At 36.4% G+C, this 72,089-nt stretch overlaps 2 protein-coding genes across 3 annotated transcripts in view; both read right to left on the bottom strand.

Annotated features, from left to right (window-relative positions):
- Positions 1–23,076: 23,076 nt before the first annotated feature.
- On the bottom strand, positions 23,077–58,780 carry LOC148947091 (purine nucleoside phosphorylase-like). Of its 2 annotated transcripts, none has more exons than XM_089097255.1 (6): positions 58,667–58,780; positions 35,327–35,535; positions 32,735–32,913; positions 30,775–30,950; positions 27,549–27,739; positions 23,077–23,428 (listed from the first exon to the last, which is right to left on the bottom strand). In XM_089097255.1, exons 1-6 carry the CDS (start codon positions 58,687–58,689, stop codon positions 23,142–23,144), a joined length of 1,065 nt encoding a protein of 354 aa, XP_088953381.1. In that variant the 5' UTR covers positions 58,690–58,780; the 3' UTR covers positions 23,077–23,141. The 2 variants fall into 2 exon arrangements, with proteins under 2 accessions (XP_088953381.1, XP_088953382.1); XM_089097256.1 differs by lacking the exon at positions 58,667–58,780 and adding an exon at positions 46,717–46,750.
- A 13,016-nt stretch (positions 58,781–71,796) lies between these two features.
- LOC148947092 (serine/threonine-protein kinase prk-2-like) overlaps positions 71,797–72,089 on the bottom strand; it is an 876-nt gene continuing 583 nt past the window's right edge. Inside the window, exon 1 of the mRNA XM_089096511.1 lies at positions 71,797–72,089. This exon is cut by the window's right edge and continues 583 nt beyond it. Coding sequence (XP_088952637.1) covers positions 71,797–72,089 — 293 coding nt within the window.

The raw sequence follows: 72,089 nt of genomic DNA on the forward strand, positions 1-72,089 counted from the left end.
AAACTAAACTAAACTAAACTAGAACTCTAACAAAAACTCTAAGCTAAGACTCTAGGATAAAATTCTAAACTCATAACTAAAACTAAACTAAACTAGAACTCTAACTAAATGTCTAAGCTATGACTCTAAGGTAAAACACCAAACTCTAAACTAAAACTAAACTAAACTAGAACTCTAACAAAAAGTCTAAACTAAGACTCTAAGCTAAAAACACCAAACTCTTGACTAAAACTAAACTAAACTAAAACTCTAAGCTAAGTCTCTAAGGTAAAACTCCAAACTCTTAACTAAAACTAAACTAAACTAGAACCGTAACAAAAACTCTAAGCTAAGACTCTAAGCCAAAACTCTAAACTCCTAACTATTACTAAACTAAACTTCAACTCTAACAAAAACTATAAGCTAAGACTCTAAGCTAAAACTCTAAACTATTAACTAAAACTTCAACAAAAACTCTAAGCTAAGACTCTAAGCTAAAAACTCTAAACTCTTAACTAAAACTAAAATAAACTAGAACTCTAACTAAAACTATAAGCTAAGACTCTAAGCTAAAAACTCTAAACTCTTAACTAAAACTAAACTAAACTAGAGCTCTAACTAAAACTCTAAACTAAGACTCTAAGGTAAAACACCAAACTCTTAACTAAAACTAAACTAAACTAGAACTCTAACCAAAACTCTAAGCTAAAACTCTAAGCTAAAAAACTCTAAACTCTTAACTAAAACTAAACTAAAATAAAACTCTATGCTAAGACTCTAAGGTAAAAAACCAAACTATTAACTAAAACTCAACTAAACTAGAACTCTAACAAAAACTCTAAGCTAAGACTCTAAGCTAAAAAACTCTAAGCTCTTAACTAAAACTAAACTAAAAGAAAACTGTATGCTAAATCTCTAAGGTAAAACTCCAAACTCCTAACTATATGTAAACTAAACTAGAACTCAAAACTAAAATAAACTAGAACTCTAACAAAAACTCTAAGCTAAGACTTTAAGCTAAAATTCTAAACTCTTAACTAAAACTAAACTAAACTAGAACTCTAACTAAAACTCTAAGCTAAGACTCTAAGCTAAAAACTCTAAACTCTAAACTAAAAGTAAACTAGACTAGAACTCTAACTGAAACTCAAAGGTGAAGCATCAAATTCTTAACTAAAATTAAACTAAACTTTAACTCTAACAAAAACTCTATGCTAAGACTCTAAGCTAAAACTCTAAACTATTAACTAAAACTAAACTAAACTAGAACTTCAACAAAAACTCTAAGCTAAAAACTCTAAACTCTTAACTAAAACCTAAGCAAACTATAACTTTAAGTAAACCTCTAAGCTCTGACTCTAAGCTAAAATTCTAAATTCTGAACTGTAACTAAAACTAACTAAACTAGAACTCTAAGTAAAACTCTAAGCTAAGACTCTATGGTAAACTCTAAACTCTTAACTAAAACTAAACTAAACTAGAACTCTAACTGAAACTCAAAGGTAAAAAATCAAACTCTTAACTAAAATTAAACTAAACTAGAACTCTAACAAAAAAAACTCCAAACTCTTAACTAAAACTAAACTAAACTTCAACTCTAACAAAAACTCTAAGCTAAGACTCTAAGCCAAAACTCTAAACTAAAACTAAACTATACTAGAACTTCAACATAAACTCTAAGCCAAGACTCTAAGCTAAAAACACTAAACTCTTAACTAAAACTAAAATAAACTAGAACTATAAGAAAAACTCTAGGGTGAGACTCTAAGCTAAAACTCTAAACTCTTAAGTAAAACTACACTAAACTAAAACTCCAATCTAAGACTCTAAGATAATACACCAATCTCTCAACTAAAACTAAACTAAACTAGAACTCTAACTGAAACTCAAAGGTAAAACATCAAACTCTTAACTAAAATTAAACTAAACTAGAACTCTAACAAAAAAACTCTAAGCTAAGACTCTAAGCTAAAACTCGAAACTCAACTAAAACTTAGCCAAACTAAAACTTTAAGTAAAACTCTAAGCTATGACTCTAAGCTAAAACTCTAAATTCTTAACTGTAACTAAACTAAACTTCAACTCTAACTAAAACTCTAAGCTAAAACTCTAAGGTAAAACTCTAAACTCTTAACTAAAACTAAACTAAACTAGAACTCTAACAAAAACTCTGAGCTAAGACTCTAAGCTGAAACTCGAAACTCTTAACTAAAACTTAACCAAACTACAACTTTAAGTAAAATTATAAGCCATGACTCTAAGCTAAAACTCTAAATTCTGAACTGTAACAAAACTAAACTAAACTAGAACTCTGAATAAAACTCTAAGCTAAGACTCTAAGCTAAAAACTCTAAACTCTTAACTAAAACTAAACTAAACTAGAACTCTAACAAAAACTCTAAGCTAAGACTCTAAGCTAAAAAAACTCTAAACTTTTAACTAAAACTAAACCACACTAAAACTTTAAGCTAAGACTCTAAGCTAAAAACTCTCAACTCTTAACTAAAAGTAAACTAAACTAGAACTCTAACTGAAACTCAAAGGTAAAAAATCAAATTCATAACTAAAATTAAACTAAACTTCAACTCTAACAAAAACTCTAAGCTATGACTCTAAGCTAAAACTCGAAACTCTTAACTAAAACTTAACCAAACTACAATTTTAAGTAAAATTATAAGCTATGACTCTAACTAAACTAAACTAAACTAAACTAGAACTCTAAATAAAACTCTAAGCTACGACTCTAAGCTAAAACCTCTAAACTCTTAACTAAAACTAAGGTAAACTAGAACTCTAACAAAAACTCTAAGCTAAGACTCTAAGCAAAAAAAAACTCTAAACTTTTAACTAAAACTAAACCAAACTAAAACTTTAAGCTAAGACTCTAAGCTGAAAACTCTAAACTCTTAACAAAACTAAAATAAACTAGAACTCTAACAAAAACTCTAAGCTAAGACTTTAAGCTAAAATTCTAAACTCTTAACAAAAACTAAACTAAACTAGAACTCTAACTAAAACTCTAAGCTAAGACTCTAAGCTAAAAACTCTAAACTCTAAACTAAAAGTAAACTAGACTAGAACTCTAACTGAAACTCAAAGGTGAAGCATCAAATTCTTAACTAAAATTAAACTAAACTTTAACTCTAACAAAACTCTATGCTAAGACTCTAAGCTAAAACTCTAAACTATTAACTAAAACTAAACTAAACTAGAACTTCAACAAAAACTCTAAGCTAAAAACTCTAAACTCTTAACTAAAACCTAAGCAAACTATAACTTTAAGTAAACCTCTAAGCTCTGACTCTAAGCTAAAACTCTAAATTCTGAACTGTAACTAAAACTAACTAAACTAGAACTGTAACTAAAACTCTAAGCTAAGACTCTATGGTAAACTCTAAACTCTTAACTAAAACTAAAATAAACTAGAACTCTAACTGAAACTCAAAGGTAAAAAATCAAACTCTTAACTAAAATTAAACTAAACTAGAACTCTAACAAAAAAACTCTAAACTCTTAACTAAAACTAAACTAAACTTCAACTCTAACAAAAACTCTAAGCTAAGACTCTAAGCCAAAACTCTAAACTAAAACTAAACTATACTAGAACTTCAACATAAACTCTAAGCCAAGACTCTAAGCTAAAAACACTAAACTCTTAACTAAAACTAAAATAAACTAGAACTATAAGAAAAACTCTAGGGTGAGACTCTAAGCTAAAACTCTAAACTCTTAAGTAAAACTACACTAAACTAGAACTCTAAGATAAGACTCTAACGTAATACACCAAAACTCTTAACTAAAAATAAACTAAACTAAAACTCTAACTGAAACTCATAGGTAAAACATCAAACTCTTAACTAAAATTAAACTAAACTAGAACTCTAACAAAAAAACTCTAAGCTAAGACTCTAAGCTAAAACTCGAAACTCAACTAAAACTTAGCCAAACTAAAACTTTAAATAAAACTCTAAGCTATGGCTCTAAGGTAAAAGTTTAAACTCTTAAATATAACTAAACTAAACTTCAACTCTTACTAAGACTCTCTGCTAAAACTCTATGGTAAAACTCTAAACTCTTAACTAAAACTAAACTAAACTATAACTCTATCTAAAACTCTAAGCTAAGACTAAGCTAAAACTCGAAACTCTTAACTAAAACTTAACCAAACTACAACTTTAAGTAAAATTATAAGCTATGGCTCTAAGCTAAAACTCTAAATTCTGAACTGTAACTAAACTAAACTAAACTAGAACTCTGAATAAAACTCTAAACTAAGACTCTAAGCTAAAAACTCTAAACTCTTAACTAAAACTAAACTAAACTAGAACTCTAACAAAAACTCTAAGCTAAGACTCTAAGCTAAAAAAAACTCTAAACTTTTAACTAAAACTAAACCACACTAAAACTTTAAGCTAAGACTCTAAGCTAAAAACTCTCAACTCTTAACTAAAAGTAAACTAAACTAGAACTCTAACTGAAACTCAAAGGTAAAAAATCAAATTCATAACTAAAATTAAACTAAACTTCAACTCTAACAAAAACTCTAAGCTATGACTCTAAGCTAAAACTCGAAACTCTTAACTAAAACTTAACCAAACTACAATTTTAAGTAAAATTATAAGCTATGACTCTAACTAAACTAAACTAAACTAAACTATAACTCTGAATAAAACTCTAAGCTACGACTCTAAGCTAAAAACTATAAAATATTAACTTAAACTAAAGTAAACTAGAACTATAACAAAAACTAAGAGCAAATAATCTAAGATAAAAAAAACTCTAAACTTTGAATTAAAACTAAACCGAACTAAAACTTTAAGCTAATACTCTAAGCTAAAACTCGAAACTCTTAACTATAACTAAACTAAACTAGAACTCTAGCAAAAACTCTAAGCTAAGAGTCTAAGCTAAAAAAAAACCTCTAAACTTTTAACTAAAACTAAACCAAACTAAAACTCTAAGCTAAGTCTCTAAGGTAAAACTTCAAACTCTTACCTATATCTAAGTTGTGGGTGAAAAGGACGGGTACTTCAATTTGTAAAATGGCTTTAGGACGGTCACTAATAACAGAAATTTTTCTGAAATTCATTTTGAAGTGTTTTTCTTGGTGTTGATAATTCAAAAGCGGTATATTAAAGTTTTGGTTGAGAAGTATGTGTGCTTCAACTTTTAAAATTGTTTAAGGATGAACATTAAGAAAATAACATTTTCTGAAATTACCAATGAAATGAATTGATTTGTGTTTGAGAATAAAAAATTATTTAAATTAAAGAGGTGTGTGTAAAGAATGGGTAATACAATTTGTAAAATGAGTTTAGGAGGGGCATTAAGATAAGAACTTGTTCTGAAATGCCATTGAAAAGTATTGCTTGGTGTTGGAACGTTCAAAAATCAGTATAGTAAAGTTGCGGGTGAAAAGGATGGGTACTTCAACTTGTAAAATGGGTTTAGGATGGACATTAAGAAAATAACTTGTTCTGAAAAGATATAATAAAGCCATAAAAAAGTATTAAAAAATGGGGGCTCAGGGGGCTTTGGGGCACCGGGGGTCCTTTGGGGGTCTGTGGGAGCCCTTTAGGGCCGGGTGGGCCGTTTGGGAGCCCTGTGGACCTTTGGGGACTGGGGGAGGGCCTTTGGGGGGCTCGGGGAGGGCCTTTGGGGGTCTGGGGAGGGCCTTTGGGGGTTTGGGGGGCACTTGAGGGCCGATTGGTCCTTTGGGAGCCCGGTGGACCTTTGGGGTCCGGTGGAGGGGCCTTTGGGGGTCCGGGGGCCCTTTGGGGAGCCTGGTGGTCTTTTGGGAGCCCGGTGGACCTTTGGGGACCCTGTGGACCTTTGGGGACTGGGGGAGGGGGATCGGAACCCTTTGGGGTTGTGGTAGGGGACCTCACGGCACTGTTAAAATACAACTTGTGTATTATAACGACCACAGAGTTTTACCCTCAAATTCTCTTCTAAAATCATCTTTTAAATCATCTTTTAAAATGTCTCTAACTGTTTCGCCGAAATAATTCCCTAAAATGGCTAAAACGGTTTCGCCCAAATAATCCCTAAACGTAATTTCAGCGTGTTCCTTTTTTTGGTATCTCTGCGCTGGCACATTTCAAATTATTTAGAAACCTTACTCTTGCTCTAAACAATTTGTCGCTAAGATCTAAAATTTCGCTCTGAGATGGCTCTCTTTAGAAACAACAAATTAAGTCCTCTTATGTGAATCAATTATCTTTAGAAACAACAAATTAATTTCCCTTTCATGTCAATCAATCAATCATGACATCATCTGTCATGTGTGATCTAAACTTTGTCCCGGAGACAATTCTCTTTGGAAATGCATCAAAGACATTAATTAACTTGACATCATCTGTCAGACATTCCCTGGAAACAATTTTATTAATGACTCAATAATCCATTAAAGTAAGAAAGTTTCTGTTTTTCCATTCTCATTGACAAAATCCATAAAACAGACATAAATGTGAGAGAGTTTCTGTTTTTTCATTCTCACTGACAAAAACCATAAAAACATCCAAAAGAGTGACAAAAATCCTGTTTTTCAAGTGACAAAATTCCTGTTTTTTCATTCTCACTGGCAAAAACCATAAACCACGTGGTTCTATGCCCATATATGGTGCCCCCGTGGGAGTAGCACCCCCCTCTCTACTTCCAAGTATGTTTTAACAAAAAATATGACGGGGCACAACAGAAAGGCACTCTACTTTCTAGGACGATAGACAATTAGAAAACGAAGAAATAATGAAGAACACAGGCACTTGTAACAAAAATGAATAAAATAAAGAAGAGGAGCTATGACAATGTATATAGATGTGGTTAGCGCAAAAGGAGTTGTTTTTATGCGTGGTTTGAAATCTTTTTCCTGTGTTTTTTTATGAGCTTCACAGCAGCTATAATAGGATCTGCTATGTGAAGTCTATTGATGAGCTTTGAATTGCGTGTCCAAATTGGATATCTCAGTAAATATTTTGCGAAACGGAAGAAGGTTGAACGGATTTTCAATTTATCAACGGGTTTAAGAACCTTCCAGAAGGGTGAAACATAGAGGATTTGGGGGAGAGAAAGAGTGTTGTATAGGGTTGACAGTTAACGGCGATTAAAACGAAGCTTAGCAGAGACTATGGAAGCGTACGAACCTGATATGCGGTGTTTGATGTTTTCTTTTAGAAGATAACGAGTGTGATAAATTGTATTTCCAATGGGAATGCTAAAATAAACGATTTGGTCGGACGGGCAGATCTTTGAATTTCCAAGAACAATTTCATCAGGAAGCGGGCCTTTCCGATTAAAAAGGAATATGTCAATTTTTTTAGCGTTGAATCCAAGACCAGATTTTAAATACTTGGTTTGCAGTTTTTGAAATGTTTCAGGAATTTTGTCTTGAGTTCGGCTAAGGTTAAAAGTGTCATCAGCATAAGTGACTAAGGAGATATTCTGACCACAAAGGACGCAGGACATCTGACACTGATCTTGAGCCTCGAGGACGTAGCTATTGAAATAACAAGGTGAGGCGACGGCACCTTGCCTTGCCCCTTTCTTAACTGGCACAGTTCTATCCTGTGGCTTTGCCATTTCATCTTTCTCAAGGGGGATTTCAAGTCGGACTCGTAGCTTGGTATACATATCCCTTTGAGATCTGATGATATCCGGACTTACTCCTGTTTTAGCAGCCCTTATGAGCATAAGGGGGTGGATCAGGAAGTCAAAGGCGCGGCGAACATCGTGACTAGCCAAGGCGAGTGAACTACATGATAGATGAGCATCAAGCAGAGCATTAGCAACAACCGCAAGGGCATCCGCACAACCAATACCATGTTGAAAGCCAAATTGATGGGGAGGAGTGTCACATTTTTCTTCTAGCTCTTTTTCGAGCAGTAGCTCATAAAGCTTGCAAACGCTGGCTGATATAGTTATGGGTCTGAAAGATGTGCATTGACTGGAGGTTTTTCCTTTTTTCGGAATAGGAGAAAGATTTCCACACAGAATGTTGACGGAACGAAACCTTGAGTAAAAATCATTTGCAGTAATAAAATGAGATATTCTAAAAGCCCAGGACCACCACATTTGATATGTAGAGTGTGAATTACATCTATGCCTCACGACTGCTTAGGTTTAAGGCGCAAAATAGAATCAGCAACAGACATTACAGATACTATGTTATCAGAATCAGGAAGAGCATGTAAAAATTGGTCTAGCTGTTCAACATATTTGTGTTCAAGTTGGGGGTCAGGTGGAGAAAATTCAGCCTCGTAAAAAGAATAATAATCAGATAAAGGAATATAGGCAGCGGAAAGGGAAGTTTGGGGATCCTGGGACAGATAGACGACCAAAGAAAATGAGGATTATCTTTGATTTTTCGTGTTGTCTATTCTTTGATTTGCTTATGGTGATTCTGAAGCTTCTTAGTAAACTTCTTCTTTGTTGCGATGCGGATCGAATTAACAAGACCGGACCGTGTTCGGTCGCATTCAATCCATAAATGTTGCCAAAAGCTTGCTGAATCACGTGCTTAAGAGAGACTTTGATTTTCCTGCCACTTAGGAACAGTTCGTCGATGCCGATGCTTCAATGGAACAGTACGAGATTCTGCATATTGTAAAGAGTGACATATCTCTTCACAATAAATATCAAAGAGGATACATTTTCCTCAGCTGGCAACAGTGAGTGCTTGATCGTCAGAAAAAAGGGTACCTTAATCTTGGACAGGATTATAGAATCACTATCCCAATACAATTCAGTGTTGATTGACGCCCAATTACGTACATACGACGTATTTTGTGTTTTTGGGTGTTTGGTAGGTATATGAGAGGTTTTATTTGATGAAAGGGAAAACGATACGGGCAGGTGATCAGATATTAAATAATTACACACAACCTTCGATCGTGGGATAACTAAAAATGGAAAAGTAACAACATAGTCTACGTTGGATGTCAGAGAGGAATTGTGAATATATGTGAAATTTTTATCTTTGTCAACAACAGTCAAATGATTATCAAAAATTTCACCAGCAAGAGAAGAGCGAGCAGATGGAGCAGTCAGGTTACAGTTAAAATCTCCAACTATTAGACATGCAGAATTACTAGAAATAATACTAGAAATACTTCTGCATAACTTTTCAGAGGCAAGAGCAAAAAGGCGCTCGGACGTATCATTATGGTAGTCAGTGGGCAAATAAATATTATAAATAAACACATTATCAACTTTAACAGCAAGAAAGTAATCATTGGATTCTACAAGCACTGAACATAGAGCGGAATTGACGTAACTCGCAAGACCTCCCCACGGTCTACCGCAGCACTATTTTTCTTAGCTGGAGTTGAATAGCAGGTGAACCCTTCTTTAGTATCCAAAAGACTAATGCTTAACTCACTTAAAAGATGCTCTTGTAGGCAAATCACATCATGTTTTGACACAAGCTCATCAAGAACTGAAGACTTTTGAACAAACCCACTGTTAATGTTTAGAGTTAAGCACCTCATACTGACATTATGGTCGACCATGAGCACTTTGAAAACGAGGGTTAAGCTGAATCATGGCTGCACGATTATTTGGGCATTTCACACTGTAACTGGTATGGCCAGCGGCCTTGCATGACACAGAGAACATACTAGCTGTACACGCGTTAGAACGGTCGGATACGTCACTGGCAGAACCACATCTTCCACAGAGAGCACTTGATTGGCAATTTACTGCTAGGTGCCCTAACTCGTGACACTTAAAGCATCGACGGAGAAGGAAGATAAATTCCTGGACAGGCAGACGTTCATAACCAATGCGCACTGATTCTTTTAGGAAGAAGTCAAGGTCACTAAGAGTCTCAAATTGCACTTTAAAGGTGTGGGTGGTGCCACGCTGGCTTATCTTCGTGCTTTTGGGGATAAGTTGCTGAAGGCCGGAACATTCTAAGGATTGGGGCACTTGTTTAACAACGGCTGCAAAGACTGGTTCTCTCATAGAAGCATTCATAGAAGGCTGAGAAGGCTCTCAACTATTTACTAGCCACTGATTTGAAGCGCGCATCAATTTTCCAGTCGTTATTTGATCGCTTCAGCCCCGTAATATCATTTGAAGCTTCTTTGCATATATTATCAATATACTGTTTACGGTTATAAGGATCCCTGATATCTTGTGGAAAGTTTTTCCACTACAGCATACGATGGCTTTACGCTTTGAAGATTGTAAGTAGCAGAAGTTGACGGATTGTTAACTTGTTCTGCATTCGAAAAGTTCACATTTAAGAGCGTGCGGGTTGTGACGTCAATAAATCCATCTAGCTTACGGGATATCTCGTTTACTTCTGTAGCCACTGTAGCAGAAAAAGCATCGCCAACAGCTGAAGTTTCACAGGGATTGGAAATAACGAAACGTGGTATATTTTTCTTCTCTTTGGCGGTTGATATGAGGAGCTTACACATGTCAATAACGTTTTCGTGGTCTTTGACATGACTGATGACTCAGCCTTGCGCATTAATTTCAAATTAAAGAAGTGTCTTTGCTGTTAAAATCGCGTAATACGTGAATAATTTCACACCCGAACTTATAATGCAATCCATTTTCACACACTCAGACAGTGATCGCGCAAGAAAATTCAACACAGCATTCAAAACGAGTTTTGCGCTCATGCTTTCTTTTCAGTAATTAAGCACAATCCAAGAATCACAGTCCATGGGCGGTCCAAGAATATACGCCAAAAATCAGTAAGAGAGATGCAATTGGAAGGTAATACGTGTACACTGAATTAATGCTGAAACTAATTTAATCCTAGAAAAAGAGGGAAGTGTAAGCCCCTGTCCAACCTGGTCTCTACAGTTTAAGGGATACCATCTTAGGAGGTACAACAACATAGGGAATGTGACTATTGCTCTTCTTATGCTTGTCAATTGGGGTGGCATAAAAAACAGCACGGCATACTATATATATAAATTCTCTGATATTATATCAGGGCAAATATATCAGAATTATACGTCACTAATCCCTATTGCGAAATTTTATTTACTTCACTACAACTTACAGAATTATTAATGTCCATATAATATCCAGTTTTGATGTTGACACTTTGAACTCACAAGAGATACTGCAACACTTTGATACAAGAGATACTAAATATAGGACTAGACATGCGAATGAACCATTTGAATTTTTTTATGGCACTGATTGTGTTAATGATAAATTTAATATATGATATGGAAAACTGATTCAGATCTAATATGGAAGTCTAGAGTTTAAACAAAAGCGTACACGTTATGATGTTGCTAAGAAACCTTAGATATCGAAAGCGCTACTTAAATCAATGGATAAAAGACAAGAGTTCTATGAAAATTCTACTAAAAATGGATCCCAATCAGATAAAAATATTTATCAATGTTATAACAGAAATCTTAACACCCTTTTAAGACGGGCTCTACTTTAAAAATAAATTTAAAGAAGTAGAGGGCAACCCAGTGAAAACGTGGAGAATCATCAAGTCGGTAGTGAACCCTCGTGCTGCCCCGACTATTCCTGACATTCCAGATGCTCAATCGGATAATTAAGTTGCTAATAAAATGTGTGCACATTTTACAGATACTGGTAAGAGTGTATCTGATAGTGTTGTACAGACACCAAGTGATGGCTCATATAATGACTTTCTCGATGAGGCAGCTGAAGTCTCTACATTCTTAAGACCAGTGACTCTTGCAGAGCTTGAAACGACAGTGAAGTCAATGAAGAATTAGGCAACTAGGTCGAATGTTTTCAGTGTTGGAATTCTTCGTTGAGTTTTCTCTACTATTTCAGTTCATCTGTTGTATTTGATTAACTCGTGTTTTAAGAGTGGAGTTTATCCGGATTGTTTGAAAAGTGCTCATGGGGTACTGCTGTTTAACAATGATGATAAGAATGATATGAATAATTACAGGCAGATATCAATGCTCCCAATAAGATCGCGACTGTTTGAAAAACTGATTTATGTAAGAATGGTGGATTTTTTAAATAAAAATTCTTATTTTCATTCTACTCAGTTCAGTTTTCGTCATGGGCTGTCAACATAGCAAGCATTTCTTTTCTTGACATTTGTCAATGATTCGTTGGATGCTGGGTTGAAAGTTGCGTCTACATTTCTGGACAATATGAAAGCATTCGACTCTTTTGATTATAGTATATTGTTGTCAATATTAGAGCATGCCAGTATTCGTGGTAATTTTCACAGTTTGATTTTGTCTTTTTTGAGTGGAAGGAAACAATGTGTTGGAGTTGGAAGTGTTCATTCTGATTATATGAATGTGAGATGTGGAGTACCACAGAGTTCTATGTTTGGCCCCTTGTTGTTTTTAACCTATCTTTATGATCTGAATGCCGGCCTTAAAAGGATATTGAGTCATGTGGAACCTACATCTAGACGGTCAAAGATGATATTGCCTAGCTTCACTAATGACACACAGTATTCAGTGGCAGCTGTGACTGAGGCAGATTTATTTCTGCTGTTAAATACAGGAATGAGTTGTTTTGAAAGATAGATGCGTGTGAATAAATTATGTTTGAATCATAGTAAAAGTAAATTTATTCTATATGGAAGAACTGCTAATTATTATCCTTGGATCCATGGTATTCAATTAGAAATAGGATATATCCAGTGACATAGATATGTCCAATATCTTGGTATCCGAGTCGATAAGTGTCTTGCGTTTAAACTTCATATTGAATCACTGTGTACTAAAATAGCCAGGAATGTTGGTATGCTGCGGAAACTGAAGCATTTTTTTCCCTCCTAAAATTTTAAGAATGCTGTATTTCTCGCTGGTTTATCCGTATTTGTTATATTGAGAAAGTGTATCGTCAGCGACATTTAATACTTATCTATTACCACTGAGAGTTCTACAAAAATAAAGCTGTTCGTGTTTTATCTGGAATATGAGGCTCTGACTCGGTTCGAACGCAATACGGCGGTATTAAGATTCTGCTACTGTTTGGCCTACGGCATTATTTTTATGTTTAAAAGTTTTAATAACCTGCTACCTGCATGTTTCTCGATTGGATTTACTGAAGCTCCACATGGGTATGAGAGAAGAAAAGCCCATTCAATACGAACCCCGTTCCTATAACAACATTGTCAACATTTTGTATCTGTTTTTCTGGCCCGGCTGTCTGGAACAAACTTCCCGAGAAGGTAAAGAATAAGACAGATCTGGTTGAATTTCGAAATTCCCTCTGGGTTAGTTGTTTTTCTCAATATGTAAGTATTTAGTGGCTGTGTGTAGAGAACGATTGGTTGAATGTTGTTGATTAGAGGATTGTTTGAGTTTTGAATGGGTGAGTAATTTATTTATTTATTTTTTTAATTTTTTTTTGTGAATGTTGTGAGGTGTGTTGGGTTGTTTGTGTGGATGATTCTCAAGTTCCCACTTTGGATATATATATATATATATATATATATATATATATATATATATATATATATATATATATATATATATATATATATATATATATATATATATATATAGAGAGAGAGAGAGGTAGAGAGAGAGAGAGAGAGAGGGTGAGAAAGAGAGAGAGAGAGAGAGAGAAAGAGAGAGAGAGAGTGAGAGAGAGAGAGAGAGAGAGAGAGAGAGAGAGAGAGAGTGAGAGAGAGAGAGAGAGAGTGATAGAGAGAGAGAGAGAGAGAGAGTGAGAGAGAGAGAGAGAGAGCGCGCGCTTCTCTCTCTCTCTCTCTCTCTCTCTCTCTCTCTCTCTCTCTCTCTCTCTCTCTCTCTCTCTCTCTCTCTCTCTCTCTCTCTCTCTCTCTCTCTCTCTCTCTCTCTCTCTCTCTCTCTCTCTCTCTCTGTCTCTCTCTCTCTGTCTTTCTCTCTCTCTCTCTCTCTGTCTCTCTCTTTTTCTCTCTGTCTCTCTCTCTATATCTGTCTGTCTTCCTTTCTCTCTCTCTGTCTATCTGTATCTTTGTCTCTATCTTTCTCTCTCTGTCTCTCTCTCTCTCTCTCTCTCTCTCTCTCTCTCTCTCTCTCTCTCTCTCTCTCTCTCTCTCTCTCTCTCTCTCTCTCTCTCTCTCTCTCTCTCTCTCTCTCTCTCTCTCTCTCTCTCTCTCTCTCTCTCTCTCTCTCTCTCTCTCTCTCTCTCTCTCTCTCTCTCTCTCTCTCTCTCTCTCTCTCTCTCTCTCTCTCTCTCTCTCTCTCTCTCTCTCTCTCTCTCTCTCTCTCTCTCTCTCTCTCTCTCTCTCTCTCTCTCTCTCTCTCTCTCTCTCTCTCTCTCTCTCTCTCTCTCTCTCTCTCTCTCTCTCTCTCTCTCTCTCTCTCTCTCTCTCATATATATATATATATATATGTGTGTGTGTGTGTGTGTGTGTGTGTGTGTGTGTGTTGTGTTTGTAAAGAAAGTTATGTATGTGCATATGTGTATGCATTTAATATTTTTAGACAAGCAGTAATTGTGTATATATGTATATATCTTTTCTTGAAAACCGCTCGATAATTCTTTCGAAAAATGAAACACTAATATTTTCCAGCCAGAAAAAAAATCCTAGAAAGGCTACGGCATCGGAAAAATTTGTCTTCCCCATTCCTGTGCCCTTAATATTTTTCTTAAGGGGAGACTAAATAATAACATCAAATTAGCTATGTTAAAAGGAAATTGTTATAAAAGAACATGGCCGGTTACCGATGGGTGAAGAGCTAAGGCTTAGGTGGCGGTTCTTATATTTCTTCTGGAGAAGCTGAATAAAGACTGAAATTCGTGTTTCCACTAGCTCCCTTTTCTAATCTATTAACGGTTGGATGTTTTCCGTAAAAAATCCGTAGAAGGCGTTTTGGATTAAGTATAACTTTTCGTAAGCCACGAAGTTTCATATAAGTCTCATGGTCCGTGTATATGACCGCAAAAACCCGGCAGGTTTTTTTGTCCTAACCGTTCAAAGTTGAAAGATTGGAATTTGAACATTTTTATTCTCTTTTGCTGGCAAGTAAACGTTTACCACTGCTCAATACTACACACGAAAAAGTCACTGATCACACTGTGTCAAATTTTGGGCATGATTACCCGTTGACGTCAAACCGAAAATTAGAATTTGTAGCAGAATTTTCTGGTGATTTGGGGAAATATTAATAGGAAAGAGTGAATGTCACATTTCAATAGGATTCTGGTTTTTCCATAGGTTTTCCGCAGATTTCGTAACTGCATTCTTTTGTCCATAGACGAACAAAAAATTCCATAGATCTATGGAAAAATCCCTAGAAATGGAAACACTGACTGAAATACAAGGTTTCAATATTGCCCCTTTAATTTTAAATAGTGCGAAAAGTGGGTGTATGTGAAGAGTTATATTCTGTCCTTGTCATTAGCCTTTAGTCGAATTGAGAGGAGTGGAATTAAAAGAAAAATTAAAAAGAAAATACGGGAATAATTCGTAGAACTTTGACACTGGCAAGAAAACATCCGTTTTATTGTGGAAAATTAGTTAAAAAAAAATACTTTTCCGCAAATATGTTTTTCAAAGAAAAGAAAATAGCTACATCAGACCAAATACGAGCATAAAGTCAAATAATAATTTGGCCTAAAACGAACATAAATTGCTATTAATTAGGTGAAACCAGGACCGGACAAAAACCAGAGATAACGCTTTAGTGTTGCCTATAGTAAAGGACCAAAAGGCTTGAATGTATTATTTAATTAAGGTTTTTGTCCCAGGCCTACTTCATATGAAATGGTAATGATCATAGAAACTTCGGAATGGACTCGTTAAATAAGGAATTAAAAGTTGTAGTGCCTCTTTGTGGAGTTGAAAGTGATCGGAGGAAAATATGCCCCCTCCCACGCCTCTTCGTAGCCAACGTCCCCCAATAGGTATCTGATCCATTTCGTTCAAAATTGCCTAAAGGTCGAATAATTATACCTCGGTGGATGACATAACCCAAAACATACTATGTACATTCTAGTTATCAAAAAGGTGTATCAGTAATGTCTAAGGAACGACTGAGGGTATTAAGTTGAAACTTAAGCATTTAACCTTTTGAACAGAATTAATTCTAAGGAAGGGGCGGTAGGGGTGGAGGGTTGGGGACTCTTGATTTCTAAAATTATTTCTGGCCTATGCATTATTATGAAAGTAAAGAGTAATATGAAACCCAAAAATGAGCAGAAATTATTCCGTATAGGAGGGGGGCTGCCCCTTTCTCATCCTAACCTCCCTTCATGGTTTTAGAAACCTCAAAGGGTGCTCATTGGACCAAAAATGGAGATCAAACAGGCCCTGTCCTAGAGCCGTTTTTGATATTTGGTCCACACATCCATGCTCTTTCTTTAGTAAAAAATACGCAATTTTAAACATTTATAGATGAAAAAATACACAATTACAAACATTTAGAGCTTTAAACCTCTAACGTAGGGTTCTCTGAATTATTTGTAGTTAGGGAAGGAGACAGATACCCTGAAGTGTGCATTTTAATGCCAACACATCTTGGCTCCTATCGAACATTCAGGTAAATACGGAATTAGTCTAAGGAAAGGGCGAAGTGTGGGGGGGGGAGGTGAGGAAATTGATATATTAATTTCTCTATATATATACCAATTTCCGGGACTATTTCCGGTGTACGCTGTTATTATGAAAGAAACAGTAAAATTAAACACCAAACAGAGCAAAGTTTATTCCAAATAGGAGGAGGGTGCCCCTTCCTCATGTTTAACCTTCCTCTCATGGCCATAGAAACTTCAGAGGGTGCTCATTTGATCGAAAATTGAGAGTTCTATTCCTTTTTTATAAGTCAAAAGTGATTAGAGACCAACCATCCCCTGTATTAAAACTTGATATCTGGTCCTTGTGTTATCTCTTAGGATAACTGATCAATATTTTGAGGTAACTGTTTTGTACTTTCTCTCTGGCTGTTAAATTTTGCGTATAGGGGAATTTTCCGGGGGAAGGGGGAATTTACTATGGGGGATCTCTGGAGGCGAAAACGACGGCTCCCAAAACTTGAATTACTGTTAGGCATAAGCAACTCTTTGCAATTAAGCATCGTTGAGCCGTCGATCTGAATATGGCTTTTAGTTTTTACGTCTCACATCTGCTATCTCTAAGTTCACTGATAACTAATCTTTAGTCAGAGAGCACTTTTTGTTGCTTCTTCCTCTAGATAATTTTCATTCGGCTAAACTCCTAAATTTCGCTTCATGGATGCCGTAGCTCTTCAATGGTATACTGAAATTATCAATGAGCTACACCTTATTAAAGGGGCAATGTATAGAATTGGGCTGATTACAGTCTTATATAGGTAATTTTCTTATCTAGAGCTAAGGACCAGTTCCTTTCCAATATTAAATAAAAAAACAAGTTTTTTTAACTGAAAGTAAGGAACGACATTAAAACTTAAAACGAACAGAAATTATTCCGTATATTAAAGGGTACTCAACGCCTTGCTCTTTATGCTAAAGTTTTTTATTGTTAAAAAAAATAGAGTTTTTAAAAAGTCAAACCTTAGCGTAAAGAGCAAGGCGTTGAGGAGGGCACAGCCCATTTAATATACGGAATAATTTCTGTTCGTTTTAAGTTTTAATGTCGTTCCTTACTTTCAGTTAAAAAAACTTGTTTTTTTATTTAATTTTTGAACGTTTTTGAATAAATGTAGGTTTTGATCTTGGCTTACAGTACATGAATAATTAAAACAAAATTTTCATATTAATTTACCTTTATTTGGTTAAATGGGTTTCTCGAAACTTGTTTCATTTTATTTACGAACGTTTTTATTAGTAATAAATATACGTAACTTACGAATTAATTTACGTAATGAACTTCTATGTTCATGTTATTTTAATACGTATATTAGGGGGTTCGCCCCCTAGTCAATATCTTGCTCTTTAAGCAAAAGTTCGAATTTTGTTCCAATTCTTCAAAACTGACCGCTTAATTACAAAGGCCATTAATTAGAATAAATAGCTCTTATGAAAGTACTAAAAAATCTCTGGCTTAAAGAGTGAGGTGTTGACTAGGGGGTGAACCCAATCATATATGTAATATTTTCTGTTTGTTTAAAGTTTTGACGTTGCTGCTGTAGCAGTTGAAAAACTTGTTTTTTATATTCAATTTCTGATCTTTTTTTAAATAATGCTGAAAAAGTCCTGCGTCCCCCTCATAGCAATGTCCCTTCCCCCATGAAAACTTCTTTCATGGAAAGACCCTCCCACATAACCCCCGACCCCCCCCCCCTACCAGGAAAAATCTCCCCTGAAAACGTCTGTACTGTATGCTTCCCAATAACCAATACAATATGCTAACATTGGGTAAAGTTCATAACTTTCAGCCCTCCTCCCGGGAACTTCGGGGGATTAAGTCATCCTAAAAGACATACTTATAATATTTTCGAACATGCTGAACAAAATGGCTATCTCAAAATTTTGATCCGGTGACTTTGGGAAAAAAAGAGCGTGGGAGGGGGCCTAGTTGCCCTCTAATTTTTTGTTCACTTAAAAAGGGAACTAGAACTATTAATTTCAATTCGAATAAGCCCTACCCCGATATTCTAGGACCACTGGGTTGATACGATCACCCCTGGGGAAAAAAAACAAATAAACACGCACCCGTGATCTTTCTTCTGGGAAAAAATGCACAATTCCACATTTTTGTAGATAGGAGATTGAAATCTCTACAGTAGGGTTCCCTGATCTGCGGAATATGATGGTGTGATTTTCATTAAGGATCTATATTTTTTAGGGGGCATTTCCCCCTTTTTTCGAAAATCAGCCAAATTTTCTCAGGCGCGTAACTTTTGATGGGTAAAATTAAACTTGATGAACCTTATATATTTGAAATCAGCATTAAAATCCGATTCTTTTGATGTATCTATTTGTATCAAAATACCGTTTTCTAGGGTTTTGGTTACCATTGAGCCGGGTCCCAATAACCAATACTATATGTTAACATTGGGTAAAGTTCATAACTTTCAGCCCTCCCCTTGGGGGATTCGAGGGATTAAGTCATCCTAAAAGACATATTTATAATATTTTCGACCATGCTGAACAAAATGGCTATCTCAAAATTTTTATCGGGAGACTTTGGGAAAAAAGTAAGTGCGGGAGGGGGCCTAGTTGCCCTCCATTTTTTCGGTCACTTAAAAAGGGCACTAGAACCTTTAATTTCCGTTCGAATGAACCCTCCCGCGATATTCTAGGACCACTGGGTCAATACGATCACCCTTGGGGAAAAGAAAAAAAACAACAAAAAAACAAATAAACACGCATCCATGATCTTTCTTCTGGCAAAAAATGCAAAATTCCACATTTTTATAGATAGAAGCTTGAAACCTCTACAGTAGGGTTCTCTGATACGCTGAATATGATGGTGTGATTTTGATTAAGGTTCTATAACTTTTAGGGGGTCTTTCCCCTTTTTTCGAAAATCAGCCAAATTTTCTCAGGCGCGTAACCTTTTGGTAGGTAAGATTAAACTTGATGAAACTTATATATTTGAAATCAGAATTAAAATCTGATTCTTTTGATGCATCTATTGGTATTAAAATTCCGTTTTTTAGAGTTTCAAGTTACCATTGAGCCGGGTCGCTCCTTACTTACAGTTCGTTACCACGAACTGTTTGATTCGTTTGCGCTGGATTAGGGAAGCTGCAGTTTTCGGAACTTTCTCTTTAAAGTGGCCTTTCCAGCTTAACTGTTGCTCTAATATAGCCTCTCATCATGGGTGTAGGGAGGGGGGCAGGGGGGCAGCTCCCCCCCCCCCCCCCCCTAGACCTTCAAATTTACATTAGATATGGCTGAAAAGCAGATGGTTTGGAAAAAGCAGTTGATAAAACTCCATCACACTATCAACTGCCCCCCCCTAGACAATATGCTGCCTAATGCTGCCTACGCCCATGCCTCTCATTGTATTTCATCTATATTTTCAGGGAAATCGGCTGGTCATATAGTCTTAGAGCGAAAGAAAATTGTTTCTTCTTTTTTGTAAAATTACTGCTTTACTCTTTTCTGGAGCTAAGCCGAGTTTATCTTTTGTGACCACACTTGGATTTTATTTAGCATATGCTGTCCTATTCCAAACAGGACTCTCAAGATTTTTCTTGCAATAGGGATACTACATCATCAGAAGGTTTCTGGTTATATTCGAACTTATGTTCTATATTAATAGCCTCGGTAGACTATTCGTAACAAAATTCCAGACGTGGGAGAGTTTTTTTTTTTTTAATCGTACTTAATAAAAGTGAAAGACACAAATGTTGTTTTTCTAAGAAATAATTTTTCCTGTACCACACTTTAGTTTGTTTTAATGATTTTTTTCTTTTTGGTTCTTCGTATAATAGAAACCATACCGTTCAAAGTATATTTAGTTTTCAGTAAAGCGCAAAAGACCCTCGGGCCTTTTAGAGTACTTGAGAAAGAGTTAGCTTCAATTTTATTTACCATGGTCTCTTTGTGTAAACCTTGATTGGCCTTGTGATATATATATTTTTTTTTGCGTTATGAAAATGTAAATAATGTCATGATACTAAAATTGTGTTTGATTTTTGTTCCATCATTTTGTTAATTTTCGTTTCAAAATCCCAATGATAATAATTTTTCCTTTTAGACCCAGGGCCTTACCGCTTTTGGATTTCTAGTGTAAGATATATATATATATACTTAAAATTGAATAAATCGTTTGAAAAATATGATTTCATCTTTTTAATTTTACACCTTTCCTAGTCCGAAACTTTGGAAGAGCCAGGAAATCTAGGTGCAGAAGTTGAAGATCAAATGATTCTTGTGTCGTACCATGAAGGGCACAACTAGCAGAACAGCATTTCCCAACAACTGCAGGAAAGTAAAGTGAAAATACGAAAATGAGCGACAAAAGTGCCATCTATAGTAACTCAGAAAAATTGTACCACGATTTCACAACTTCTATTGATATTTACTTAAATGAAAAGGTAAAAACAAGTTTTCAAATGAAATAAAGAGTGAAATTACAACTTAAAGCGAATAGAAACCATCCTGTGTATATTAAGGGTTGCCTTAGTTTCTGTCTCTTAACACTAAACCATCTTGTGTTTATTGAGGGTTGCCTTAGTTTCTCTCTCTTAACGCTAAACCATGCTGTGTATATTGAGGTTGCGTTAGTTTCTCTCTCTTAACGCTAAAGATTATCCTTTTATTTCAGTATTTCAAAAATGAATACTTTAAGATAAGAAAAATGTATAAAGAATTCTAATTTGTTTTCAATCAAAATAATTTGAGAAAAAAGGTTTGTATTTGATTTAAATTATTATATTTTTAGTCTAAAAGTTTTTAAGGGAAACCGCAAGTAAAACGTAAATAAGCAATAACTGCCAAATTTGTTGAATTTTAACAAGCTTACAGGGAAGCGCTTACAAGGAAGCATTAGTTCAAATTCAGCGTTAAGAGTGGATGAATTAAATTAGAAAGAAGGGTGGAAGGGGGCGGGTTACGTTAGAATCCTTTACATATAGAATAATAGCTGTCAGTCTAAGTTTTAACGTTGCCTTTTACTTTTATTTGAAACACTTTCTTCTTCCATATTAAGTTTTAATTTGCCTTTAATACCTTATTTAGGGCTCTCCTGCTGCCACCCTTCCCTTTTCCCACCCCCTCTACTTGCACTGTTTGCATTCAAGCTATAGTTTTTCTCTGAAAATACTTTAAGAATGATAAAATGCTTTAAAATGATAAAAACAATGCTTTAAGAATGATAAAATTATTTATCAGGGAGAGAAAAAGAGTCCAAAACATGTAAAAAGGAATTTTAGATTAAAATTTCTTAGGTTTTTCATGGGTACACTTCGGTCTAGTTTTGTTAGTTGGAGATGCAGCACCCTCCCCTTGGTTCTCAACTTTATGTAGAGGTTAGCATCCGAATGCAAGCTCTGTGTTGCACTCAACATATTTCTGCAATAAAACAGGAGCTGTCAACCTAGAGGTTGACAGCCCACATTTTAGGCTTAATCTAAATATAGCCCACCAATAAAACAAAGATAAGCTAGGGGGCAAATTTCTTCCAGAAAGATCCAAAGAGCTTCCTTCTAATGGCTTTCCTGCAACAATATACTGCTTTAGATAATTTAATGAATTCTCAATAAATCAACTCAGTCAAATAAAGTTCCAAAATGTTTTTCAACAATTGTTGTTTATTTTATATCGAGTCCACACATTAGGGACGTTCTTTTGCGCTAAGACCTTACATTTAAGATCTCACATCTTTCTGCAAACATTTCCGTTCTTTTAACTCATTTTTGTTCTAAGATCTTACAGCTCACTGATGTTAGCAAAAAGTGTGAAGGGCGCCATGTTTCTGCAACATAGAACAATGATGGGAGAACTTCGATTTTATACTCATCATTGTTCTTAGACCGCTGATCAGAGCAGAATGATGAATGATGTTTACAAAAGAACGCTATAAGATGTAACATCTTAGTGCTAAGATTTCACTTTTAAGCGTTCTTTGTCAAAAGATGTAAGACCTTAGCACAAAGATGAGTAAAAGAACGGCCTTATTATCAGGAGTCAATGCGCCACCCGCCAGGCATTACGGCCTCTAAGACTGGGGACTGTATAAATAGCTTATTGACAGTACAAAATCCATTTGCTAATTTAGAATTTACACTCAGTAGTGTTTTGGCCCTCTCTGAGACAAATTTCCTTTTGTGGCACAGAATGGAAGAAATAACCCATTCACTGTGGAGCCCTCTTTTTTGCCACTGATAAACGGGACTAAAACTTTAGATTTACATTTAAGTGAGCTCTCTCTTGATATTCTGTTAAAACTGTTCTGATAAGATCACATAATGGAAAGCAGAAAAAAGAGAACACCTGGAAGCGTGACCATTCTTTCCGGGAAAAATAAAAATTTTCTATTTTTGTAAAAAAAAGGGCTTGAAAACTTGGTTCTAGACTTCTTAGATATGTTAAATTTGACGGTATAGTTTTTGTCACCATAACTTACTTTTTGAGGAGTGTCTTTTCCTTTTCTAAGACCATGCAAATATTCTTACCGTAATAGCTTAGTATGTGCTGAGCTAAAATCTCCTTTTTTAAATGTCAGTTACAATTTGCATGTGTCACCCTTTGCTTACAGTTTCGTTCCAAAAACTGTTTGATAGTTTTTGGATGAGGATTTATTGACTATACCGTTAATCTTCCGGTTGATTTTCTATTTACGTTTAATAATAACAACAACAAGAAAACGGTATGAAAAATTATGCAATATGAGATTCTTCATATACGTAGCCATGTTCTGGAATTACACTACTTCCAGGAATGGGTTGCACAATAGAATTCTCTGGCTTAGCCATATCAGCCACAATTTTCGCGACAAACGATTTGAGTGTTTCCTGGCGTTGTTCTGCTGTCTGTAACACTTCTTCGTGATTGGCTTCTAAATCACAATCGTATTCCGTAACACATTCATTTGTGATAAGACAGAAAGCAAAAACTCGCATGCTGCATTGTCTAGCGACAAGAACTTCGTGTACTGTTGACATTCCTTAAAAAAACAAAAGGATTATTCTCATCAAGCTGAAGCTTAATAGCAAAAAAGTACCAGTGACGAGTATCCAATGGAAATTGCGGATGTCGTATGCGATCAACTAGTGAAAATGTGTGAATACAGACTGGAAAAGCAAGCTATTTAATATTAACCACTGTTCTAATTAATTACTCTTACTTCTGGACGAATCTCTAGCATTTTTACTTGGGAGGGGGGGAGAGGGGTCCATATCTGGATATTCAAGGGGCATAAACTATATGATACTTTTTTCTCTTTTTTTGGGGGGGGGGGCAACTTTCCACCTCGACCCCCTTCCCCCGAAACGGTGCCCCTGACTTCTACTAACAATTCAATGCAGCGCCAAACCACCTTAGGCCCACAAAGCTACACACGCTCCTCCTCCAGCCCAATCTATTTGAAGCTCCCCCCTACCAAGGAGTCCCATCTTCCTTTTAATCCTTTCTTATGGCCTCTTCCTACCCATTCAATGCCCATTTCACTTCCTGAAGCTATTGATTTGCAAAATGAAGAATATACCAATTGCTACCAATAATACCAATTACGGAGCACAATCATTTGAATTTAGTGCTAAAAATCACTACTCCGAAATGACTTTCATTAGTAGCTCAGATTTGCTTTCCGAGTCTAGCCAATTCTTGGATTTTTGCAAACATCGGTATGGCAGCTCACCATTAGTGAACAAAATCAGTAACAACTTGAGACAAAACTTCCCGAAGATCGAAGCACACTTGAATCTGTATAAATGGAGAGCCTACTGCATTTCTACAAAGCCCCCTTCCCCTCTCTTTAAACTTTATAAGTAAAGAGCTATAGTACCTTTGTCATTCGTGTTCATTCAAAAATCATTAGTATAATCGGAGGGACGAATGTGTGGTCCTGAGGACTGAAACCCTTCACCATTGTAAATATAGACATGTTTTGTCTCACTTGACGCGTGGTAGTTCCAGGATCATTGCCGGAATAGTCAAGAGTGAACAAACAAGTGTCCTGAGCTAAAGCACAACAAGTACTAATTTCAAAATGATATTAAATCCTTCATTAAAATCAATGATAAAGATAAAAAAAATCCCCCGTAGTAATGTCTATGAATTTGGTGGAAACGCTTAATTAATATAACTTAAAAATAAAGAGAGGGGAAAATTCAGATGTGAAGCATGGTCATGAATACATAAAAAAAAACTAATAAACTTTCAAGAAAACTAATATACCGAAAATTCATAATTTCAATATAATATCTCACAAATCTTTTTCTCAAAATGAACACAATTATTGTACCTCTTGTTTTATCATCTAAATTATTCCGGGCTTCTACAACACCGCTGAAAGGTTCATATCCAGTGAAAAATGATGTTTTGAGGTTTGACGTCCCAAATTACAAATACAGACCTCAAATTACAATATAAGCATCCTAATTCAAAAGCAATAACCAACAGTATAAACAAAACACTGTATGTAGCCTACATTTTTTACAATAATTCTTAATTCCCGCTAGAATTAGAATCCCAGGACTCACGAGCTTCTTTATTACAAGATGAGCAATAAAATATGGGAATCCAAAATTAAAAAACACTAAGCATATACATCGTAAACGGTCCTTGATTTTCACAAAAGTACTCGAGTTACTAAAAGTGTTGGACTAAAATTTACCAGTTTAATAAAACTTTAAGAAACATTGATTGGTAATACTTGAAGCAATTTCACGCTAAGCAATGAGTAATCAAGCAATTATCGCTTTCAAAGTTAAAACGGCAAAATTTACAACGAATAAGGTATGCGTTACCACCCACGTAAAGCCCCCTCAAAACTAGATCGTCATTTGAGCTGTAAAAGGAACGGTATTAAGTGTACTAACTATAATGTTTTTGGACAATTATATTTTTCGACCTAAAAAGACAACATTTAAATAGATTTACCGTTTATAAAAAAATCGTTAAAAGCCATTCCTCTTATAAGTATTGGCTAAACAAAAACGTCAATCTAGTAATCTATTTAGTTTTCAGTATAGTGCAAATTACATCCTAGCCTTGTGTGGATTTGAAGGATGTGTACCACAACCACAATTTTTTGTTGCAATTATTGTTTTAAGTTCTACTTCATTGTTCATGGTAATTTGTGTTCATTTTAGGTTAATTTCTTTCATAGTGAATTAAATAAAAAAAAGTTTTTCAACTGAAAGTAAGGAGCAACAAATAAACTTAAAACGAACAGAAATTATCCCGTATATGAAGAAGTTTTTCCGTTCTCAATACCTTAAAATGTGTAGCAATTTTAAAAAAGCTTCCTATTCTAACTAAACGGCCCTTGTGTTTCAGGAGTAGTTCTTAAGAAAATGGAACAAACAGTCAAACTTTAGTTTCAAAATGAATATATTGAGGAAGGGGGCAACCCCTTCAAATACAGAATAATTTTTGTTTGTTTTGAGTTTTAATTTTGCTCCTCACTTTCAGTTGAAAAAAAATTGTTTTCTGTTCAAATTTAATTTCTGATCGTTTTTCAAATAATTCCGGTAAATCTGGCTCAACCTCCATGAAAAATTCCCTCCCTTCACGGGAAACTCCTCCGTGGAAAGTTCCTCCCATGTAAAATTCACCCCCCAGTAAAATTCTCTCGGGCAATTCCATCCTCGCTGAAAATTCCCCCCCTTCGCCGCAAAATTTCTTGCAGAAGATTTAGCCTAAAAAATCCACTTTACCATACTTTCACATACTTTCATTTGAAAAAGATTCCCAGAAATCCAAACAGTGAAAACTTCCCCTGGACAATTCCCCCGGAAAAATCTCCACACGCAATACTGAGTAGGCAAAGAGAAAGTATGACAAAAAAATAATTTCGAAGAGAAATTCTGCCAAATCCCTCCAGTGTAAAGTTTCGTCTGGAAATTATACCCCCGGAAATATCCCTCCACGCAGAAAATTATCCACATGGTAACCCACTCCAAGGACAAAATCCCCCCTAAAATGTCTGTATACTTCCCAATAACAAAGACTACACGTAAAAAAGGGCAAATTTTATAAATTAAGGACCCATCCCCAGGGAATGGGGGAGCGTGTCATCTCTAGATTTCGGGGGAAAAGGGCGTGGGAGGGGGCTAGTTATCCTCCAATCTTTTTGGTCACTTAAACAACACTAGAACTTTTGATTTCCGTTTAAAATGAGTCCTCTTCCGATATTCTAGGACCATTAGTTCGATACAATTACCGCTGGGGGAAAAAAAAACTAACAAAAAACAAATAAACACGCATCCGTGATCTTTCTTCTGACAAAAAATACAAAATTCCACATTTCTGCAGATAGGAGCTTGACACATCTACAATAGGGTTCTCTGATACGCTGAATCTGATGGTGTGATTCTCATTAAGATTATTTGAGTTTCAAGTGTTGTTTCGTCCCTCTTCCAAAAATCAGGAAAGTTCTCTCAGGATCCTAGCCTTTTATGGGTAACACAAAGCTTGATGAATGTAATATATCTAGGAATCATCATAATAAGCCGATTCTTTTGATTTATTTATTGACATCAAAATTCCGTTTCGGTTACTATTGAGCCGTGTCACTCTTTACTTACTGTTCTTTACCATGAACTGTTTGATTTCTAATTAAGTTTGGTATCTTACGTAATCTAAATTATCATCTTTTAAGTTTTCTTTTTACTTTTGACGAAAAGACACTATTATTTTAATTATACATCATGATAAAAGCGTAATATTTCCCATCAATATACTCAACAAATTTAAAATTCTCGGTAAGGAAGTTGCGACATTTATATCCTATGTATGCTCCTAAAATTCTATTTTATTATTTTATTTACTCGCTCAAGAAATAAATCTTCCGATACATAAGGTTCTATTTACAGTAACCCCAGGGGCTGGGGGAGCGTATCGTCTCTAGATTTTGGGGGAAAAGGACGTGGGAGGGGGGTTAGTTACCCTCCAGTCTTTTTGGTTACTTAAAAGGGACTAGAACTTTTAATTCCGTTCAAAATGAGTCCTCTTCCAATATTCTAGGACCATTAGTTCAAGCATCTACAAAATTCTTCATGGCTTTGATATAACTATTTGAAGATCAAATGAAAAAAAAAAACAATAGACAAGTACGTTACCAACAGAATCAATTCCCATGAGTCTAAGGAATCGGAGCTCAGCAATTGTTTCATAGTTGGGTCCTCCAACCATAACGTGAACACCTTCCCTTACTGTATCAGAAATACCCATGTCAATTGCTATTCGCTTGGCTTTTTCTCGGTAATGGGTGTCATACGTCTTATTCATTGGGAAAAATCGAGGCCCAAATCTAAAAATGAGAAAATGTTTACGTGGCTGCTGAATCTAAGGCTTCTACTACTCCTACTACTACTACTACTACTACTACTACTACTACTACTGCTACTACTACTACTAGTACTACTACTACTACTAACAACTCACTTTAGCACCAAGCTGCCCAAGGCAACACAGCTGCGCATACTCTTCCTCTTTCAAAATCTATTCAAAGCTTCCCTCCTTACACCCACCAAAAAGTACATATTTTCTTTAAATCCTTTCTTACAATCCCTGCCCACCCCATTTGGGGACCACCTGTCTTTCACTTGGAACTAAATAGATGGCCAGAAAGGATGATATTTGGCAATCTATAATCCTTCATCCACAAAAAGGGCCCTAGCTATTTCAGGCTTTCTCTAATAATTGTCCAAGAAAGTGAGATAGAACCACATTTTATGTAAAACTTACTGTTTGAAATTAACCCAGTAAAAACAGGTACCCAATGGTCCGTAGATAATTCCTCTGAAAAAAATCCAACAGATCTTTTTTATAACTTGTGGTTAGCTCCATTTTGCTACAAGGAATCTGAGAAACTGCAAATGAGGGCTGACCACCCCTGTCCCAAAGAAGGAGCATCTTATTCTCCTCCCTGGTAGCCAGCACAAAATTATAAACAACATGTGCATAAATTTAAGAAGTTAAAATAAATCAGAACTCTCACAATTATATCACAAAAATATCATTTTACACCACAAAATGGCAGAAAGAGCCACTTTGCTGCAGCGTGGTTACTTCCGATTCATAAAAAGAGCACTAGAGCTTTCGATTTCAATTTCAATCAATCCTTTTCTGATATTCTAGTGTCACTGGCTTAATGCGATTACCCCTAAAAACAAACAGAAAAAAAAACACAAACGAAAATACACACATCCTTGACCACCCTTCTCCGCTGGTCATGTTAATTTATTTTGACGGGCAGTCAAAAAGACGATAGAATACGTTTGATTGGTATTAAGGTTTATATTCCCTATTCGGTTGCTGGTGTGCAAGTTCCCTACGGTCCAACAGTTTTAATATTTGAATGTAGTACGATACTTTTTCTACTATTCGATAGCTAATATTCAGCTTTATTCGTCCACCAAAAAACATTTTTGAAAATTGCTTTTTCAATTTATTAATATAAAAAATACGTAAAAAAATCGGATGATTGTTGAAAAAGGAAAAAAAAATCTTATGATTTTGAGAAGTTTTAGATCATTCTTTAATAAAAAGTTTATACAATGTCACTGCTCTGACTCAGTGAGTAAATGTATCTGAATCCAATAAATTTAATGTAATAAGTATTTTGTAGTATTGGTGCAGGCTACAGCTGTAGGCTTGTCGCAAAATCACATGTTTCATGGGGAACGTGAACCTTAACAAATGGAAAATTCTGGCTGATACCAATGCAATTCTTATTGCAATGAATAGGTGTAATGGTAATAAATTAAAGTACTTTAACTCTGCTAATGCGTAGGATTATTTTCTTTAAAATTAAAATGACCTCGTTTTGTTTGGATTCTAAGACAAATGGTGGAGGGGCAAATAAGGAGCCTAGGTCTCATAAATAACGAAGTTTTTGATTGTCTTTTTTTCCCGGGGAAAGAGCTCCCGGTAGGTACAAAGCTATGAAACATTCTTTATCTTATGAATCAATATTATGAAATTCTTGTTTTTTGTATAGTCCCCCTTTCCTCTGAAATGGCAATTATTCAATTGTTAAGACTAACGCAATGTCACCAAATCCTAGTGGTATTTCTTAAACGAATTTTATTCTCAAAGATGAGTATAAAAGCTAACCTTTCCTCATGTTTTCCTGCAAGAGGGAAAATGTCTATTAACCATTGCAGATTTGCAACGGTGTGGCATTAGCGTCGCCAGAAAATTCTTTCTGGAGGGGGGTAGGTGCAACTATGTGTGTTTTACTAAAGTTTTAATGGGAATATCCTCATTTTCCTATTTGCTATATTTGTTTATTGTCTGCTTGTTTTAGGGGGAGAGGATATTACCCTATGACCCCCTTCCAGTATCCATGAGTGAGGCTTTACCTGGATATTAAATCTTAAAACACTTAGAAGTAACCAGAAGTACTGGAAGTTGCTGCCCTATAACCTTTTGTTATCTAAGTCTGCTGCGTTCAGCGCAGCAGAACGCAGTCTTTACTTAAACCTCTGTCTTTACTTAAAATTGATCCTTTCAAAAAATTCTTCAAATACTGGTGAAAAATTCCTATAAATTCATATTTAAATAGCAAAATCTATAAAGGTTCTCCAATTTTATAATTTCTTTCGCAATTACTCGTTAAGCCTTAGTGTTGAGAATTTTGATGTATCAAGGACAGTACACATAAAATCAGATCGTAGGAGTTGGTTAAGTGGCAAGCTACACAATCATATACCCATATCTTAAAAATTAGGAAAAAACTGGGAATTAAATTTATAATGGGAAAAGAAACTTCTTTATGTAGTTTTACAGTTTCAGACAGTAGCACGTGGCAAGTTAAAAAAAAACAGAAATAAACATGGATATAATATCAGCAAAAAAAATACTTGGCATCATACCATGCAAGAAGATGTAGCTTTCTTTTGAAGGTGTAGTCATGCTTGGAATAAATAGATTGTTAGTATTAGAATTCTCGTGGAAAGAATGTTACCAAATTTAACTAATTAATTTTTCCTTTTTAGTTTTCACAGCTAAACATGGCAGCATTGACGAAAATATGATACTGCCCAAGTAATTTTAAACAACTAAAAGCAAAAATTTGAAATAGTTGGGGTTTTTAGGTATGAATTAAAATAAGATTGGTCCGACCTTACGCTTATTTTGACGTTTTATCCTGATGTCCTTAAAAATGTTAAGACATTTTTAAATGTTTTTATAAGTTTAAAAGTGCAAAACATTTAGTTTGATGTCCTGAATACTAAAGAAGGCAAAAAGAAGCTATTCAAGAAGACCTATTTTGTAAATTGAAGAACAGTTACTTATACCAAAAGTCAAAAATCAAGTTAAAAGAATATTAAAACTGACCTTTCATCATGTTTCCCCACAAGAGGGGAATTTCCTATTAACCCTTGGAGGTTTACGTGGTCTTTAATTATCATAATATCACCAGTTTTGTATGAAGGGTTTAGTCCCCCAGCTGCACAAGTGATAACTATTTGTCTAACACCTAGGAGCTTCATCACTCGAACTGGCATAGAACACTGAAAAATAGAATACAAGACTAAAATACACTGCAGCCCAATTCTTTACTGATAATACTGCACAGGTAAGTGAAGCTATCCTATTTATTGATCTTCTGGTTACGGGTAATCAATTCTTCACGATAATTTTTTCCAAGTCTAAGTGACTTATTTTTCTTAATATTAATTTTCAAGCCTGCTCTCACACCCTGAAATCTTAGACCCTTTATAAAATCATTCATTTAGCTAAAATCTTCATCTAGAACACTCAAACCATCAACATAATTTAAGTCTAGGGGAGTTTCAGCTTCCTATTTCCCTCTACACTCTCCATTAGCCTTTGCTGTATTCCTTAGGACAAAATCCATCAAAGTCCACTTAGCTAGATGTCAAACTAAAGTTACGTTCACGATTTTACTGTGTTCATAGAATATATTTGATATAGAGACAAATTTCGAAAAAAAACAATAGGTAAATCATTCTAAAAATATAAGAAATTATAGGAATATTTCAGTGAGGGTGGGGAGAGGGTTATAATCACCTCTCCTTTGCTGTTTGGAAGTTTCATCGCTAAGTATAATAGCACGGAATGAAAGCAAATACCGTAAAAAATCAGTTTATCATCAACCATGTTGCTATGTGGACTTTAAGGATTTCTAATGCAATAACCATCTTCCTTAAATAGAAAAAAAAATTATTGCTCATCGTCATTGTCAAGTTGAATAGGTCTAATGCTAATTGGCAATATTTACTCCTTTGGGCTTTTTATATGTATTTTCCCCATTTAAGGGCATTGAGTCTAAATCAGAAAGCAAATGATGTTGTTACGTCAAATACTTTTGTAATAAAATGAAATAAAGAAAGTCTCCGGGTATAAGTTAATACACATAGGAATGTTGTTTCTTTTCTCCCCCTTTTTATCTCCTTTTTTAATTATCTGTTTTTTTTGTTGTTTATTCTTTCCCATAGAAACGAATATTTGGTAATCTATGGGCAAAAGATAATGTGTTGCTTAAGCTTTTATTTTGGCATATATGCCAATATACGCCAAATTTTCGCTGTACATTTAAGAATATGAATGATGAGCAATCTAGGTTACATCAAGTCAAGAAAAAGGTGTGGACAACACACCATCAAGTTCCACACCATCAAGGTGTGGAACGGTCGATGGTGACTTAGAAGCACAGTTTATATAATTATATAAACTGTGCTTAGAAGGAACAACACAATTTCGTCAGCATTTACTGGATATCCTTCCCCTCTCCTGCTAAGAAATTGTGAAGGGAAGAGCCCTGGAAGATCGATTGCTGATGGCCCGAAGCAATAATTGTTTGATAAATTGTCCGTAACACACTATTTTAGCAACAAAACTAAAGCACGAGAAGCACCCACTTTCCGCCACTTTGTGCACATCTCAGAACGCCAAGTATGCCATACTCTTTCGAAAAGCTTGGAATAGTTTCACAACGCTTGGTTCACTTCCGCTACGCTTGCCACCCGGCACCGTCTCGCTAAACCGTATGCATAATAAATTTCGTTGCTAGAACCTTGAAACTGGTCTGTAGCGTTTCGAAAGGTTGGCAAAGAAGTTTTTTTTGCATATTAAATATAATTTTTCTACTTCTGAAAGAGTGCATTTAAAATCTAAATATGTAAACTATTCCAAGCACACTGGGATTTTTTTTTTTTGAGACAAGAAAATTACTACAAGATAAAAATTAACAGACAGAAAATATATCACCAAATCTAGCAACAAGTCCCAAGAAGAGGTACCGTAGTCCTGCCAGGGAGTAAACACAAATTACCAGCCATAAGGGATATCCTTCATATAGGTGGTGCCGTCCCCTCATTGCAATGACTGGTATGCCATCTAATAAGCCAATGACTAGATCCCCTGCATGACCAGGCACAGTTGATGGGGGGAAGTGAGGTATTTCTTCGTATGGTATCACAGTGCCATCTAATATAATATCTGCCAGGCTTCCTTAAAAAAGATTTTCATTTCTGTTTCCTAGGTCAAACAGAAGAAAGCTATTCAGGAATAGACAAGAGAAATATATAAAAAATGATGTGTAAATTGCAACTTTAAAACATTAAATTAGATGAAAATGGTGAAACCGGGCATTTAGATGAAAGGGATGAAGATTTAGGCCTGATCCCTCTAGAAATTATAGAAACACGTTCCTCTTCTTAAAAAGCAAAGCGGCCCTCGAATGATAAAGTGCTTGAAATAACAGTCAAGAGAAAACAGTTGTGTTTACCCGAAGATTAAACTTTATAATGAGATGCAAGGTTATACTCAAAGTTCCCTACTGGTCAAGACTGTTGTGCTCTACTTTTTGCTACGGTGGTTGTCACTCCTGAAACCTCTGCTGCTAGATTTAAATAGGTCTTTTTTACAAGCGCGGTTCTTCTAGTATAGCAAGGGGAGCTGCAAAAAGGTGCCTTTTTTGGGAAGTAATTTTATATATAATGCATAACAAGGTGTTTTGCTCCTTAAGAAAACAAGTGCATTGTTCCGTAGTAGTTATGACTACTAGGTTTTGAGAAACTAAGATTTTCAAAAGGTAGGATTCAAATCTGCAACAGTTGTGACAACGGCTTTGTGTCTTAGCGCCTATGGCTGTCACTTAGGAATATTACTGAATTTACGTCGAATACTGAAAAGCACTGAACTGAAAAGAACTGAGAACAACGCATAGACCGGTTATTATAACAAAGATACGTGGCTTCGATTGCGCTCCCAATATTGATAAAATATTGTTGACAGTCTGTTGAAACCCTACAGCTAGAGGTAAACAACTAAAAAACAATCAGTGATTTAGCTAGGGGGGACTGTCCCTGGGCGCAGCCTCTGAGGGGACGTGTTTAGTTTTTAATTATATTGGGGTAATAATGCGGGGGGAGATAGGTTATGACGTTGTCTTGGAGAAAATTGGCATTGTCCCCAGGTGCTCTGGTGACTTCACTTCAAAATGCAAGTGTTTGAAAATCACTGGATATCTGATATGAATATTTATAATGCAATTAAATTGAAACTAAAATTTCTCTGCAGGTAATGGTTGAATTCGTATTTTATTTCCAAATTATTTTAGTTCACAATTCAGTCTGCACAAAGTAGGTCTAGGCTATCTTAGGAATTTTTTTGGAAGCTCAGGTAAGATAGTTGAAATTAATTCGGTAGGTCTACTGTGGGTAGGATTCTGTGTTACTCCCCCTCCCCCTGCACTTAAAATTACCTAGAAAGAAAATTATATAGGAGTTTTAAATTAACCAAATTTATAAACCTTAGATGGCTTTAAAAACTTTCCTTTTGTACACTAGCTCCAGTTTTTACTTTTATAAGTTTCCCATACTAAATAATAATAATAATAATTTTATTTCAACCTTTCATACAAATACAGTGTAAATGCTCGAAGGATTAATAAAAATAAAAGAAAAAAAGAACAAAAAAATCACACAACGCTACAAAACAAAATTAAACTGCGATAACTATGGAAGAGAGGAAAACAAACAAATCAAAATCACGACTCTTTACTGTCATACTCTTTACTATAAATATCAATTTGTTTAAACCTCTGGCTTCAAAGAGAAAAAATCAATAAAGTATGACTGCGAAATTTCTATAAAAATGGTAGTGTTTGGCAATCGACTTCTCAGAAAAAAATTATACTATCACTCGTTGGATCATTGGACCATTTAAAAAAATGTCTACTTCATAGAACAGTAATTTCTGAAAAATTCTAATAAATGCTGTTTTCAATATAGAAACCTTTTAAGTAGCTTCCATTTTCCTCTAAATCTATTAGAACATCATCAGATTAGATGCCGCGCCAAAAAAGGGGGAGATAGGGGTAAACAATAACCTAAGTCTAGCCTATTTTTATTCTTTGCACATTAAAAAAAGGAAAAGAAAAATAGTAGCATAATTATGTCAAACAACTAACAAAAAATAATGTCGTAAATACGTGGGTTGACAAAGACATGGCACAAATAATATCCAAACATTAAATCTGACTTTGTATGCAAAGTCAGTGTCCGTAATTTTCAGCCCACCACGCTAAGCTGTTGGAAATTCTTTAACAATCTGAATTAGAGGGTTTCTGAGCATTACAAGAAAGAATACGTTTTTTTTGTATCTAAAAGCAATTTCTTGTCATTTCTTGCTGAATAATAAGATTAACAGACGCAAAGATTTTGTTTTCAATACTTGAATCTTATAAATAGATTTTCATTCCAAGCCGCAAATTATTTTTGTTCAGTTCAAGTTTTAATACGATTGATCTGCAAGGGTTCTGGTATAATAAGTGGCCAATTTGACCACTGATGCTCGCCACATTATTATGTTGTATTTAGTAAGGTAACATGGACCGTTTAATTTGGTGAATTTTTTATACCTAGCCCTGAGCCACAAATGACGCCTATCCTCGGTCTTAGTTGCGACTTCTCATGGATATAATTGCTCATCTGCTCAATAATTTCAAATGAATATCCAGAAGATAAAAAGTTGAATTTTTCGCCATTCCGAATATCAGAAAGCTCCTCTTCCTTCTTGATATTTGCAACTCCGTTTTCTGTTGCGTGAGAGATCATACAGCTATTGTCACTGAAAAATGAGGTCAAATTGACAGTTTGTGATCGACAGAATAAAGCAAAAAAAAAGAAAAAACAACAAAAAAAAACAACGGCAAAATGAGTTCAATTGAGGCTTAGTATTATTTGCCAATTAGATATTTCCAAATACAAAGTGAATGTTCTTGATAAATTTGAAATAGTGTAGCAAAATTCCAAGTTGTGCCTAAATAATTGTTTTTAGTCATTATTAGGCTTAAGGTGATTTCCTTTAAGTTTTACCAGTTATAGCGTGCAATACAATGCAAAGGTGAAAAAACATGTTTCGTTAAAGTAACTTTTGGTAATAATCGTTTGAGAAAATTCATGAACTCATCCCTTTTTATGAATTCAAACTCAACTTTTATAGTACCATCTATGATTTTTATTTTATTTGCGATGCATCAACCATATAATTACCATGATAGACAATATACACAATAATTAATAATAATGATCATCTGCAAATAAGACATGGCTTTATTCAGTTCTTCTTCTGTAATTCAGCTCAAAATGTTAAGATTAAAGAATTTTAATCTAAGGAGTGAAATACAAATTTATTATCAAAATCTATTAAAATTATCTTATTATCATAATTATATCTTATTATCGAAATTCTAACCTAACCTGATCATCATCAAACCATGCATTAAATTGAAAAACTTGACTGGCAACGCTAACTAAATCCAAGGAGAATTAAACTGCTATTTCGGACACTAACCGGTAAATGTCGACACTCTCAGCTATTTCGGACACTCACCGGTAAATGTCGACACTCTCCAATTTGTGAACATTCACGGTAATATATATATGTTACAACGAAAGAGAAAAATATGGCAAATGTTGACATTGACCGGTGAATGTCTGAAATTCCTTTTTCTATGGTTGGATTCAATCAGTTTTGCTATACAGCTTTCTCAGTCTTGTGCACAGCTTTATAGTAAAAGTTAAAGTTAGGTTAGGTTAAATCAGGTTACAAATCTCAGAAATGGGTTAAAAGCCTAACCCAACCTAACCTAACCTGTCACCATCAAACCTTGAATAAAACTAAAAAGCTGACTAAAGCCAAGGAGAAAAAAATTAATTTCGGACATTCACCGGTGAATTTCGATATTCTCTAATTTAGGTCTTCCAAATAGCATATATAACAAAGAAAAAACATATATAGCACCAACAAAATAAGCTGCAGTATTTTTTTTGTTTCTGCGGTTTTGTTGCTTCTGCGTCGATTAAACTCTTTAACTATTTACCCCTCGATACTCTTAAAATGTAAATGGTGAGCAGAATGTTTTGTTTAAAATGAATGATGACATGCTCCCTAAAGACTTTCTCAAGATACAAAATACATATATATATATATATATATATATATATATATATATATATATATATATATATATATATATATATATATATATATATTATATCAGAGGCAACGCTATAGCTTTGCCTATAGTAAAGGCCATACGGCTCCAATGTTTTATTATTATTTATTATTTTTTTTATCCAGAGGCACTTCATATGGAAGGGGTCATCGTAGAAGCTTCAAAGGGGGCTCTTTCGATTGGAAATCGAGAGTCCTAGTTCCCTTTTAATAGTCAAAAATGATTGGAGGGCAACTAGCCCCCCCCCCACGCCCATCATTCCCCCAAACACATCCAATCAAAATTTTGAGGTAGCCATTTTGTTCAGCGTAGTTTATTTCCAGACGGAAAATATATTTTTGAGGAGGATACTCTCCCACAACCCTCAGGGGAAGGGTTTTAAGTTATGCCCTGGGGGTATATAAGGTTTTTATAGAAGGCGTTGTCGTAGAAACTTCAAAACAGGCTCATTCGATTGGAAATTAAAGGGCTAGTGCCCTTTTAATAGTCGAAAGTGATTGGAGTGCAAATAGCCCCCCCCCCTGACGCCCATCATTTCCCCAAACACATCCAATCAAAATTTTGAGATAGCCATTTTGTTCAGCGTAGTTTATTTCCAGATAGAAAATATATTTTTGAGGAGGATACTCCCCCACAACCCTCAGGGCAAGGGTTTTAAGTTATGCCCTGGGGGTATATAAGATTTTTATAGAAGGCGTTGTCGTAGAAACTTCAAAAAAGGCTCATTCGATTGGGAATTCAAAGGGCTAATGCCCTTTTTAATAGTCAAAAGTGAATTGAGGGCAACTAACCCGCCTCTCACGCCAACCTTTTCCCAAAACACATCCAATCAAAATTTTGAGACAGCCATTTTATTAAACGTAGTTTTAAGTTCTGGAAATTAGGTCTTTGAGGATGACAACTCCCCCACAGCCCTCAGGGCAAGAGTTGTAATTTAAGGATTCTCCGAATCCTTCCTATTATTTCTTATGGAAGGGATGCACGTATAAACTTTGGAGAGGTCTCATTTGACTGAAAATTGAAAGTTCTTGTTCACTTTTTAAGAGTCAACAAAGATTGGAGGGTGGCTAGCCCCCCCCCCCCTCCTCCACGCCCTAAATGCATCAGGTAAAAATTTTGAGATATATATTTTGTTAAAATAGTTCAAAGTTCTGTTAACAAAAAACTCCGGTGTCGACACAGCCCACCAGGGCCCAGCGGTAGACGTTTTAAGTTATGCCCTGGGGCATAACTTATTAAAGGGGGTTTTTAGCTTATGAGAAGGGGTTATGTACGGGAAGTACACATAGGAAATATATTATAATTATCCAATTATAAGGTTAAAATACATACTCTGAGATAGATGTAAAATTGCTTTGGCACACAAAATCCTATCAAGGTCAATTCCAGACAGTCGTGATCCCTTTGTGTCAGCAAGTGAAATGGTCTAAACTCCCTTATTGGAGCTATTTTTTCAATCCATTGATTGTTGTCAATTGCTGTCCTCAAGTTATGCAAGCTGTCTATTGTTCATATATAAGGTTTTTATCAAAGAGGTAATTGTATAAACTTTGATAAAAGCCTCATTCGATTTAAATTGAAAGTTCTAGATCCGTTTTTTGAAGTCAAGAATAATCGGACAGTAAGTACCCCCCCCCCCATGCCATAAAAACTTGAAACTTTTTGTAATCAAAAACAAACAAAAATTAATTAAAAAAAACTTTCAGAAAATTATTTTTTTCAAAGAAATTTAATGGCATTTTTAAACTTATGATCAGGAGATACAATTACATGTTAAAATTCAAACTCAAAACGACCAGAAATTACTATTAAAGAATAAATGAAACCCAAAACGAACAGAAATTAAATAAACAATCATAGCAAAAAACATACAACAGGTAATGATACAAATGAATAAATAGATCTTAAAGCGAGTAATGCTTAGATTGAATATGAAAATCAAGCTTAAAACGAAAATAAATATTTTGCTATTAAAGTAAAATGAAACTTAAAACGAACAGAAATTAAATAACAATCAATGCGAACAAACCTACAATATATATTAATGTAGATGAACAAATAATTCTTAAAACGACTGAAACTTAAACTGAATATGCAAATCAAGTTTGAATAGAATAAAAATAACTATAAACAAGAGTTTGGGTATCGTCTCACTGGAGAAGCCTAAAACCTACTGCGTCATTGTTGCTTTACTGAAAACGAATTATATTTCAAATGTTTTCTTTTGTACTTAATATTGAAAATAAATATTAAAATTACAGTAAAATTTTGAACTGATGAGCTTTTAGCAATTAATATCATTATACATCAAATATTCAGTTTAATTTATTAGTTTTTTTCAAGATTAGTCAAGACAAATATAGTTTCACTACAAAAAAAATTTGGATACTGCCCCCTTCTTTAACTGTAAAAACCAAAGCCTTCTGCCTCATTGGTGCTTCACTGAAAAACGAATTATTCGTATATTACAAATTTATTATTTTCCAGTTCTTACAGCATTGAAAATGAAAATAAAATTACAATGAAAGAAAAATCTTGAACTGATGGATCTTTCAACAATTAATATCATTATATATCTAATATTCAATTTGATTTTGTTTATACTTCCCAAGACTGTTCAAGACTCATATAGTTTTGCCATTTTTTTTAACTCTGCTATTTTTACTAACTAATCGTGTTGGTTTGTTATATTCTATGGTTTCAAGGCATTTCTATTTGAGCGGAAAACTGCACCTCAAACTTTGTGCAACATGCATTTTCTTGCATGAAAAACCAAAATATAATAAAATGTCAAGTTTCCGAGTGTTCCACCACTCGCAAGCAAGTGCCATTGGTATTTTTGAATCCGTATGGTCAATTTAGGGGGTGGAGGGTAGGCTAATTCTCGTAGCAGCCCCATTCCGTCGTGGTATGATTCACACTTTCAACACCTGGCGTCCGGACTATCATATAATCTACCAAGCGTACAACTACCCCAAATCAGTATCAATAAACAGATGAAACCCAAAACGAACAAATATTAAAATAAATATTAGAGTCAAAATTAAAAACGAGCAAAAATTAATATGAGTAGAGTTCAAAACCCCTATGCTTTCTAAAATCGAGAATATAATTTGCATTTTAATGAAAAAAAAATTCAAATGAGTTTACTGAAAAAAAATGTGCATTGTCAATTGAATATGCATATACTGATATTTATTACCTAAAATCTTAATTAATTAAAGAATTGTTTTCAGTAAAGCGCCAATGACGCAGTAGGTTTTAGGCTTCTGCAGTGAGGCGATACCCAAACTCTTGTTTGTAGTTTTTTTTTATCCGATTCAAACTTGCTTTGCATATTCAATTTAAGTTTCAGCCGTTTTAAGATTTATTTATTCATTTAAATTAATTTATATTGTATGTTTGTACCCATTGATTGTTATTTAATTTCTGTTCGTTAAGTTTCATTTATACTTTAATAGCAAAATATTTGTTTTCAGTTTAAGCTTGATTTTCATATTAAATCGAAGTATTACTCTCTTTGATATCTATTTATTCATTTATAGTATTACTTTTTGTAAGTTTTTTGCTATGATTGTTTATTTAATTTCTGTTCGTTTAGGGTTTAATTTATTCTTTAAAAGTAATTGCTGGTCGTTTTGAGTTTGAATTTTAACAGGTACCTGTATCTCCTGAGGTTAAGTTTAAAATGGCCTTTACTTTTCTTTGAAAAACCTATTTTTCGGAAAGTTTTTTTTTTAATTAATATATATTAAAAAGGGCACAATGCCTTTCGATTTCCAATCGAATGAGTACTTTTGGAAACGACAACGCTTTCTATAAACACCTTATATGCCCCCGGGCATAAATTACAACCCTTACCCTAAGGTCATTCTCAAAGACCTAATTTCCAGAACTTTCTACAACGTGGAACAAAATGACTCTGAAAATTTTGATTGGATGTGTTTGGAGGAATAGGGAGCGTGAAAGGGAGGTTAGTTGCGCTCCAATCACTTTTGACTATTACCAAGGGCAGTAGCCCTCTCAATTTCGAATTGAATGAGCCCCTTTTGAAGTTTTACTACAACTGTATCTATAAAATCTAATATGCCCCCAGGGCATAAACTATAACCTTTGCCCTTGCGGCTCTCGGGGATTTGTCATCCTTAAATACATAATTTCCAGAACTTTCAACTATGTTGAACCAAATGGCTATCTCCTAACTTTGAATGAATGTTTTTGGGGAAATGGTGGGGGTAAGAGGGAGCTTAATTACTCTCCACTCACTTTTGACTATTAAAAAGGGTAATTTCAATTTCCAACCAAATAAGCCCTTATTGAAATTTCTATAACAACTTTCGATATAAACTTCAATGCCCCCAGGGCACATCTTACAACCCTTGCTCTGAGGGCTCAGGGTTATCATCCTAAAAGACCTAATTTCCAGAATTTTCAACTACGTTGAACAACATGGATATCTCAAAATTTTTATTGGATAGGTTTGTGAAAATGATGGGCGTGAGAGGGGCGTTAGTCGCTATCCAATCGCTTTCAACTATTAAAAAAAGCAATAGCCCTTTCAATTTCCAATTGAATGACCTCTATTGAAGTTTCTACGATAACGCTTTCAATAAAATTTTATATGCCCCCAGGGCATAACTTACCACTCTTGCCCTGAGGGCTGTCGGGGGAGGGGTTGTGATCCTTAAGGACCTAATTTCCAAAACTTTCAACTACGATGAATAGAATGGTTATCTACAACTTTTGATTGGATGTGTTTGGGGAAAAGGTGGGCGTGAGAGGGGGGGGGGGGGTAGTTGCCCTCAAATTAATTTCGATTATTAAAAAAGTTACTAGCCCTTTGAATATCCAATCAAATGAACCCTTTTTCAAGTTTCTACAACAAAGATTTCAATAAAAAACATCATATGCCCACAGGGCATAAATTAAAATCCCTGCACTGAGGGTTGTGGGGGATTGTCTAGGGGAAAGTTGGGCGTGAGAGGGGGGTTAGTTGCGTTCAAATCACTTTCGACTATTAAAAAGGGTACTAGCCCTTTGAATTTCAAATCGAATGAGATTTTTCAGTTTTCTACGACAGTTTTCCCTTTTTCAAGTTTCTACGACAAAGATTTCAGTAAAAAACCTTATCTCTATGTGTATTTGTGTGCATTATCTCTATGTGTATCGTCTCTATGTGTGTGTCGTCTCTGTATGTGTGTCGTCTCCGTGTTTTTGTCGTCTCTGTGTGTGTGTCGTTTCTGTTTGTGTGTGTCGTCTTTGTGGGTGCATCATCTCAAAATTTTGATTGGGTGTGTTTTGGAAAATGATGGGCGTGAGAGGGGCGTTAGTCGCTATCCAATCACTTTCAACTATTAAAAAAGACACTAGCCCTTTCAGTTTCCAAATGAATTAGCTCTTTTGAAGTTTCTACGATAGCGCTTTCAATAAAAACTTTATATGCCCCAGGGCATAACTTACAACCCTTGCACCGAGGAGTCTGAGGGGGTTATCAAGTTGTACCCTGGGGACATATAAAGTTTTCATAGAAGGTGTTGTCGTAGAAACTTCAAAAGAGGCTCATTCGATTGGAAATTCAAAGGGTTGGTACCCTTTTCAATAGTCAAAAGTGATTGGACGGCAACTAGCCCCCCCCCCACATCCATCATTCCCCCATACACATCCGATACAATTTTTAGAGAACCATCTTGTTCAGCGTAGTATATTTTCCAAGGGAAAACATATTTTGAGGACTACAATCCCCCCCAGGGCAAGGGTTTTAAGCTATGCCAAGGGGACATATAAGGTTTTTATTGAAATCTTTGTCGTAGAAACTTGAAGAAGGGCTTATTCGATTTGAAATTAAAAGGGCTAGTGCCCTTTTTAATATTCAAAAAGTGATTTGAGAGCAACAACCCCCCTAACCTAACCTAACATAAACCAGAGACGACACACACAGAGACGAGACACACACAGAGACGACAAACACACAGTGACGACACACACACACACAGACGACACACACACAGAGAAGAAACACACACACATAGAGACGACACACACAGATAGACGACAGACACACAGAGACGACACACCCACAGAGACGACACACACACAGAGACGACACACACACAGAGACGACACACACATAGAGACGACACACACATAGAGACAACACACATATAGAGACAACATGCATAGAGATAATGCACACAGATACAAATAAAGATAAGGTTTTTACTGTAGAAATTTGAAATGGTTTTTGTCGTAGAAACTTGAAAAAAGGCTCATTCGATTTGAAATTCAAAGGGCTAGTACCGTTTTTAATAGTCGAAAGTGATTTGAGGGTAACAAACCCCTCTCTCACGCCCAAATTTCCCCCACACAATCCCCCACAACCCTCAGTGTAAGGATCATAAGTTATGCCCTGTGGGCATATGAGGTTTTTTTTATTGAAATCTTTGTCGTAGAAACTTGAAAAAGGGCTCATTCAATTGGAAATTCAAAGGGCTAGTAATCTTTTTAATAGTCAAAAGTAATTTGAGGGCAACTACCCCCCCCCTCCCATGCCAACATTTTCCCCAAACACATCCAATCCAAATTTTTAGATAACCATTTTATTCAACGTAGTTGAAAATTTTGGAAATTAGGTCCTTTAGGATGACAACCCCTCCCCCTACAAATCTCAGGGCAAGGGACGTAAGTTATGGCCTGGGGGCAAATAAAATTTTATTGAAAGAATTGTCGTAGAAACTTCAAAAGAGCTCATTCGATTGGAAATTGAAAGGGCTAGTAGCCTTTTTAATAGTCAAAAGTAATTTGAAGGCAACTACCCCCCCCCTCTCACGCCCACCTTTTGCCCAAACACATTCAATCAAAATTTTTAAATAACCATTTTATTTAACGTAGGTGAAAGTTTTGGAAATTAGGTCCTTAAAGAGGACAACCCCTCCCCCCACAGATCTCAGAGCAAGGGACGTAAGTTATGCCCTGGGGGTATATAAAATTTTATTGAAAGCATTGTCGTAGAAACTTCAAAGAGCTCATTCAATTGGAAATTGAAAGGGCTATTGCCTTTTTTAACAGTTGAAAGCGATTGGATAGCGACTAACGCCCCTCTCACGCCCACCGTTTTCCCAAATACATCCAATAAAAATTTTTAGATATCCATGTTGTTCAACGTAGTTGAAAGTTCTGGAAATTAGGTCTTTTAGGATGATAACCCTCAGCCCTCGGTGCAAGGGTTGTAAGGTATGCCCTGGGGGCATTAAAGTTTATATCAAAAGTTGCTATAGAAATTTCAAAAAGGGGTCATTTGATTGGAAATTGAAATTACCCTTTTTAATAGTCAAAAGTGAGTGGAGAGTAATTAAGCACACTCTTACGCCCACCATTTCCCCAAAAACATTCAATCAAAGTTCAGAGCTAGCCATTTGGTTCAACATAGTTGAAAGTTCTAGAAATTATGTATTTAAGGATGACAAACCCCCCGAGAGCCGCAAGGGCAAAGGTTATTGTTTATGCCCTGGGGGCATATTAGATTTTATAGATAGAGTTGTAGTAAAACTTCAAAAGGGGCTCATTCAATTCGAAATTGAGATGGCTAGTGCCCTTTCTAATAGTCAAAAGTGATTGGAGTGTAACTAACCTCCCTCTCACGCCCACCATTCCTCCAAACACATCCAATCAAAATTTTCAGAGTCATTTTGTTCAACGTAGTAGAAAGTTCTGGAAATTAGGTCTTTGAGAATGACCTTAGGGTAAGGGTTGTAATTTATTCCCGGGGTCATATAAGGTGTTTATAGAAAGTGTTGTCGTTTCCAAAAGCGATCATTCAATAGGAAATCGAAAGGCCTAGTGCCCTTTTTAATAGTCGAAAGTGATTGGAAGGCTTGACATTTTATAATAAAGATCGATGTGGGTATAATGTATTAATTTTTGTTGTTGTTGTTGTTGTTATTTAGACCAGGGCACTTCGTATCGAAGGAGTTTTTATGGGAACTTTGGAAAGGGCTCATTTGATAGAAAATAGAAAGAGCCTATGCCCTTTTCAAAAGTCGAAAATGATTGGAGGGCATCTAGTTCCCCTTCCACTCCCACCCTCCCATTTGCCCATTATGTGTAAAAACTAAATGTTACCTTAAGATTAAATCAAAATGCACTCTGATAATGCTAATTCCACATAAGGCATCTCAGATATATCCCAAGAACGACTGAGGGTAATGTGTTCAAACTTTCGGTGCTACTTCTGCTCTTAAAATTTAATCAAATCAAAATAACGTAAGTGTATCCAAGCTACCAAAGAAAGTAAACAGATTTTTTTGCGAATGCTATCGATTTTTCCATTTCAGGTCAACTAGAGGAGGCATGAAACTAAATTAAACAGTACTATTTGTGTCCGGATTTTTAAAAGGGTGTATGTTGTTAAAAATTGCTGAAATTTTTTCCCCGGCATGCAAATAGCAGGCCAAACTATAAAGTCGCAAAAGACGAAAGATTTACGGTGTTATTTTGCCTGTCTCTTAAAAGATAATGCCAACATAAAATAAACAAAAATTAATTAAAAAAACTTTCTCTACAAAACACGTTTTTCAGAGAAAAGTAAAGAATTCCACAAAACAAAAAATGAGCATAATCCATACCAAGTAATGTACCAAACGTGAAACTACCACAAATAAGCATGATAAATAAATGAAACTCAAAACGAACAGAAATTACAATAAATAACCGAGTCAAACTCAAAACGAACAGAAATTAACACAAGTTGGGCGAAAAACCCCTATGCCATCAAAAGGCAAGAACATAATTTGCACTTTACTGAAATAATATAAATGATTTTACTTTTACAACTTTAATAAATCAAATAATATTAACATTTTGATTACTAAATATCAATATATGTATATTAAACTGACAATGAACATTCATTTGTATTTTTTCAGTAAAGTGCAAATTTTGTTCTGACCTTGGGAAGGCATAGGGGTTTCGCACCCAACTTATGTCAATTTGTGCTCGTTTTTAGTTTGAGTCGGTTGTTTATTGTAATTTCCGTTCGTTTTGGGTTTCATTTATTTATCCATGCCGATTTGTGGTAGTTTCATACTTGGTAGATTATTTTATTTTATTTTTGCTCTTTCTTTGTTTAATGGAGTTCTTTACTTTTCTTTGAAAAACTTATTTTGTAGATAAAGTTTTTTTTAATTAATATCATACAAAAGTCAAATTAGAACATATCTTGTGACAATGCAGCAGATGAGGCTGAGTCTTACGGAAATAGGATCCCCGGTACGATCCTCCGTGTAGCAAGGAAATAACTTAATAGAATTTATCACCATAATTTTTATTCCCTGTATGAATTTTTTTATCTGACTCTAGACGATTTTCGGAACGTAAATAAATCAAACACAATTTAGCCGCTGCTATTTTAAATTTTACATTTCGTTTTTTTTCCTAATAGAATAAGATTTTACGGTTCATCTTTAAGATTTACTGTTAAGAGAATTCTCTTTTTGAGGAATATATGAACTATCAGAATCTATTTTTTAGTCTAATTTGGCCCTCAATCAATTTTGGTTTGAGTAGGCTTAAGTGAACAGAACAATTCCTTCAAGTTAGTTTATTTTTCTTTTTTTTTTTCTATCGTAAATGACGAATAGTTGAGTATTGAAAAGCAAAAATGTTTATAAAAAAAAAAATTAAAGCAGCCAGATTTAGAATAGTCCAGGGTAAAAAAATACATAGAAAAGGGAATGAATAATAAAACTACGATTAGCAAAATAACGAAAATTATGTATAGAAAAAAATATAATTACAGTTCTGACAATGTGCAAACGAGCTACCTCTAACAATACTCACAGTGAACTGGTTCAATGAATTAATTTTACCGGTTCAAGACGAAAATGTTTCGATCATCACTGAAATGTTATTATAATTAGCTGTGTCAGCTGCCTGTGTGATCGGTTGTCTATTGCCATGTTTTCCTTGCAAGTGAAACTGTATAATATGTTTGTGTGTGTCTGTTTTTTTTTTTCGAAGTGTTACAGCCTTGAAAAGGTTAAACAAGCCTATTAGTTTTATGTCCCTCTAACTGGCTGGATTCTCTTGACAAACGATATTAATTATGAACGGGTTAAATTTAAAATTACACAGAAAAAGGAAGAAAAGAAATTTTATTTTGGGTTCTGGGTCCATTAGTAACAACTATTAGCATCGTAAATAAATTTTTTTTTCCAGGTATTTAGAGACTGTAAAAATAACTTAGTATATTTTTACAAACTTTGTAAATTTTAAACGGTAAAAAATAATTTTTAATAGTAGTAGAAGCAGTAAGAGCAGTAGTAGTGATAGCAGCAGTAGCGTTAGTATTAATAGCCGCAGTAATAATAACTTAGTGTTTTTGGGGTTGTTCAGAATCCCCTCGACATCCCCAGATAGTTTTAATTAAATGTTCGAAGAAACACAAGCTGTTTGTGAGATATTGATGAATGGCCCTTTTGATAACCTGCATGTACAGATTGTGTTTTGATTTAGTCCAACAAAATTCACTCCCGATACCATTAGTTCTTAAAAATAACCCCCTCCATAATACCTGAAAGTTTTAAGTATCAAAAAAGCTTTCAAAAGCTTCAAAAGTACTGATTGGTGCTGATTCTCAACTACTTACCCCAAGTTGGTTTAAGAGTTGGTTTAATTAAAAAACTTTTTCCACAAAATAAGTTTTTCAAAGAAAAGTAAAGAACTCCATTAAAATGAGCAAAACTAAAATCAAATAGTCTACCAAGCGTGAAACTACCACAAATCGGCATTGATAAATAAATGAAATCCAAAACGAACAAAAATTACAATAATTAACCCAGTCAAACTCAAAACGAGCTGAAATTAACATAAGTTGGGCGCAAAACCCCTATGCCTTACCAAGGCCAGATCAGAATTTGCACTTTACTAAAAAAAAAATATGTTTTTACTTTTATAAGTTTAATAAATCATATAACATTGACATTTTTATTACTAAATTTCAGTATATGTATATTAAACTGACAATGCACATTCATTTGTATTTTTCAGTAAAGTGCAAATTTTGTTCTGGCCTTGGGAAGGCATAGAAGACCCTCAGTCGTTCTTGGGACACTGCTGAGACGCCTTATTGGGAATTAGCATTGTCACAGTGCATTTTGATTTAATCTCAAGTCAACATTTAGTTTTTAAGAATATAAAAATGGGATTTGAGGAAGACTAAAACTTAACTGCATAACTTACAACCCTTGCACTGAGGGTTCTGAGGGGCTTATCATCCTTAAAAACCTAATTTTCAGAATTTTTAACTATGTTAAACAAAATTAATATCTCAAAATTTTGATTGGATGTGTTTGGGAAACTGGCGGGCGTTAGAGGGGCGTTAGTCGCTCTCCAATCACTTTCAACTATTAAAAAAGGCACTAGCCCTTTCTTTTGAAGTTTTTACTACAACGCTTTCAATAAAAACTTCATATACTCCCAGGGCATAACTTACAATCCCTGCCCTGAGGGCTGTGAAGGGAGGGGTTGTCATCCTTAAAGACCTAATTTCCAAAACTTTTAACTACGCTGAATAAAATGGCTATCTAAAAAAATTTATTGGATGTGTTTTGGAAAAAGGTGGGCGAAAGAGGGGGGTTAGTTGCCCTCAAATACCTCTTGACTATTGAAAAGGGTACTAGTCCTTTGATTTTCAAATCGAATGGGCCATTTTTCAAGTTCTCCCCCCCCTGAAAGTTTGGGGGGCTAGTTGCCCTCCAATCACTTTCAAGTATTAAAAAGGGAACTAGCCCTTTGAATTTCCAGTCGAATGAGCTTTTATTGAAGTTTCTACGACAACACCCTCTTTAAAAACCTTATATACCCCCAAGCCATAACTTAAAACCCTTGCCCTGAGGGATGTGGGGGAGTGTCCCCCTCAAAAACATATTTTCTGTCTGGAAATCAACTACGCTGAACAAAATGGCTATGTCAAAATTTTGATTGGATGTGTTTGGGGGAATGAAGGGCCTGAGAGGGGGGGGGGGGCTAGTTGTACTCAAATCACTTTCAACTACAAAAAGGGTACTAGCCTTTTGAATTTCCAATCGAATGAGCCTTTTTTGAAGTTTCTACGACCACGCCTTCAATAAAAACCTTATATGCCCCCAGGGCATAACTTAAAACCCTTGCTCCGAGGGTTGTGGGGGAGTGTCCTCCTCAAAAACAAATTTTCTAAATGTAAATCAACTACGCTGAAAAAAATGAATATATAAAAATTTGTTTTGGATGTGTTTGGGGGAATGATGGGCGTGGGGGAGGGGGCTAGTTGCCCTCCAATCCCTTTCGACTATTAAAAAGGGTACTAGCGCTTTGAATTTTAGATCGAATGAGCCTGTTTTTGAAGTTTCTACGACAACACCTTCTATAAAAACATCATATGCCCCCAGGGCATAACTTAAAACCCTTGCCCTAAGGGTTATGGGGGAGTGTCCTCCTCGAAAACATATTTTCTATCTGTAAATGAAGTACGCTGAACAAAATGACTATCTCAAAATTTTTATTGGATGTGTTTGGGGGAATGACTGTTGTGGGGGAGGGGGGCTATTTGCCCTCCAATCACTTTTGACTATTAGAAAAGGGTAATAGCCCTTTGAATTTCCAATCGAATGAGCCTTTCTTGAAGTTTCTATGACAACGCATTCTGTAAAAACCTTATATACCCCCAGGGCATAACTTGAAACCCTTACCCCGAGGATTGTAGGGAAGTGTCCCCCTCAAAAACATATTTTCTATATGGAAATCAACTACGCTGGATAAAATAGCTATCTCAAAATTTTGATTGGATGTGTTTGGGAGAATGATAGGCGCAGGGAGGGGGGTAGTTGTCCTCCAATCACTTTCGACTATTAAATCAGACACTAGCCCTTTGAATTTCCAATCGAATGAGCCTTTTTTGAAATCTCTACGACAACGCCTTCTATAAAAACCTTAGATGCCCCCAGGGCATAACTTAAAACCCTTGCCCCGAGGGTTGTGGGGGAGTATCCACCTCAAAAAGATATTTTCTATCTGGAAATCAACTACGCTGAACATAATGGCTATATCAAATTTTTTGATTGAATGTGTTTGGGGAATGATGGGCGTGGGGGGGGGGGGCTAGTTGCCCTCCAATCTCTTTCGACTATTAAAAAGTGCAATGGCCATTTGAATTTCCAATCGGATGAGCCTTTTTTGAAGTTTCTACGACAACGCCTTCTATAAAAACCTTATATGCTCCCAGGGCATAACTTAGAACCCTTGCCCCGAGGGCTGTGGGAGAATGTCCTCCACAAAAAGATATTTTCTATCTGGAAATCAACTATGCTGAACAAAATGGCTATGTCAAAATTTTGATTGGATGTGTTTAGGGGAATGATGCGCGTGGAGGGGGGGGGGGCTAGTTGCCCTCAAAACACTTTAGACTATTAAAAAGGGTACTAGCCCTTTGAATTTCCGATCGAATAAGCCTGTTTTGAAGTTTCTACGACAACGTCTTCTATAAAAATCTTAACTGCCCCCAGGGTATAACTTAAAACCCTTGCCCTGAGGGTTGTGGGGAGTGTCCTCCTCGAAAACATATACTTTATCAGGAAATCAAGAATACTGAACAAAATGGGTGTCTCAAAATTTTGATTGGATGTGTTTGGAGGAATGATGGACGTGGGGGGGGGGGCTAGTTGCCCTCCAATCGCTTCAACTATTAGAAAAGGGTACTAGCCCTTTGAATTTCCAATTGAATGAGCCTTTCTTGAAGCTTCTATGACAAAGCCTTCTATAAAAACCTTATATACCCCCAGGGCATAGCTTAAAACCCATGCCCGAGGGTTGTAGGGAAGTGTCCTCCTCAAAAATATGTTTTTTATCTGGAAATCAACTACGCTGGACAAAATGGCTATCTCAAAATTTTGATTGGTTGTGTTTGGAGAATGATGTGTGCGGAGGGGGGGGGGCTTGTTGCCCTCCAATCACTTTCAACTATTAAAACGGTAATTAGCCCTTTGAATTTTCAATCGAATGAGCCCTTTTTGAAATTTTTACGACAACGCCTTCTATAAGAACCTTATATGCCCCCAGAGAATAACTTAAAACCCTTGTCCAGAGGATTTTGGGGGAGTGTCCTCCTCAAAAAGATATTTTCTATCAGGAAATAAACTACGCTGAACAAAATGGCTATATCAAAATTTTGATTGGATGTGTTTGGGGAATGATGGGCGTGGAGGGGGGGCTAGTTGCCCTCCAATCACTTTTGGCAATTGAAAAGTGCACTAGCCCTTTGAATTCCCAATCGAATGAGCCTGTTTTGAAGTTTTTGCGACCACGCCTTCTATACAAACCTTATATGCCCCCGGGCATAACTTAAAACCCTTGCCCTGAGGGTTGTGGGGGAATGTCCTCCTCAAAAACATATTTTCTATCTGGAAATCAATTACGCTGAACAAAATGGCTATCTCAAAATTTTGATTGGATGTGTTTGGGGGAATGATGGGCGTGGGGAGGGGGCTAGTTACCCTCCAATCCCTTTCGACTATTAAAAAGGGTACTACCGCTTTGAATTTCCAAGCGAATGAGCCTGTTTTGAAGTTTCTACGACAAAGCCTTCTATAAAAACCTCATATGCCCCCAGGGCATAACGCTGAACAAAATGGCTATCAAAAATTTTTGATTAGATGTGTTTGAGGGAATGATGGTTGTGGGGGAAGGGGGGCTAGTTGCCCTCCAATCACTTTCGACCATTAGAAAAGGGTACTAGCTCTTTGAATTTCCAATCGAATGAGCTTTTCTTGAAGTTTCTACGACAACGCATTCTATAAAAACCTTATATGCCCCCAGGCCATAATTTAAAACCCTTGCCCCGAGGGTTGTAGGGAAGTGTCAGCCTCAAAAAAATACTCTCTATCTGGAAATCAACTACGCTGGATAAAATGGCTATCTCAAAATTTTGATTGGATGTGTTTGGGGGAATGATAGGCACAGGGGGGGGGGGGCTAGTTGCCCTACAATCACTTTCGACTATTAAAACAGGCACTAGCCCTTTGAATTTCCAATCGAATGAGCCTTTTTTGAAGTTTCTACGACAACACCTTCTATAAAAACCTTATATGCCCCCAGGGCATAACTTAAAACCCTCGCCCCGAGGGTTGTGGGGGAGTGTCCTCCTCAAAAAGATATTTTCTATCTGGAAATCCACTATGCTGAACAAAATGGCTATTTCAAAATTTTTGATTGGATGTGTTTGGGGGAATGATGGGCGTGAGGGGGGGGGGCTAGTTGCCCTCCAAACTCTTTCGACTATTAAAAAGTGCACTACCCCTTTGAATTTCCAATCGAATGAGCCTTTTTTTGAAGTTTCTACCACAACGCCTTCTATAAAAACCTTATATGCCCCCAGGACATAACTTAGAACTCTTGCCCTGAGGGCTGTGGGGAATGTTCTCCACAAAAAGATATTTTCTATCCGGAAATCAACTACGCTGAACAAAATGGCTATGTCAAAATTTTGATTGGATGTGTTTGGGGGAATGATGGGCGTGTGGTGGGGCTAGTTGCCCTCCAAACACTTTCGACTATTAAAAGCGGTACTAGCCCTTTGAATTTTCAATCGAATGAGCCTGTTTTGAAGTTTCTACGACAACGCCTTCTATAAAAACCTTATATGCCCCCCAGGGCATAACTTAAAACCCATGCCCCGAGGGTTGTGGGGGAGTGTCCTCCTCAATAAGATATTTTTTATCCGGAAATCAAGTACGCTGAACAAAATTGGTATCTCAAAATTTTGATTGGATGTGTTTTGGGGAATGATGGACGGGGGGGGGCTAGTTGCCCTCCAATCACTTAAACTATTAAAACGGGAATTAGCCCTATGAATTTCCAATCGAATGTGCCTTTTCTGAAGTTTTTACGACAACACCCTCTATAAAAACCTTATATGCCCCCAGGGCATAACTTAAAACCCTTGCCCCGAGGGTTTTGGGGGAGTGTCCTCCTCAAAAAGATATTTTCTATCTGGAAATAAACTACGCTGAACAAAATAGCTATATCAACATTTTGATTGGATGTGTTTGGGGAATGATGGGCGTGGGGGGGGGAGCGAGTTGCCCTTCAATCACTTTCGACTATTAAAAAGTGCACTAGCCCTTTGAATTGCCAATCGAATGAGCCTTTTTCAAAGTTTCTACGACGACGCCTTCTATAAAAACCTTATATGCCCCCAGGGCATAACTTAAAACCCTTTCCCCAAGTGTTGTGGGGGAGTGTCCACCACAAAAACATATTTTCTATCTGGAAATCAACTACGCTGGACAAAATGGCTATCTCAAAATTTTGATTGGATGTGTTTGGGGGAAATTATAGGCGCAGGGGGGGGGGGCCTAGTTGCCCTCCAATCACTTTCGACTATTAAAACGAGCACTAGCCCTTTGAATTTCCAATTGAATGAGCATTTTTTGAAGTTTCTACGACAACGCCTGCTATAAAAACCTTATATGCCCCGAGGGCATAACTTAAAACCCTTACCCCGAGGGTTTTGGGGGAGTGTCCTCCTCAAAAAGATATTTTCTATCTGGAAATCAACTAAGCTGAACAAAATGGCTATCTCAAAATTTTGATTGGATGTATTTGGGGGAAGGATGAGTGTGGGGAGGGGCTAGTTGCCCTCCAAACACTTTCGACTATTAAAAGCGGTACTAGCCCTTTCAATTTTCAATTGAATGAGCCTGTTTTGAAGTTTCTACGACAATGCCTTCTATAAAAACCTTATATGCCCCCAGGGTATAACTTAATACCCTTGCCCTGAGGGTTGTTGGGAGTTTCATTGTGGGAGTTGTGGGAGTGTCATGTGGGAGGGTTGTGGGAGTTGCCCTCCAATCACTTTCGACTATTGAAAATGGCACTAGCCCTTTGAATTTCCAATCGAATGAGCCTTTTTTGAAGTTTCTATGACTACGCTTTCTATAAAAAACCTTATATGCCCTCAGGGCATAACTCAAAAACTTTGCCCCATGGGTTATGGGGGAGTGTCCTCCTCAAAAAGATACTTTCTATTTGGAAATCAACTACGCTGAACAAAATGGCTATGTCAAAATTTTGATTGGATGTGTTTGGGGGAATGATGGGCATGTGGTGGGGCTAGTTGCCCTCCAAACACTTTCGACTATTAAAAGCGGTACTAGCCCTTTGAATTTTCAATCGAATGAGCCTGTTTTGAAGTTTCTACGACAATGCATTCTATAAAAACCTTATATGCCCCCAGGGTATAACTTAAAACCCTTGCCCTGAGGGTTGTGGGGAGTGTCCTTCTCGAAAACATATTTTTTATCTGGAAATCAAGTACGCTGAACAAAATAGGTATCTCAAAATTTCGATTGGATGTGTTTGGGGGAATGATGGGAGTGGGGGGGGGGCTAGTTGCCCTTCAATCACTTCAACTATTAAAACAGGCACTAGCCCTTTGAATTTCCAATCGAATGAGCCTTTTTGAAGTTTCTACGACAACGCCTTCTATAAAAACCTTATATGCCCCCAGGGCATAACTTAAAACCCTTGCCCCGAGGGTTGTGGGGGAGTATCCTCCTCAAAAAGATATTTTTTATCTGAAAATCAAGTACGCTGAACAAAATCAGTATCTCAAAATTTTGATTGGATGTGTTCTGAGGAATGATGGGTGGGGGGCTAGTTGCCCTCCAATCACTTCAACTATTAGAAAAGGGTACTAGCCCTTTAATATCCAATTGAATGAGCCTTTCTTGAACTTTCTACGACAACGCCTTCAAGAAAAACCTTATATACCCCCAGGGCATAACTTAAAACCCTTACCCCGAGGGTTGTAGGGAAGTTTCCTCCTCAAAAACATATTTTTTATCTGAAAATCAAATACGCTGGACAAAATAGCTATTTCAAAATTTTGATTGGGTGTGTTTGGAGAATGATGGGCGCAAGGGGGGCTAGTTGCCCTTCAATCACTTTCAACTATTAAAACGGGAATTAGCCCTATGAATTTCCAATCGAATGAGCCTTTTCTGAAATTTTTACGACAACACCCTCTATAAAAACTTTATATGCCCCCAGGGCATAACTTAAAACCCTTGCCCCGAGGGTTTTGGGGGAGTGTCCTCCTCAAAAAGATATTTTCTATCTGGAAATAAACTACGCTGAATAAAATGGCTATATCAAAATTTTGATTGGATGTGTTTAGGGAATGATGGGCGTGGGGGGGGGGAGCTAGTTGCCCTTCAATCACTTTCGACTATTAAAAAGTGCACTAGCCCTTTGAATTGCCAATCGAATGAGCCTTTTTCAAAGTTTCTACGACGACGCCTTCTATAAAAACCTTATATGCCCCCAGGGCATAACTTAAAACCCTTTCCCCAAGGGTTGTGGGGGAGTGTCCACCACAAAAACATATTTTCTATCTGGAAATCAACTACGCTGGACAAAATGACTATCTCAAAATTTTGATTGGATGTGTTTGGGGGAAATGATAGGCGCAGGGGGGGGGGCTAGTTGCCCTCCAATCACTTTCGACTATTAAAACGAGCACTAGCCCTTTGAATTTCCAATCGAATGAGCATTTTTTGAAGTCTCTACGGCAACGCCTACTATAAAAACCTTATATGCCCCCAAGGCATAACTTAAAACCCTTGCCCCGAGGATTTTGGGGGAGTGTCCTCCTCAAAACGATATTTTCTGTTTGGAAATCAACCACGCTAAGCAAAATGACTATATCAAAATTTTGATTGGATGTGTTTGGGGAATGATGGGCGTGGGGGGGGGGGGCTAGTTGCCCTCCAATCACTTTCGACTATTAAAACGGGAATTAGCCCTTTGAATTTCCAATCGAATGAGTCTTTTTTGAAGTTTCTACGACAACGCCTGCCATAAAAACCTTATATGCCCCGAGGGCATAACTTAAAACTCTTGCCCCGAGGGTTATGGGGGAGTGTCCTCCTCAAAAAGATATTTTCTATCTGGAAATCAACTACGCTGAACAAAATGGCTATCTCAAAATTTTGATTGGACGTATTTGGGGGAATGATGGGTGTGGGGGGGGGGGCTAGTTGCCCTCTAATCACTTTCGACTATTAACAAGGGCACTAGACACTCAAATTTCCAATCGAATGATCCCTTTTTGAAGTTTCTGCGATGACTGCTTCGATACGAAGTGCCCGTTTATGGATAAAAAAAAAAACAAACAAAAAAACAACAAATTGTGCCCACATCGTTCTTTACTTAGGCAGCGCTAGCGCGCTGCTTATGATTAGCATTATCACAGTGTATTTTGATTTAATCTTAAGTGAACATTTAGTTTTTAAACATATAAAAATTCAATTTGAGGAATGCTAAAATCTACTCTATAAATCATATACAACAACTTTCTATACAAACCTTATATGCCCCCAGGGCATAACTTACAGCTTTTGCAATGAGGGCTCTGAGGGGGTTATCATCCTAAAAGACCAAAGTTCCAGAACTTTCAACTACGTTGAACAAAATGGATATCTCAAAATTTTTATTGGATGTGTTTTGGAAAATCGTGGGCGTGAGAGGGGCGTTAGTTGCTATCCAATCACTTTCAACTATTAAAAAAGGCACTATCCCTTTCAATTTCCAATTGAATGAGCCCTTTTGAAGTTTCTACGACACCGCTTTCAATAAAAACTTTATATGCCCCCAGGGGAGGGGATGTCATCCTTAAAGACATAATTTCCAAAACTTTTAACTACATTGAATAAAATGTCTTTCTAAAAATTTTGATTGGATATGTTTTGGGAAAAACTACATTGAATAAAATGGCTTTCTAAAAATTTTGATTGGATATGTTTTGGGAATGGCTTTCTATAAAAAAAACTCATATGCCCCCAGGGCATAACTGAAAACCCTTGCCCTGAGGGTTTTGGGGGAGTTTCCTCCTCAAAAACATATTTCCTATCTGGAAATCAACTACGCTGAACAAAATGGCTATCTCAAAATTTAAATTGGATGTGTTTGGGGGAATGATGGGTGTGGGGAGGGGGGGGGGCTAATTGCCCTCCAATAACTTACGACTATTAAAAAGGGTACTAGCCCTTTAATTTCCAATCGAATGAGCTTGTTTTGAAGTTCCTACGGTAACACCTTCTATAAAAACCTTATGTGCCCCTAGGGTATAACTTAAAACCCTTACCCTGAGGGTTGCGGGGAGTGTCCTCCTCGAAAACATATTTCCTTTCTGGAAATCAAGTACGCTGAACAAAATGGCTATTTCAAAATTTTGATTGGATTTGTTTGGGGAATGATAGGCGTGGGGGGGCTAGTTGCCCTCCAATCACTTTCCACTATCAAAACAGGCACTAGCCCTTGAAGCCCTTTTTGAAGTTTCTCGACAACGCCTTCTATAAAAACCTTATATTCCCCCAGGTCATAACTTAAAACCCTTGCCAAGAGGATTGTGGGGGAGTGTAAAGATATTTTCTATCTGGAAATCAACTACGCTGAACAAAAGGGCAATACCAAAATTTTTATTGGATGTTTTGGAAAATCCGGGGCGTGAGAGGGGCGTTAGTCGCTATCCAATCACTTTCAACTATTAAAAAAGGCACTAGCCCCTTCAATTTCCCATTGAATGAGCCTATTTGAAGTTTCTACGACAACGCTTTCAATAAAAACTTTATATGCCCCAAAGGCATAACTTACAGCCCCTGCCTTGAGGGCTGTGGGGGGAGGGGTTGTCATCCTTTGAGTTGTTGAAACAAGAAAAAAAGGACCAATCACTAAACTACATAAAAAAAAATATCAGCTAATAAAATACTAACAAGAATTATCCCAGAACATACTGATAAGGCAACTGTGTTAAGGTGCCATAGTTGCCTTATCAGTATGTTTTGGGATAATTATTGTTAGTATTTTATTAGCTGATATTTTTTTATGTAGTTTTCTGATTGGTCCTTTTTTTCTTTTTTCAACAACTCAACAAGTGCAAAGGCGATTTTATGGAGGGTGGGGGTGGGGTAAGAGGGGGTACTTGCCCCGTGCACAGAAATTTTAGGGGTGCGAAATTTTAAAATGATAATATAACGGTTATAATCATTTTTTAATTTTTGAAGTTTTATTTTTATTAAAATAAAGTAGTTTCATCTTTACATCTACTTGATAATGTAGACATTTTATAATGATGTTTTGTACTTAAATTTTGTTAATAAATGACAATTTTTGGGAGACAAGAGGGGGGGCACTAGTCAAGACGTTACCCCAGGCGCAAGAGAGGCCAAAACCACCAATGAAGAAGTTCCATATCATTATTATTTAATCATCATCATTACTGTTATTAGGTTATATAGCAAATCGAATGACATGTCTCTACTTTTGTCATCTCAATACGGTGTACGGGTGAAAATTGATTAACACCTTAACGACCAAGACAATATACCAAAATCTTACGTTTTTCAAAATGTTGACATAATTTGAAATTTTGACCAGTTTAACTCATCCTCAGAAAACTCTGAATATCTTATGAATTGATCTAGTCTGCTTTATCAATTAAAAAAAAAAAAAAAAAAAAAAGGCCGGGAAAGGTTATTTTGGACAAATCTTGAGAACACACAAAAATCTAAACAAGTTTTTTTTCAAAGGAGGAGAATGTCAAAGCTTGATTTTTTTTTCAAACCTGAATTTCATAAATACTATTGTTCACAATAACATTTATCATTTATTAAGTTACTTATGCGAGCAAAAATGACTAAAATTCATACTTACTTTTGAAATTCAACAGTTTTCATCCTAAAGAGTTCAATCTAAACTACTTGTGAAGCATAAATGTAATCTAAAATTCTACTAATGTGCTTTTGGCTATATATTTTTACAGGTTTTGGGCACACGTGGCCGTAAAAAACTTGTCTTGTCTACCTGTTAAGGTTTCCATCTTGATATCGTTATCATGTATTATCCAAAAACACATTCTAGGAGACAGGAACCGTGTGAAATTATTAAGAAACGTGATGTGAAATTAGGAAGCAGACGAGGGAAGATGAACTGGAGAGGAAGAAGAAAGTTAGAGTGCTAAACATCTGGGGTGGCCTAATCTTGATGCAAGATTTTTTTTTCACTACTAGCCATAACAATGATAGGGAATCACTTGGGGGGAGGAGGAAGAAATCGAAAGTATAAAAACTAGTCTTGGTGCAGAATTCTTTTTCAAAACTAGCTATAATAGAAAAAAAGGGGAGCACTTGGGGGGAGGAGGAAGAAATTTAAAGTAAAAAAATCTTGGTGTAGAATTATTTTCAAAAGTAGCTATAACAGAAAAAAGGAGAAGAACTTAGGGGGAAAAGGAAGAAACTTATAGTTGCAAGTTGGGATAGTCCTGGTCCAAGATTACTTTTTGGAACTAACTATAATAGCAACAAAAGAGTATATTTTATCCCCATCCGACACTCTATCCAAATATAATATTCATTGCTCTTATAATTGCTCCTTATCCTGCTTTAAATTTCTGGATATACCCCAGTGGTTGTTTTGGCCTCTCATACACCCGGGGCAAAATCTTCATTAGTCCCCCCTCTGTCTCCCAAAACTTTTCGTTTATTAACAAAATTTTCAGTTATTAACACAATTCAAATACATAATATCAGAAAAACATCCATTTTATTAAGTATATGTAAAGACAAAACTCTCCATTATTTTAATAAAAATTAAATTTCAAAAAAACAGAATGATTATAACCGTTAGATTAATTTTTTGATATTTTGCGTCCCTAAAGTTTCTGCGCCCGGGGCCATTACCCCCTCTGTCCCCCCATAAAACTGCCACTGATATAACCCTAAGCTAAGTCTAAGAGTTTGCCGATTTATTGTTATTATTTTTTTTTCTTACCTGGAATTATTTGGTACTACGAAATAATTACTGATGAGAAAGAAGCAGAAAAATAAAGCAAACAAAGTTAGCAAATTTTTGTATATAACTTAGGGCTATATCCAGCTATTAAATGAAGAGTGGACGCAATTGTCGCGGTAATGAATAGTGTATTTGGATATTGTCTATTATAAACTAAATAGTATTACTGTTTTGTTGCTATTATGGCTGAGTTGGACCAAGGTTACTAAATTCCGATCTCCGAAAGATAAAAAAAACGAAAGTAGCGACAGAAAAAAATAGTAAATAAAAATAAAACTTTACACTTGAATAGAATTGTTTTTCTACGTAATAGGGACAAGTTACGAATAAGAAACAAGGCTAGAGTTTTAAATTTTATAATACTTTAAGATAGTAGTAGTGGTGCCTCCACGTTTTTAAACACACCCATAGGGCGTGTACCATTGGAGCTACTAGTCCTTCAAGACCTTATTACGTGCACCTGGGTCTTACGCAATGCTATCATGCACCTTTAACGATATAGAACACCTGTATGTTACATAATATGGTTTATTTACTTATCCAAACGCTTTCTTTGGATGTTACGCATCAGGGTTTGTTTACTTTTGGTTGTCACATAATAGGACTTGTTAGAGTCCACTTGTCAAGATGCAAACGCAGACATTACATCATAGTTTCTTTGATTGTTTAAAAACCAACGAGGGCCAGGAAAGAACTCTTGGGGGACCCGTCAAATCCAGATGCAAACTTAGACAGTATTTCATAGTTATGTTAAACGCTTAAAAACCGCGTGAGGGCCAGAGAAAAAATTCAGGTTCCCTTCAAGTAAGGATATAGTCCAAACTGACCATACCCAATATCTTCATGCTATACAGACGCATAGCCTTTTGCTGTCTGCACACAAAGAATTCTTCCACTATTTCTAGGACCAGAACCTTTATAGAGTCTAGACGCCTATTGATTTTCTGCTTTTGTATTCAAGTAGCATAACAGACAAAGGGTTTTCCGCTATTTAAAGGAAACAGAAGCATCTCGTTATTCTCTATTAAATTTCAAGGAACATTGACTACCTTTTCTTCTAGCGAGAAATGAGTAATTTCCATTGTTCAAGGGGGTAAACAAACGGGTATCGAACGAGCATTCTCATCAGTTTTGTATTGGATTTTGAAGATACAACTTGATTCTATAAAATGGATGCTTCCAGAAAATTGAAAACGATGTGAATTTCTGTCTATATGCTGGTAAATCTCAATGTATATACCTCCCCCCCACCTTATATACCCCAGGACATAACTTAAAACCCTTGCCCTGAGAGTTGTCGGGGAGTTTCCCTCTCAAAACATATTTTCTATCTGGAAATCGACTAGCCTACCCTAAACAAAATGGCCATCTAAAAGTTTTGATTGAATGTGTTTGAGTGAATGATGGACGGGGGGGGGGTTTGTTGCCCTCCCATGTGTTTTGACTATCAAAAAGGGCACTAGTCCTTTGAATTTCCAATCAGATGAACCCCTTTTGAGGTTTCTTTGACAACACCTTCTATAAGAACCTTATATACCCCAGGACATAAGTTAAAACCCTTGCCCTGAGGGTTGTTGGGGAATGTCGTCCTCAAAAACCTATTTTCTACCTGGAAATCAACTACGCTGAACAAAATGGCTATATCAAGATTTTGGTTGGATGTGTTTTGGGGAATGATGGGCGTGGGGGACGGAAAAGTTCCCCCTCAATCACTTTCGACTATTAAGATGGGAATTAGCCCATTGAATTTCCAATTGTATGGGCCTGTTTTCAAGTTTCTACGACAACACCTTCTTATAAATACTTATATGCCCCCAGTGCATAACTTAAAACTCTTGCCCTGAGGGTTGTGGGGGAGTGTCCTCTGGGGGAGTGTCCACCTGAAAAACATATTTTCTATCCGGAAATCAACTAGCCTACGCTGAACAAAACGGCTATCTCAAAATTCTTATTGGATGTGTTTGGGAGAATGATGGGCTTGGGGGGCTAGTTGCCCTCCAATCAGTTTCAACTATTAAAAAAGGCACAAGCCCTTTGAAATCCCAATCGAATGAGCCTGTTTTGAAGTTTCTATGACAACGCCTTCTATAAAACCGTATATGCCCCAAGGGTATAACTTAAAACCTTTGGCCTGAGGGTTGCGGGGGAGTGTTCTCCTCAAAAACGTATTTTCTATCTAGAAATCATTTACGCTGAACAAAATGGCTATCTCACAATTTTGATCGGATGTGTTTGGGAGAATGATGGGCGTGGGGGGGGGCTATTTCCCCTCCAATCACTTTCGACCATTTAAAAGGCCAAACGTCCTTTGAATTTCCAATTGAATGAGCCTGTTTTGAAGTTTCTACGGCAACACCTTCTATAAAAACCTTATATGCCCCCAGGGCATAACTTAAAACCCTTGCCCCGAGGGTTGTGGGGGAGTGTCCTACTCAAAAACATATTTTCTATCTGGAAATCAGCTACGCTGACAAAATGTCTATCTCAAAATTTTGATTGGATGTGTTTTGGGGAATGATGGGTGGGGGGGGGCTAGGTGCCCTCCAATCATTTTTGACTATTAAAAAGGGCACTAGCCCTTTGAATTTACAAAAGAGTGTGCCTGTTTTGAAGTTTCTATGACAACGTCTTCTATAAAAAGTCTTATATGCCCCCAGGGCTTAACTTAAAACCTTTGCCCTAAGGGTTGTGAGGGAGTGTCCTATTCAAAAACACATTTTCTATCAGAAAATCAACTAAGATGAACAAAATGGCTATCTCAAAATTTCGATTGGATGTGTTTGGGGGCATGATTGGCGTGAGGGGGGGCGCTAGTTGCCCTCCAATCACTTTCGACTATTAAAAAGTGCAATAGAACTCTCGATTTCTAATCAAATGAGCCCCTTTTGAAGTCTCTACGACGACCCCTCCTATATGAAGTGCCCTGCTTTAAAGAAAATAATAAACTTAACATTGTCAAAATTGATCTTATATGCCCTCAGGGCATAACTTAAAACCCTTGCCTTGAGGATTTTTGGGGAGTGTCCTCCTCAAAAATTTATTTTCTATCTAGAAATCATCTACGCTGAACAAAATGGCTATCTCAAAATTTTGATTTTATATTTTTGGGGGAAATAACGGGCGTGGGGGGGGGCTAGTTACTCTTCAATCCCTTTCAACTGTTAAAAAGGGCACTAGCCACTTCAATTTCCAATTGAATGAGCCTTTTTTGAAGTTTCTACGACAACTCCTTCGATACGAAGTGCCCGGGTATGGACAAAGAAAAACAAACAAAAAAACAACACATTGTGCCCACATCGTTTTTTACTTAGGTAGCGCTAGCGCGCTGCCTATGATTATAAATAGTGTTTCCAAACTTTGCATCTTGTAAGTTTTCGCGTTATAAATATTTTATTTCATATTAAAGGATTTCTACTTAATTAGATGGTTACCACGGTACTTCCTCCTCTAGCAAAAGCTGTTTCAACTCCAAATATTTTACTTTGGGAACATCAAATTTGAATTACTTTGAATAGTCTTCTTATTCTGCCATTATTTATGGGTCACACTGTCCATAGGACCTCAATTGGTTTCAATAGGGTTATTATTTGTTTTTGGCCAAAAGTCATCCCATGTCTGAATTTAAGGATATCAATTTTTGGGAATCATTCTTGTTATACTGTTTTCTCTCTTTTTCATTTTGTCTTGAACAAAATAAATTTCCCTTTTCACCACCGTTTTCTAATATGCATATTAGCTTTTAGTTTGACCCAAAATGGTTTAAGTATTTATATCAGTGTTTTTTACAATACATTATATTTAAATTTATATTTGAAACTATTTGATGAATTTAGTTTAAATTTAATTCCCATCAATAATTTAATTTACTTGGTAAGTAAAATTGATCTTCTGGGGTTACAAATACCTTGGATCAATTATACATTACAATTTTTAGTAACCACAGTGTTGTATACCAAAGGGCTTACGTGACCTATCGCATGGGCTGACGTCACATAAGAGTACACGCTGAGTGAAGAAGGAATGAATTGATAGTATATAAGCAAGTTTTGTAAATATTATAGTTAGTTGAATTGTGACTACAGATTAAAACGGTTCATAATACCTTTTTGATTTTACTTTATAATATCTGGTCACCAGCGGAGGGATACGGTTCCAAGGTGAGTTCTTTCTTTCCGGGTTCTGTTCCCGAAGAAAGACTACTTTAAATCTCTGCTCCCGGTTTTTAGTTCCGAGCAGATAATTCACTCTTACTTGTTTTCTATTTCTGATTCCTGTTTACGGGTTAAGTTCCGAACAGAAATTCACTTTTATTTCGTTCTTATTTCTCTTTACAGGTTAACTTCCGAACAGAAATCCCTTTTTTTTTTACTTTTTTATTTTCTGATTTCTGTTTACGTGTTTAGTTCCGAACAGAAATTCACCTTTGTTTCGTTCTAATCTCTGTTTACGGGTTAAGTTCTGAACAAAATTCACTTTTGTTTCGCTATTCTGTTTACTGGTTTAATTCCGAACAGAAGTCCATTTTTTTACTTTTTTATTTTCTGATTTCTGTTTACGGGTTCAGTTCCGGATAGAAATTCACTTGTTTTCGTTTTAATTTCTGTTTACGGGTTTACTTCCGAACAGAAGTCCATTTTTTCTATTTCTGATCTCTGTTTACGGGTTTAATTCCGAACAAAAATCTATTTTTTTGTTTATATGATGATTTTTGTTTACGGGTTAAGTTCCGAACAGAAATTCACTTTTGTTCGTTCTAATTCTGTTTACGCGTTTACTTCCGAACAGAAGTCCATTTTTTTCTGATTTCTGTCTACGGGTTCAGTTCCGAATAGAAATTTTTTAGTTTCGTTCTGATTTCTGTTTACGGGTTTAATTCCGAACAGAAATCCACACTTTTTTTCTGTTCTCTGTTTACGGGTTTATTCTGAACAGAAATCCACCTTCTTTTTCTTTCTTCTCTCTCTCTTCTTGTTCTTATTTTTACTTTTTTCTTGTTTTACGTGTTCAAGTTCTAATTCGGGCTCCTTTGCGATTATACATCCATAAATTAAGTCCATATAATTTTACCTTCTGCGCTGGCAGACGACTAGGAAACGAAAAAACAATCCAGGGAAGCAAGAGCTCCAAGGACTGACCTCGTTCCCTACCACACAAGGTCAAGAACCAAGCATAATTCTGAAGGGGAAGATCTAGAAGCAACGTCAAAGATGGACCATACTATGTTGAAGTCATTGCTAGATGCCCACCAGTATTCAGTGGTTCAGTCGACAAAAACCTTGGGGGAAAACCAGCAGAAATCATTAGGAGAAGCTTTAATGGTAGAGCGGAAGCTGAACAATGAAAACCAGCAGTCTCTAGTACATCACCTGAAGAAGGAGATGCAACAAGACCGAGAACTTGTACAAACTAGCATTCGGACTCTCACTGAGTCTAGAGCAACAACCTTCTATATGGCCCCAATGAGAGAAGGTGACGACTTAGAGGCTTAATTGGAAGCTTTGGAAGCTTGGAAGCTTACAAGAACTGGGACTGCCTGCAATTTACCTCAAGCCGTTTAGGTAGCCAGGCTTGTACCAAACCTGTTCGGGAAGGATCTGCAGGCTTATACAGCTCTACCAAATTTCAAAGCTAGTGACTTCAACGAGGTCACAACAACAATTCTCAAGAAGTTCCATGTCAATAGCGAGACTTTTCTCTGACAATTTCGAAATGCTAGCAAGCGCTCAGGCGAGTCTTATACAGAATACGGGGACTTCCCGACTACCACAGCCCATAAATGGCTCTGTTTAAGAAGGTGGTGGAACAAAAAACGGCAGGCCCCAACCTGGCCAGTCAATTAGATCAAATCCTAAAAAAATTGTAGTGGAGCAGTTCATTACAACTGTTAACCCACACCTTAGGGTTTTCTTAGGTGAGAGTGGTGCGAAACCCTGTGAGAATGCATCAGAAAGGCCAAGGTCTGTGACAAGTCTCCACGACCGTTGAAGAAGGAGGTACCTCGAACAAAGGGACCTTTCACAAAACTTCAAAAAATTCCTGGTCTGGAAGACAAACCCTCACCAAAACGTAGCTGTTACCATCCTAACTCAACGTCACATACATCAGAGGAATGTAGGGTAAGCAAACGCTAAACCCAAGAGCCAAAAAAGGAAAGGATACATGCATCTAACCTGGTGGAGGAGCTATCAACTCCCATGCCTGGATACGTTGTCAAGGCTCGCTGCAATGGGCAAATGCTACCTTTGGTGGTTGACTCAGGATGTGAATTCACCATGGTAAACCCAGAACGGGTCAAGGGAGTTTACCCTATCCCTGGGAAAACTTTGGAGTATGTTACAAAGCAAGGGCACAAAATAAAATGTCCCGTTGGACTTCTGACGATACAGCTTATGAATCGCGCAGGAAGAATTCTTGAAGAACGGATTGAAGCAGGGATCTGCCCCACATTACCCCAAAACATTTTACTGGGAATAAATTTTCCGAGATTCGGAGAGAACGTGCTTCCAATTAATATCCAGGATCTACCCGAAGCGGAAACAAAAGAATTCTTTGTGGCGACACGATTTCAAGCCAGGCAGAGATCATCAAAGAATCATAGTGGTCTCAGCTCCGAACCAGAGTTCCATGAAGCGCCATTTGTGGCTCTGTATGATTCTGACCCCAGTGAATTGTCATCAGTGACAAAACCGCAAGATGTTTCAAGCTCAGGAAAAACGATTTCTCAGACAGAGGTTACCACCCTGCCTCATTTGTCTGCCACAGATCAGTCTGAATCCAACAACAAGGGACTGATTTTAGACACAACAACCGAAGCTGCAAATCTGGCTTTTGATTCAGAATTAGACAGTAACATAGCAACCACCAGGGAAGCATCCGGTGCCGCCGGGGAGCCACGATCAGCTGTTTCGACCGTGAACAGCGCTACCGAGATCCCATTTCTGACAACAACGAAGTCAAAAAGGAAATGTTCAGGGGCAGCTGTACGTAGGAAACAGGGCTAATCCCTTAGAAACGCTTCTGACTACACTCCTCCTGCTCCCCCTCTACCAACTATAGCATAATACGAATTGGTTTTCACCAATAGCGATGGCAAAAGAATTATAATCCTAGAGGGAACAAAACTATCGAATGACATGCTCGCCAAGTTTGACGCATCGCAAACCTTTGAAGCTTTACAGACTCCGAGGAAAGGGAGGAACTGTTATGTACCACACTATAAGTACTCTAAGACAACCCGCTCCCATCACTCCACCACTTGTGTATTATACAGAACACATTTAAGAAGTAAAACTATACGTTATTAAAATTCTTTTCTTGCCATCTGCATCTGTCTTAGTGTCAAATTTTAGTAATCTATAACGTTAAACTCTATTTTAAATTGAAAAAACTGCTCAAACACGACTTGTGTATTATACAGTACACATCGAAGAAGTAAAGCTATCCGTTATTAAAATTCTTTTCTTGTCATCTACATCTGTCTTATTGTCAAATTTTAGTAATCTATAAGGTTAAACTCTATTTTAAACTGACAATATTGCTCAAACATCACTTATGTATTATACAGAACATATTAAAGAATAACAGCAATGTCAATTCATATTTGTTTCCGAACTTCAATCATTAAATAAGCTGGTTTAATTTCATATGCACTGAGCCAGCAAAATACCACTTAGATTGCTACACTCCAGGGCAAGGGGCTATCTTAACTGATAACCTTCAATTCGCAAATGCTATACCCTTTTTTTTCTTCATACAACCTAATGCGCAAATGTTATCTAGCTCTGTTTTTTTTTATTCCTGTTAATCAATTAATATCGTTCGTAAAGTCCAATTCGCAAATGCTAAACCCTTTTTTTTCTCCACCTTAAGAGTACCGAGTTACAGTCCAATTCGCAAATCCCTTACCCCTTTTTGCAAATGTCAATCAAACAATTCTTATTGCAACATCCAATTTTTTAATAACAAACTATTCTCGAGTTAAGGCAATCTTCCAAATAATATGCGTGCCCGCTCTATACCTTGCCAGCTTTTTAAAATGTCCACGCGATTTTGCAATGTCCACGTGATACTGTGTGAGGGAGTTCTGACTCTCTTTGAAAAGGTGTAGAGCATCAAGCAAATAGTATGGGAATTCATAGGGCATCAAGCAAAGTTAGCACTCTACTATTGTCTTCCGCATTTCCTCGAATAACAACTTCACTGCCCTTATTAATAGCGCCTGCAGTAGGTGCTCTTGCCTTTTTTACTTTTTACGTGGTGCGCGGAGTCTCCTTTATAACCCTATTCGATAGCTCATCATATTTAAACATAAAATCGTTCACATAGAGTTTGACACCCCCGAGATAGGCAGAATGACCTTCAGAAAGAGCTTTATTCATTGATACTCTGAGGTGCTTTCCAGCTTCACGCTGGGCGGGGCTATAATCGGGTGCAGCAGAAAGTCCATATTCTCGTAGAAGTGGATTTCCCCTTCAAATCATATTTCTTACATCCAACGAATTCAGCTTTAGCACAATAGGACCCGCCTTCAATCGCAAAGAGTCTCTTACATCACTGCGGGTTAGGCGCAAATTGGGAATTCCGTCGTTCAAAACCTTCATAATCTCTTCACTAAGGGTATACCTTCTCGGGTCCACCGCCTCAAAGTTGTAGATTATAACATTGCTGCGCCGCAACTCATCCTTTAAACGGTCAGCTCTAAGCGTGGCTGACTGTAAATTTTGGCGGACCAGTATCAATTCACTCTTCAGTTTCTCGTTAGCTTCTATGTTCGATTTTAGCTTAACATTCACTTGTGCCAGCTATGCCTCTAAAGAAGTTATACTTTCCACGCGTTATGGGAGAGTGTCCAATTGTTATGTCAATTCCGGCAGCAAATCTAACTTAAAATTTATATCTCGTAGAAACTGACTGATCATTGTCGAATGACCTCTATCCGCTTGCATTGTAACAATAACTAATCAGTGACGTTACTGAGTAATGACAATCCAGTCAACAAATCCAATCTCCAATATTTGAGTGCATTCAGGTAATTGCGTAAGATTTAATCCTTTACAAAATTGTGTCACTCTTTAATCCTTTACAAAATATATGTGACCTTCACTGGCGGATGCTGAATGAGAACTCTGCTGAATGAATGAGAACATTGCTGAATGTTTATAATGATAACAGATAAATAAAAAATATTTTGTATTAGTGTCAGCCTGGAATTGAAGTTGAGAAATTTAGCTCTTTAAAGCATAGCATATATTAAATACGCAACCTAACCTAACCTAGGTACCTTCCCCCCTAAACCCCCAAAACAACAGTTTAAATATCGCAACGCAATGAAAACTTCGCTATGCATACCATTACTCTATAGCAGTCTTGAATTAACCCGTCAAAAACAGGTTTTTCGTGACTGGTTTCCTTGTAAAGGTCCATATAGTGCACCAGTACCAAAATTTATTGCTACTACTACTAACAACTCACCTCAGCACCAAGCCATCTGAGGCTGACACAGCATCGCACGCTCCTCCTCCATCCCAATCTATTTAAAGCCCCCCTCTTTACAACCTCCGAGGAAGCTCCCATTTACTTAAAATAATTCTTTATGACATCCTCCCACCCTAACCCCGGATGACCTGTTTTCCGTTTAGCCCTAGAAGGCTGACCGATAAAAACAATCTTCGTCAACGTACCATCGTTTATCCGCACAACGTGTTCATCCGCAGAATAATTCATAACCATAAATGATGATTAAGTTCTAGGACACATCCTATGGCTTCACCATGTGATAATAATTAATTGCCTCTTTGATATTTGTAAGATGTAGAAATATTATCAAATCGACCTGAAAAATAAAAGAAGCTGCTTACCAACAAAAAGAAAAAAAAGAGCAAATGAGCCTTGTGGAAGCCAAAAGGACCAGGTCAACTTTTTATTTTCTTAGATTTCAACATCGAAGCAGTTTACTGACTTAGCTTTGTTTAGTCATTGGGGTATTCCCTAAAAACAAGAAAAATAACTAAAAATATAAAAAAAATCAGTTGTTCAACAATATTTTTATTGATCAGATTTCATATTTTATTTATTTTCCTATATTTATTTTTCAACGTTTTTGTTGTTCAGTAATATTTGATATTTTTGGAAATCAATTTAACTAAGCTAACATTAAAATGCACTTATCACAATGTATCTTTGTGTGCTAAAGAACACAAATCAACATAAGAAATTGCTGGAAATTTTCTCCTGAGGTGATTAGTGCATTCAAAATCAATGCCAAGTAATGGGTTCTTTCTTTCTCTGATTGCTTTTTGAAGTTGGTCAGCTTGGCATCTTAACAGCTCAAAAATAGTTACTGTATAATCACACAATGATCAGCTGATTATAAAACAGCTATAAAGAGGCGATAATCGTTCCATGTTTGGGTTGACATTAGGCACAAACTACTAATTTCAATCCGGGTTCCCTAATATTCGGAAATTTGGGGATACTTGAAGAACTGTAGGATAGTCATCGTTTAATGGAAGCCATCTATCTACCACTGCTACTAACAACTCCTGAAGGAACCATTCTTTCTTAAGCCTGCGCCACTACACAAACTCCTCCTCAATTCCCTTCCTTATTGATCTTCACTCCGTAGTCCCCCCCTCCCTGTGAAATTTTCGCTTCCTCTATACCTTTTCTAATAGTGTCTTTCTACCACATTCAAAGACTCCCTTTTATATCTTTGGGCAAATGTTGATTGCCAAAAGGCACAAGTGTCGTCAACCTTTATTGATAAGACAGGACCTAACCAGTCGGACAGTTGGATTAGACCGCATTCATACGCATTCATATACATCAAAAGCTTTGGCTTTTCAATTATAAATTAAGATGAACCGCATATAGAACGCAGAACCGAGGTCTAACCATGATCACTTCATTTGCCAAGCCGCTCTACTTACATCTAGAAGTTTCATTTTCTGCAACAATTCCTCATTCTGCTACTAAAAATTCAAAGAGGCACACAAATTGTATTTGAAGTTTTAAGGACTGGACATAATATCTAGCTTTTCTAGCCTTTATGTTCGCTAGTATTAATAAATTATACATAAACTATAACAATAAACATGAACTATTAACTATAAACATAAAACATAAAGCGTTTTACTGCAGTGCCTTTTCACTAAATGTTCGAGCCCACTTAAATACTGATTATTATGTATTTTTAAATTGCAAGAAGAAGACTGGAGGTGAAGTAGCAGTTTCCAGGGAAATGTTTAGTTCCTGTACCCGTAAGTCTATGAGAATACATGGCGCTCTGTTAAAGGAAGCCAGAATCAAGGGAAATTGTGACTTCGAATTTTGATTGCTTGGAGTGCGTATTTACGGAAAATAGGAACTTCCTGGGAGGGTGTAAAGAGGGAGGCATTGAATAGATTGTGATGGAGGAGGAGCGTGTCTAGCTGTGTTGGCCTCAGGTGGCATGGGGCTGTGGTGAGTTGGTAGTTGTGGTAGTAGATAACTTCAAAGCTTCTAAGTGTTACTAGAGTCGTTAAATGACAGATCTGCGATAAGGTATAATATTAGCGAATACCTTCAATTACAGAGGGAGAGTTGTATATTTTGTTGTATATCTATATATTTTATTTAAAACAATAACTTCACAAAGGACTAAAAATCGAAAAAATTTGACTAGAATTTCATCAAATTACTTTGAGACATAAGGCTTCTAAATCAATTGTGTTTTTGTTAAGCTTTTCCCAATATTACGTTTTCTTTTTCAAATTAAAGTAAAGAGTGACATTAAAACTTGGAGCAAACAGAAATTCTTTTGTGTATTCAGGGGCTCTGTCTCTTCCTTAACCTTAGCTCTTTTTCTTGAACTAAAAACTTTTGTACCATTACTTTAAGATTGGTTGCTGAAGTAACATAAAACCAAAGTACATTATATTGCCAATAAATCATTAACTCCAATAAAACCATAACATCAATAGTACATTATCTCCACTAATAATGAAATTTCGCCTTTAAAATTCACTTGGGCAACACCAACAGCCTCTAGATTCATATCTGTCTTCTGTTGGATGATATGATAAATCAAGCCAGTAACGCTGTAGAATTTCCGAAGCACTTGGTCGCTTTAAACTATCTAGGTCCAAACAATCCCTAAGTAACTCTTGGGACAAGCCTGAAATTTTAGAGTCCATCAGTTCCTTGAATATTTTATCTTTGATGGCACGTGGATGATAATTTTCGATGAAATCGTAAGGGTCTTTGCCAATCAATAGCGCTCCAAGGATTATGCCCAACGACCAAGTTG

Source organism: Artemia sp. Qi Xiang Cuo, chromosome 11, assembly GCF_049724085.1.
Source record: "Artemia sp. Qi Xiang Cuo chromosome 11, ASM4972408v1, whole genome shotgun sequence".
Classification (NCBI taxonomy): Eukaryota; Metazoa; Arthropoda; class Branchiopoda; order Anostraca; family Artemiidae; genus Artemia; species Artemia sp. Qi Xiang Cuo.

Coding starts and splice junctions, on each gene's coding strand:
- LOC148947091 (XM_089097255.1), bottom strand. CDS start 58,689: ATGAAAACTGTTGAATTTCAAAA. Junction 35,536..58,666: donor AAAACTGTTGAATTTCAAAA/GTAAGTATGAAT, acceptor CTCATTTTTCAG/TGACAATAGCTGTATGATCT. Junction 30,951..32,734: donor AAGGATATCCCTTATGGCTG/GTAATTTGTGTT, acceptor TCTATTTTTCAG/TGTTCTATGCCAGTTCGAGT.